Raw genomic sequence first — 72,089 nt, 5'->3', positions numbered from 1 at the left:
ACTAGTGTGATCTGGCCCATTATTTTAAAGTGAAAAATATGGTAACCCCTCAATAATAACTCAAGTGTTACCTTGTCAGTCCGCATGAACTACTAGTGTGATCTGGCCCATTATTTTAAAGTGAAAAACATCTTAACCCCTCACCAACATGTCTATATGCAACGTGATCTCATGATAATTCGTATGTATTTACATAAAATGTGGTTCTCCAAAACATACATTTATTTACGTTTTTCCAGACACTAAAACATACAATACTGACATAACGTTATTTACAGCATCTAAACGTACAAATACTTCGTATTTTTAGCATTTTAAGGTCTACAAAATGTTAAACAAGACTACACTTTAAACCATTAAAATAAATGAAATTTCTGCAATCGTTTAACCATTCATGTAATATTAGCTTCGTTTGCCGTGGTGGGACACAAAAGGCGTTTTCTCTGACATGCTGTGACTAACAATACAACCATAAAATGCACCGAACACGCATCATAATCATAAAATCAAACAATTTTATTTGTACGCTGTAATCCAGATCTTCAGAATTCATACGATTGCGAGGAACAGACCCAAATTCAAGCCTTTATATGACGATCGTTACATCTCCATCCCGAGCAGCAACTCCAGGAGCAACAGCAATAAACCCCCGCGCTGCAGTGCATTTAACAATTCAAATACAAATGCACCAGGAAACTACAGGCTTTACGGCAGGAAAATCGAACGTTCATTGGCTCTTGCCAGCATTCGCTACAGATTACGACATGCCGTGTTTCTGGTGAGATTTGTTTAAACGACGCGCAGGCGCCATCACAGAGAGGATCAGGATAATATTTTCAGCCATCAGCAACCTAAATCCTGCTCTGTACCTCAAAGAAACCTACTGTCTGTATTCCGCCAGAGACGACTGCGGCTGCAAACGCATAGTCATTTGGATTACTTTTTGGTACGGCTGTTGACATTTTTGCACTGAATAAATGATTGCGATTGCACGTTTCCATCTTTCATGTTTTTCTTTATTACTGTACAGAGAGAGTTATGGTTAACGTTAGGTTTAGAGGTAGGAGTGTGATTAGTGACTATAATTTTTTTTTTTTTTATGCTATATTGTTATCAAAATGAGAATTTTCCTGCATATTTTGGTCAGTTAATGTTACGTTTTATATATTACATTTTAAATCACTTATTAATATAATGAAAAAATGCATATTTGCTGTAAAATGGTTTAGGTTTGGGGGTAGGTTAAGGGGGCTATCTAAATCGCTTATTAATGAAATGATAAATTTGCATATTGCTATAAAATTGGTGGGTTTATGTTTGGGGGTATTATGTTTGGGGGACATTTTAAAATTAAAGTAAAATTAAACTCTTAAAATAAATTTGGCACAGTAAATATACCTAGCCACAAGCAAGGTAACACTTGAGTTATTAGTGAAGGGTTAAGATGTTTTCACTTTAAAATAATGGGCCAGATCACACTAGTAGTTCATGGGGACTGACAAGGTAACACTTGAGTTATTATTGAGGGGTTAAGATGGATTTTACAAGTAATTTACAGTAAACTTGCACTGAAGCACTCGTGATTTTCAGACATTGTACTGTGAAAAATGTTTTTGTACTTTACAAAATAAATGCAGTTAATGTCTTCATTACGGAAGTAAAAGAACATAATTATTTACTATCGCACTAAAGAGAAGCCTGCCCCAGAATACTATTAATACTAATACTAAAAAAAAATCATTGAACATTGAACTAAATGCAGCTCATAATAGTGAAATAATCCAATCATGAGCATCAAATCATTGATGGCATTACATCCTAATTAAAGAAATTATATTATATGTTTGTTTGAAATGAACAGAGAACACATCCAGTCATATTTTGGTAAGAGTCACAATTTCAACCAGTGATGGTGGTGGTGTTCATAAATTAGTTTGCACAAATAACCTAATTGTTGATTTTATAAATGTTACTGTTGTGATAGTTAACTACACTGTAAAAAGTTTGCTGTAAATTTTACAGTAACTTACTGGCAGCTGGATGGCAGTAAGTTACTGTAAAAATGTTTACAGTATTATTACTGTAAGTGCATTTACAGTACTAAAAGGTATTTACTGTAATTTCATTTACAGTATTTTTACTGTAATTTCATTTACAGTGTTTTTACTGTATCTTCAATTACAGTATCAGTACTATAGAGTTTATTTTCATTTATTTTAAACATTTTTTACCTGTAAAAACAATCCAATTAACCTACAGCACTGTAATTCAAGATTTTTACCACCCCAACCCCCATAAAAATCACAATAACTCATAAGCATTAGTTCTGATAATATTCTTTTTAATTGTTGAACATTTTCTTTTTAAAAGTACAGAGACTTTGTATCATGGCAAACATACACATACTGAAAAGCAAAAATAAGTAAGTACACTACCAGTCATAAGTTTTTGAACACTAAGATTTTTTGGTAACACTTTACAATAAGGTTCATTAGTTAACATTAGTTAACCACATTAGTTAACATGAACTAATAATGAACTGCACTTATACAGCATTTATTAATCTTTGTTAATGTTAATTTCAACATTTACTAATGCATTATTAAAATTTTGTTAACATTAGTTAATGCAGTGTGAACTAACATGAACAAACAATGAACAACTGTATTTCTGTTAACTAATGTTAATAAAGATTAGTAAATACAGTAACAAATGTATTGCTCATGGTTAGTTCATGTTAGTTAATACATTAACGAATGCTTAACTAATGAACCTTATTGTAAAGTGTTACCGATTTTTTTAAAGAATTCTCTTCTGCTTACCAAGCCTGCATTAATTTGATCCAAATTTAATTTATTCCTTTGATCAAAGCTGAATTTTCAGCATCATTACTCGTCTTCAGTATCACATGATCCTTCAGAAATCATTCTAGTATGCTGATAAACATTTTATTTAATTTTTAGATTTTTCAGGATTCTTTGATGAATAGAAAGATATTATTTAGCAAGGATGATTTAAATTGATCAAAAGTGATAATAAAGACATTCATAATGTTACAAACTATGCTGTTTATCTGAACCTTCTATTCATCAAAGAAACCTGAAAAAAAAATGTACTCCACTGTTTTTAGCATTATAATAATTTCAGCAACATCATAATAATAGTTTTTGAGCAGAAAATCAAATTATTAGAATGATTTCTGAAGGATCATGTGACTGCAGTAATGATGCTAAAAATTAAGCTTTGATCACAGCAATAAATTACATTTTAAAATATATTCAAAAAGAAAACAGTTATTTTAAATAATAAAAATGGTTCAAAAGTGTATTGTTTTTGCTGTACTTTGGATCAAATGAATGCAGGCTTAGTGAGCAGAAGAGACCTACTTTAAAAACATTTAAAATCTTACCGTTCAAAAGTTTTGTCTGGTAGTGTAAATAAAATAAAATCATACAGTAAAAATGTGTTTGTGTTGTGTTAAATTTTAGTAGTTTTGAGTCAAAGTTGACAAGCTCTCTGATGAGAAACAGCAGAATGGGATTCAGGCTGATGCTTGCTGTTTGCACCCTCTTTCCAGAAGTCCATCTGATCTGTGACTGTCAATGCATTTGCTGCCACAAAGGTTGACTGTCTGAACGAACCTGCAAGCACAAGAAAAACAGTGTTTAAAGAATTTGCCTCAACTGTCAAACTTGGTGCTGTATGCATTTTAAAAAAAATTATATACTACATACGAACGTAGTAGTAAGAAAAAAAACTGAAGAAACTTTTTCTTGAAATTTTTTATAAAGAATTTTATGAATGGGTCAGTAAGTCACTGATTCTAGGTGTTTAAAAAAGGTAAATTCATTCAGTAATGAAACACTGCTGTGTGCAGAGATGCACAACATGGCTTTGTTAAGAACCGTTTTTACTAAATGGAGCAAAAAGACAATATTTTCTTCTTAATTTAAATCACTTAATATTACATTCTTGTTTATTGAATTTTGTTGCCCTGACACTTAGTAAAGTCTGCCACAGATCATGCTAAATGCTAACCAATCTGTTCATATAAACATTCTAAACAGGTGTGTGTTTCCTAGAAAGTCTGTGCATATAATAGGCCTACTATGATTAAAAATCTATATTTGTTGCTTTACAGTAACAATAATCTAAATTGACAGACAGTAAGATTGCTATTATGAATTTAAAGGTTACAGTAAGTTAAAGATACCTGAAGCAGCTGCATTTTGCTGTTTAAATGCTGGTTTAATAGAAATAATTTTAATGCGCATGCAAACTCAATCTTGATGGTAATAAAAAACATTCCCAGGAAATAAATACCTTACAAATGTGTACTTTAAATACAATATAACTTGCTTAGGATAAAAGCATCTGAAAAATGCATGAATGTAAATGCAATGTAAAACAAAATATGTTTTAGGTTACCTTATTCTGCATGTCTGTAAAATGGACAGCTGGCTGTATGATGATTCTGCATCTGATGGTCAGCATCCAGTTTGTGCTTAGAGAAATCTCCTGTAACAGACAGTGTCACAACACCCTTTTAGTGTTACTATAGTTTATGATCAGAAAAGACAACTACTGTACAGTAATAAAATTTACATTTTTAATAAAATAAGCATTTATCATATTTATTAGCAAAACTTGCTATATTAATATATTGCTTGCTCGTTACTCTCTTTAAAAAGTTAACCTGTTCTGCAAGTCAGTGGAGAACAGCAGCCTGTGGCTAATTTGGCTAATTTAGTAACGTTAACATTAACTTAGTTAAATTGATGAAAGGGGAAGCTCACCTGTTGTTTGCACCGCGACGACGGCAATCACCAGAAAAGACTCTAATACACCTCTGATGCAGACGACATGACCACGAGACCACAAACTTGAAAATAAAACACAAAAGATGCAGTTAACCGCGGTGTTCAGTTTTACCTCAGTGTTTCATGTTAGCGCGCTGTTTATGTCACGTCTGTCACTGAAGGGACCGTCTATAAAGTTACATACGACATTCATACACACATTTCTTACTTAAACATCATTTGAAGAGAATTACCTTGCTAGCTATAAAGAGGCAGCGTTTAAAAGATATTATGCTGCTCTGTGACTAACGTTAAGTTTGTCAACTTCGGCTTACTGACATTATTAGCTTACCAGTTCATGTTATCGTCGATACTATGGCAGTCATTCACAGAAGAAGATCCAAAATACACCTCCGCGCTCCGACGTTACAGACGACATCCAGACCAGAAACTTGAAAATAACAAACAAAAGAAGGGCTTGAAAATACAGTTTAAAATCTCCACAGAAACAGTGGTGTTGCTTAACGCACTTTACCTCAGTATTTCACCTCAGTTTGCTGTTAAGCTTGAGTAAGGGCTCGTCAGACGAACTAACTTGCATTAAAGGGCAGCCGAATATACAAACGTGTTTCTCAGTTTAAATAAAGTTTATTTCGACTAATATAGGTCACCTTAATTTACTCACCAGTCCATGTTTTCACCGTTATGGCGGCGCCCCGGCCGTCAGTCAGAAAAAAAAGGCTACCGACATGAAAAACACGATGAATATTGTTAGTTTGCTGTTAACAAGTGAAAACAAATTAAAATTGTTCAGTTTTTCATAAAACAGAAATAATATACTAACCTTTTTGTCGAGTTATTGATGCAACATTTCTCTTTTGTCCTTTTTACCGCCACTTCCTCTCAACAGGAGAAAAAAAAAACTCCCTTGCCATTGGTCAGTTTTTCGCGGGCAAGTTCACTACTGTAAACGGATTTACAGTAGTGGAGAATTACAGTAGTGATCATATATTTTCCCATAATCCTTTGCAGTTTACAGTAAAATACTGTATATACATTTTACAGTATCTTACTGTAGATATTACAGTAAAATACTGTTCAAATTACAAAAATCGGTTACAGTGTAGTTATTCTTTATGAATTGGTCACAGTTCACAAGTAGTTCTCAATGACAATTTTTCTTTAGTAATTATCAAATACCTAATAAGGGACTACCTTTGTCCAAAATTATCACTTACCTACTGCTTAGTTAATCTTGCTTTTCTATTAGTTAATAGTATTAAATTAAGTGTTAATGTAGAACTACCTATTACTTCCTGCATAGTTACTTGTTAACAACGGCCCATTATTCTAAAGTGTTACCCATGTTTTATACCAAAATGAGTCTATAAACATTTGAAATCTAAGTTTATCTGTATTTTTCTACCTCAGCAATGGACCAAACTCTCTTTTTCATTCTTCTTCTCATCGGTGAGTGTGTTTGTGGTTTTATTTATGGTTTCTAGTTTCTAGGTTTGATCCTGTTATGAAAATCATTAAAGCAAAGCCTCTCTTTCACAGCTCTGTGCTCCGTATCTGAATGTGTTCAGCGTCAGTATCACTTTATAAATGAGAGGAAGACCTGGACTGAAGCTCAGAGATACTGCAGAGAGAAATACTCAGATCTGGCCACCATTGACAACATGAACGAGCTGAACAAGAGTGTGAATGATAGAAGTGTTCGGTTTGTCTGGATTGGGCTGCAGAAGATGGGTCGTTATAAATGGCAGTGGTCTTCAGGTGAACCTGCGCTCTATCTGAACTGGGCTACTGGACAACCAGAAGTCGGAGAAGATTGTGGTGTGATGTTAAATGGACAATGGCATGATTATCCATGTACTGATAACAAACACTTCATCTGCAACAACAGTGAGTTCAATCATAGATGCACCATATACTAAATTTTAATGGAATACTAAACAGTATAAATATTTAATTTGATTGTGAATATTTGTTTTGAGACATTGTGAATATTCAATATATCACCAGCTGTAGAAGCTGCTCATGTCACGGTCTGGCTCCGCAGAACACTAGAAAAAGACCCAAATGCAGAATGAGCGGAAATTGAACATTTATTGAGTGAACGGGAGTGCAAACAGGGAGGTGATGATCGTGGAAGTTCTTGACTGTGAGGCAGGACAGATGACAGGGGAGACAGGAGACAGCAGAGATGGACCCAGGCAAGGCAGGGCAGCAGGGTCAGGGAGATGGAGCATTAACGATAGGGCCTGGTCCAGAGCTACAACCACCAGTCCAGTAAGCCAGGTCCAGAGAGCAGCCGCCAGGGGGGACAGACAAGACACTGAACAGGACAAACACAAAGATACAGAACAAGACAACAAGAACACACAGGGAAAAAAAAATAAACTAGACTGGAAAAAGTAAAAAAACTAAAAAACAAAGTACTAAACTAAAAGCTAGAATAAGCTAGAACAAAATAAAGGCGGTCACAAGACAGGGTCAAAAAAATAACAAACAAAAGAAAAATCCAAAATGCTACAAAAGAACTAAATGAGAAACTAGACTGACAAGGAGTAAAGAGATGATACTATTAATACAACTAGGTGAAGACTTATAAAGATGCTAGAACACGGAAAGCAAACGCAACGAACCAGCAGTGAGAACAGAGAAGACAGCACAATATAAAGGAACAGGACACATGAGGATCAGGTGCAGACAATCAAGACTAATGAGGACCAGACAAGAAAAACAGGTGAAGATACTCAGGTAATGAGGGCTAAACAAGGGGGCGTGGTGACAGAAAACGAGGAGGCAGGACAAGGGGAGCACATGGCCAACATAAACAAAGACACAGCCATGTGCTCAGGCACAAGACAAACATAGAGACATTAAACAATGACAACACAGACAGGGCTGTCAGGGCAGAACCCTGACAGCTCAAGTCTATGGATGATGTGTTTCTGATGTTTCCACTGTTGCTCCTGTTCACATCCAAACCATAAAGCAGCGTAAGAATAATGAACAAACTGATTCATGAATCTTTTTCTCATTTGTTTTTCTTAAAGCGAACACAGGACTCGTCTTTGTCAATCAGATGATGAATTGGAGAGATGCTCAGAGTTACTGCAGACAGAATCACATTGATCTGGTCAGTGTGAGAAACCAGAATGAGAATCAACAGGTTCAGCAGTTCATTAGTGATATAGGGTTATCTGGATCTGGTGTCTGGATCGGTCTGTTCAGAGACTCATGGCAGTGGTCAGATCAGAGTGACTCCTCATTCAGATACTGGAAATCTCTTCAACCTGATAATTATGGATATGGTGAAAACTGCACAAGTGCTGAACTGAATGCTCAAGGACAATGGCATGACTACTCTTGCAATGACCAGTTTCCTTTTGTGTGTCATGAAGGTGAGTAGATCCTCACAAAACACACAAAATCCATCATCACCTCCAGATCTCTTAAAGTTGACGCTACATGTCTGACACGACAAATTCCTCCACAGTGTTTGTTCTGCATGTTGTTGTTGATCAGTCTCTCTCTAGTTTCTGCTTGTGGTTTGTTTTGTGTCCAGATAAACTGATTGTGGTCAAAGAGAATCTGACGTGGTCTGAAGCTCTGAGATACTGCAGACAGAATCATGTGGATCTGGTGTCGGTTCATTCAGAAGAGATTCAGCGGCGTGTGATGAACGTGGTTAAACGGGCGTCTACTGCGGCGGTGTGGTTGGGTTTACACAACTACTGCATCATGAACATGTGGCTCTGGGTGAGTGGAGAGATAGTGTGCTATCACAACTGGGCTCCAGGGAACGGAAACAAACCAGAAAACTGCAAACTCGAGAACAGAAAAGGAGCAGTTCAGTCTGGAGGAGATCAGCGCTGGATCAGCCTTCCTGAATCTCACAAACTCAACTTCATCTGCAGCAGATATTAAGAGTGAGGAACACGCTCATGTGTTTACTTACATTAATGGTTTTCACAGGCTACTTCTATTTTTCTGATTTACTTTAATGTATGACTTGTTCTTTAGTAAGTTCTGGGTAAATCTGTTTATTGGGTTTTAACCGTGGTGTTTTAAAAGTAAGTTTTATCGCTGTGATATGAAATATGCACCTTTTAAGAAACTCTTTGTAAATCTGGTGTGGTTATGACTCTGTGTTTGAAAGATATGATTAGTGAAAAACATACAAACACATGATAACAGAACATCAGCTCAAATAAACTCATCTACAGCGAGTATTTTCTTATATACAGGCATGTGAATATTGCAATATATACTTATTTAAATGACTGCATTTTCCCAAAGGGAAGCACTGCCACACATAGAGTGTAGATCTGTTGGAAACACTCATATATATTGTTACATATAAGTTAATACATTAAGGAAATATCTATAACATGTAACAGGGATCCCATTTTAAAATATCGGTAACACTTTCTATGAAGCCCGTATTTATAATACATTATAAGGGTATTTCTAAGGCATTATAATGAATGCATAATGCATTATAAAAAAACGTATAATATGTTATACCATCTCATGAATAATCGTAACAACAATTATAATACATTATAATACTTGAGTATTTGAGGTTATAACTTTTAAGATTATGATTATTAATAACACTCAATGGACACCATATTAAATCTACTTAATTTATAATGGACTATATCATGTTACATTTATTTTTTACATTATATTACATTTTATTTTGATGGTCCACTTATTCTATTTACTATAAGCTTAAACTTTCCAACTACATTTCACTCTTTAGAGTATTAGTAGACTTAGGTTAAGGTTAGGCTAGGTAGAAGGTTCATGTACTTGCAAAGTTACATATAATATAATATAATAGTTTATCTTTTGGGGAAACATCTAAATTTAGTGTTAGCATATATTTTGCATACTACTAATGATAATTACTGCTAGCTGACATGGAGTTGCAGAGTTACTTATCAAAAGCTGTCTAAAGGGTATCATCAAAATAATCAAACTGATAAAACAAATGTGTCATTACACATTCATCTGATCTGATGCCTGATCTTAGGGGTTCTATGGGAAATATTATTATAATTACTTATAAGTGGTCTTTGTATGCTTTAAGTAAAGTGACATGAGTAAAATGGCAAGATATGAGACTTATAATGCGTTATAACTATGAGGAGGTAATCATACTCTTAAAAGCTATAACCACAAATAAGTAAAAATTATAATACATTAAAACTGTTTTTATGAATACTCATGAGATGATATAACATATTATAAGGTTTTTTATAATGCATTATGCATTCATTATAATGCCTTAAGAATACCCTTATAATGTATTATAAATACGGGCTTCATAGAAAGTGTTACCAAAATATCTCTAGAGTCGCTGCTCTCACTCTCAAGTAAACAAAAAGGTACCCACCTCCATACCATGATCCAGTTCAACAATGGTCAGGAAGACAGACATTTAACAGATTTGAGGATAGTTCACTTAGTTTAATGAAGGATCTAGATATTCTTAGATGATAACTATGTCTGTTTTGCTTCAAAAGAGCAAACATACATTTGTGTTGCGTTTTGCTTAATTTCTTTTATTCTTCATTTATAATAATTTATCATTTAATCATTTTATTATTCCATTTAATCACATAATCATTTTAACCATTTATGTACTCATTTCATTGACTGGTGTATAGATTAGTAATTTGTATTACTGTTTTCTATTGTTTTATGAGTGAATGTTAATGGAAATTGAAGGTTTATGGGATGATGTTGTGAATCAGAATAGCTGCACAGTCCTTAATTTACTTTGCAGGCAGAAAAGAAAAAGATCGGTTCTCACACATCAGCTTTATTCATTGTAGCAACAAAACGACAAGACGGTAAGAAAAACTGTATCTCCCCTGCTTCTTGCCCGCACCACCTAAATCTTGCATAACAAGTACATAACAGTTAAAGAAACAGAACAGAAAAATATACTGGAAGTTATTACATAAAATCAACACCCAGAAACAGTTATAATACAAATTATTGACATCAAATTGGCTCATACATACCAGCCCCTAATTGTCTTTGTGTTCAACAAACAATTACCAACTTATACCAAAGAGCCAAACAAATCTCTTAAAGATAACACGCAGCCTTGATGAATCTCACAACAACAAAACATTTAAGGTGATGTTGACCTGCAATAAACTTAAAATGGATCCTTCAATTGGTATTTTGTGCAAGAGACTATAAGTCTGCCTCCAAATGCAGACAAAGTTTAGTAACAGGCTGTAAAAGAGTGTTCATGTTGGTTTTCACTTGGGCTTGCTGCACAAGACCCTTGTTGTCTATGAATGTTTCTAGCACACGTCCCATTACCCAACAGTTTCGTGGAGCGGAATCATCAGCAACCAATACAATGTCCCCAGATTTTTCATTAGGCTTTGCAATTTTTGTCTTTCTTGTACATCCGTAGAAGAATCAACTAAAATAATTTCCAAGAGTACTCCAAATCTTTCTGGCGCCTCCATTAAGTGTGAACTTTCGAGTCTGATTGACACAGAGATTAATGAAATGAGACAAAAGTGTCATTAATTTCAACAGGATCTGTCATGATTTCCCCTTTTATCATTCCTAATTTAATTAATGGATTTTTCTGATATTCATTTCTTAAGCTGCCAGGCTTATAACTTGGTGGGCTTTTCACCCTGATCATAGTAAGTTTGCTTTAAACTTAATGTGGAAAGTTCCTTATACTCCACTTTTAGGGCTAGAACAGGAGTGTCCTTTCTCTCTCATCTACTGAAGATCTAGACAGACTGGAACAAAGATGAGGATTCATTCACTGTAACTGTCAAACCTACAGCTACCAAAGAAAGGGAAACATAAATATGTGTGTCTAAAAAAAAGTGTCAGAAAGATAACAGCATCATAGTTTTATTTTAACTAATAGAATGGTAAATTACTGCCCCAACATCGTGCACATGCTGGACTGGTTGGAAGATGAAGATCGCTTCATCCTCGTGCTTGAGTATTAGCGGCCCTCCGAAGACATGTTTAGTATCGCATCGGATAAAATTCAGTCAATAATCAAGAAAAGTGCTATGGTACATAGTAAAATAGGATTCTGGGGGTAATGTGCTTTATAAAACCTGCTTTTGCAAAAGAAAAACACAAGGACACTTTTAGGGGTCAAAAGAGGGGGAAAAGGGGGCAACATGACTCCCTTCCGTTATAATTCAATAACTTCTAGTTAGAAACTATTATATGAAAAATTATTTTTTTCTGGTATATTCTGAGACCTAGTGGAATCAAACAAAACAAGTTGCAAAAAGCTGGGACGCACAGAACCTGAAGATTTTATTGTAATATTTGAAACCTATATAATATTATAGCTTTCACTGTTATGCTGATGACACTTAGCTCTATTTTTCGCGGCCAGGCAAAACATACAAATTTGGAGAAAAAAAAAAAAAAAAAAAAAAAAAAGGATGACAAGTAATTTCTTACTGCTAAATTCAGAAAAAAACTATTGGACCTAAAACCTTGATATGTAACAACCTAAAACACTAGTACTTGATGGCTGCTCTGCCCATTTTTCACCATCAGTTAGGAACCTAGGTGTGCTATTTGATAGCAATCTTTTCCTTCGAAAGCCACATTTCTAGCATTGGAAAAAACGTCTCTAGGTTACGTATGTAACCCTAGTTCCCTGAGAAGGGAACGAGACACCGCGTCCCCTAGGGGGTCGCTATTGGGGAACGCTGCAGCGTGACTCGTGTCTGAAGAATGCATAGAAAAACTCCATGAAATGGCCGGCGACAGCGTATGACGTCACTGCGGCGCGCACGTCGCTGCTGGTACGTCACTACCGGGCGACACAGTATAAAGAGTCGCCGAAGTAAACATACAGCCGCTTCACTGTCTGAAGCTTCTCGTCCGAAGCATGGGAAGAAGCCTAGGGGACGCGGTGTCTCGTTCCCTTCTCAGGGAACTAGGGTTACATACGTAACCTAGAGACGTTCCCTTCCGAGGGAACTCTCACCGCGTCCCCTAGGGGTCGCTATTGGGGAACGGTATACCAACGTCTCCATGCTGAGGGGAGTGCATAGTAGCGAGCACTAAGTGTAAATTCTGTGAAGAATTATCCCTATAGGACGAGGTGACAGCTGTCAGAACGTAACCTCCCCGGCCAAAGCCTGAACTGTTACTCACTTACCTGAATGGGTCAAAGGACCCAGAGCACAGCTCAGGTTGGAATCGGAGATTCCTTCGGAGGAACGGCTAAGTTAATACTTAGACTTAACTAGAACAGGAACTGCCAGTGCTACTGAGTCTAGTTCCCTCGGTGAACTGACTCAGAAATATCGACTAAAAGGCCTGTCCCAAGACAGAGACCGTTCTAGCAGGGGTTATCCTCAGATAACGCACCCTGGATAACAGATGGTCAGGAGATATCTGAGGTGATATTGAGTGAAGTTGGGCCCAGGGAGACCGGGGTTTTAAACCAACTCAAAAAATGGGAACGAGTACCGCGTAACCCATACCGTATAGGATTTTAGAAAGAACCCAAAAACTTGGTGGGAACTTACCACTTATGTGGATTTTAGGAAGTGCACAAAGATCCCGTGCGCACTTACCACTATTGTGGACTTCAGAAAGTGCCCAGGGTTTAGCGTGGGACACTTATTGTCACGTTACTGCCAAGGAGGTCTGGGTCCAGATGCAGGTAAGTATTTTATTAACAGAAAATAAACAAAACAAAAGGCCAACACGGCACAAACGTAACAAACTGAAACACTAAATAAACTAAACAGGGAACATGATCTTGAGCCAGGAATTCAGGAACGCAGAGTGAACAGACAAAACAGGAGACATAAGACAATGCAGACCTGAAAACGGAATGAAGTGTGAGTGTTCTTATACAGAGTCCAGATTGTGAACAGCTGTGTGTGAATCAGTGGTAATGACAAAACAGACGTGATGAATCAGAGTGCAGTGCAAACAGCGACCTCAGGTGGCTGAGGGAAAACCCACAGCCCCGATCATGACAGTACCCCCTCTCTAGGGAACGGCTACCAGACGTTCCCAAAACAAAATTTCTGGAGGGAGGAGGAACGGTGGAAGGTGCATAAGGGGGAGGGATGGCGGGCCAGGCCCGTGCAGCGGAGGGACGTGAGCGGACACCGCCGCCAGAGGAACGTGAGCTGGCCTCGCCGCCAGTGGAACGTGAGCTGGCCTCGCCGCCAGAGGAACTTCAGCGTCACCGCCGCGTCCGGAGCAGAGAGAGCGGTCACCGCCGCGTCCGGAGCAGAGAGAGCGGTCACCGCCGCGTCCGGAGCAGAGAGAGCGGTCACCGCCGCGTCCGGAGCAGAGAGAGCGGTCACCGCCGCGTCCGGAACAGAGAGAGCGGTCACCGCCGCGTCCGGAGCAGAGAGAGCGGTCAACGCCGCGTCCGGAGCAGAGAGAGCGGTCACCGGCCGCGTCCGGAGCAGAGAGAGCGGTCACCGCCGCGTCCGGAGCAGAGAGAGCGGTCACCGCCGCGTCCGGAGCAGAGAGAGCGGTCACCGCCGCGTCCGGAGCAGAGAGAGCGGTCACCGCCGCGTCCGGAACAGAGAGAGCGGTCACCGCCGCGTCCGGAGCAGAGAGAGCGGTCAACGCCGCGTCCGGAGCAGAGAGAGCGGTCACCGCCGCGTCCGGAGCAGAGAGAGCGGTCACCGCCGCGTCCGGAGCAGAGAGAGCGGTCACCGCCGCGTCCGGAGCAGAGAGAGCGGTCACCGGCGCGTCCGTAGCAGAGAGCGCGGTCACCGCCGCGTCCGGAACAGATAGCGCGGTCACCGCCGCGTCCGGAACAGATAGCGCGGTCACCGCCGCGTCCGGCACAGAGAGAGCGGTCGACGCCGCGTCCGGCGCAGAGAGAGCGGTCACCGCCGCGTCCGGCGCAGAGAGAGCGGTCACCGCCGCATCCGGAGCAGAGAGAGCGGTCACCGCCGCGTCCGGCACAGAGAGAGCGGTCACCGCCGCGTCCGGCACAGAGAGAGCGGTCGCCCTCTCCCGAAAAAACGCCTCCGCCCTGGCCCTATAGTAGGGGCGCTTCCGCTCCGCCTCAGCGTTAATGGCCTCCATCGCCGCCAAACAGGCGTAGATGGTCTCAAAGCGGGTGGCCGACGCTGCCTCCGCCTCCTCAGAAAAAAAAAAATTACTCCCCGCTGGACCCATCAGTGAGGTCTGCATTCTGTCACGTTACTGCCAAGGAGGTCTGGGTCCAGATGCAGGTAAGTATTTTATTAACAGAAAATAAACAAAACAAAAGGCCAACACGGCACAAACGTAACAAACTGAAACACTAAATAAACTAAACAGGGAACATGATCTTGAGCCAGGAATTCAGGAACGCAGAGTGAACAGACAAAACAGGAGACATAAGACAATGCAGACCTGAAAACGGAATGAAGTGTGAGTGTTCTTATACAGAGTCCAGATTGTGAACAGCTGTGTGTGAATCAGTGGTAATGACAAAACAGACGTGATGAATCAGAGTGCAGTGCAAACAGCGACCTCAGGTGGCTGAGGGAAAACCCACAGCCCCGATCATGACACTTATATTAAAGCTCCATATTTGTCATAGGATGACAAGAATTAAAATAGGGGAGGAACCCTCCCTGTTTAGAGAGGGGAGCAATGCTACACCCCAATCAGGACAGACAGTCCGCAAACTGTTAGTCGACTGATGAAATCATGGAGCTACTGACCATCATGATAGTGGACGCAGACAGCGGACAGACCCCTAACCCCGACTTGCAGGGAGGAACATCCGTCCTTAAAAAGGGCAAAGCTCTGAAGGGACCCTTTAGTGTAAAGGGGAGCATACTAGACCAAGTCCACATGGATGCCTACTAGGAGAAGGTGGTGCTCAGGAATTACCCTTCCTCGGAAGGGGAGCATACTCATCCCACTAGGAGCCGTGCTCAAATCATAAAGCCTGAAGGGGAGGTGACACTCGACCCGGAAGTCAGGCGCAGACAGGCTCCTAACCCTGATTAACAGAGAGGAAAACCCGCCTGCCAGGAGGCAGCGCTCGGATTTTACCCTTCCTCAGAAGGGGAGCTTACTCCTCCTGCCAGGAGCAGCGCTCGAGAGGAACCCTTTCTCAAAAGGGGAGCAATCATAACTGACTCAGGAAGCCTGATGACAGATTCTACCCAAACAGAGGGGAATTTGTCCACACGACAGTGGTGCTACTGACGAACCTTGAATTAAGGTGAGCTGCTGTCGTTGAAGAGTTCTGAGAGGACCCTTTCCGCGGAAAGGGGAGCTACTAAAGTTACTTAAAGTTCCTGAGAAGGGAGCTCCTGGATAGTCATGGTGACAGACTCCTAACCCTGAAGGCCAGGGAGGAACGCCCGTCCTGACGAGGGGCGCTCATAGGGGACCCTTTCCTCGGAAAGGGGAGAGCCCAGCTCGTGCGTGAGGCCTGAAGACTGAGAATCAGCCTGGACAAGAAGGACAGGCCCCTAACCCAGATGAACCGGGAGGAGAACCTGGCTCTGTCAGCGAGAAACAGTACTCTAAATAAACCCCTTCCGCAGAAAGGGGAGTACTACCTCAGAGAGTCGACCCTGCCCTCGGGCTAACAGGGGGATCGACAGACCCCAGTCTAGGTGGACTTATGTTCCTGTCTCAACGGGACATAAATCCCCCGGAGCAGGAACTTATGAGGATAGACTCCTAACCCTGAAGGCCAGGGAGGAACGCCCATCCCGCCGAGGGGGCGCTCGTTAGGGACCCTTCCCTTGGGAAGGGGAGAGCCCAGCTCGAGTGTGAGCCTGAAGAGTGAGAATCAGCCTGGACAAGAGGGACAGGCTCCTAACCCAGATGAACCGGGGAGAAAACCTGGCTTGTCAGTGAGAAGCGGTACTCTGAATAAACCCTTTCCGCGGAAAGGGGAGTACTACTTTAGTTACTGGAGAACTGAGAAATTGCTCCTCGGAGACAAAACTCAGGAGGTGCTGGAAAGAACCTTCGGCTGATAAGATCACTTCACAGGATCTAAAGTCCACAGAGAGAGTCTGGAAGAGGGATTCTCAGAAAAAAGGCCTGCAAAGGACAAATGTTAAACATGCCAAGGGCAATCCTAAGAAGGAAACTTAGGGAGCTTACCTTGAAGAGGACCTAAGTCCTATGTCTAACATATGCTGAGAGGGTGGTTTACCGCACGACCTGTGGCGTGGATAGGACGAACACTGCCATAACCATAACCCGTAGGATCAGAGGGGGAGCATCCGCCGTGAACTCATGTTTTTCTCTGAAAAGCAAAAACACAACACACAGGCCTGAGACAATATTACGTTCCTTTTCTTTATTAAAAGAAAAATATGGATCGTACTCACCCATGAGTGACCTGCATTTAACTCCAACTTAAACAAAACCTGTTTAAGGAGTTAAAATCCAGACCACTGGTTAATGGAGGTTCTTATGGGACATAAGAACCGCTGCGTGCAGGGAGCTCATGTTGTAGGGCTCGGACCTGGGCCTTCATGGAGTGAAGGACTCGAAGGCAGTGATCTACCTAGCCCAAATCACGTAAATCCAGAAAAGCCAATAAGCCTGGAAAAAAACTAACAGATCAGTGAAAGACCTCCGGTTAGTCCTCCTGAAAACAGCCCAAACCAGCAGAGTGGGCTGTCTATTTAAACCCTAGCAGGGGAGACATCACCATCTAGGCAAGAGCTTAAAAGAACTACTTTTATGTTTCCAAACAAAAAGTAATCAGTAAGCCCACACACAGATATCCGCAGATATCTGTATGTGTAGGAAGGACTACCAGAGGTAAAAACTGACTGAAAGCCTCCAGCCCTAAAGTAGGAAGAGTTAACATACAGCTAGCCTCAGACAGCTGTAGTTAATAAGACTGTTCCGCCATGATCTGCATAATATCATGGTCGAACTAGTCTAGGAAAATCTCTCCCCTTTATATGCACACATATACGCATATATAACATGCATATGTATATACATATACATGCACATACATATTTTATGGCAGTAAATTAACTCCACAATCGCGACGCGCAGCACATATTCGGCTCCCGCGGGAGCTAAACAAACTCCGCCCAGACGCCAAATTCCCTCGGGAATAAAACGAGCAAGGAGCCGCTGGCGACGCCGCGAATGCGTCTGTTAATGCCGCGAGAGGCAAACACTCATGCAAAATGAGGAACAGAGAAACTCACCTCCCTCCTTTGCGTACTGCATTTTCGCAATAAGCCCATTAGTCCCTCGGGAGCTGAACGAGCTGTAATTTACCACACCCACGTAGCAGAGAGTCGTAGCAAGTGGGTATGAGAGCGTGCCTCTCGTTACAAACAAGCAATGAATGCACCGATCGCATTCTACTCTCTCAAGAGGTAATCTTGCTTGCGTTCTCCCCTCACAGCTCGGGCGGTGTGAAAGTGCGGGTATCAGATTACCACACACGTCACAAGCAGGCCTCCGGTGAGAGAATATGCACTCCTAGACAAAGAGAATGCTGAAGACAGCGAAGAGGCTGTATGTTTACTTCGGCGACTCTTTATACTGTGTCGCCCGGTAGTGACGTACCAGCAGCGACGTGCGCGCCGCAGTGACGTCATACGCTGTCGCCGGCCATTTCATGGAGTTTTTCTATGCATTCTTCAGACACGAGTCACGCTGCAGCGTTCCCCAATAGCGACCCCTAGGGGACGCGGTGAGAGTTCCCTCGGAAGGGAACTAATTTTTCTATCTCAAAAACATTTTAACATTACAACCTATGCTCTCAATGTCAAATGCAGAAACATTAATTCATGCGTTCATGACCTCAAGGATAGATTAATGTAATGCTTTATTGGGTGGTTGTTCTGCTCACTTATATAAACAGACTCCAGCTAGTCCAAAATGCAGCAGCTAGAGTTCTTACTAGAACCAGAAAGTATGACCATATTAGCCCGGTTCTGTCAACACTGCACTGCACTGCTAATTACTTATAAAGCCCTCAATGGTTCAGCTCCTCAGTACTTGACATGCAAAATGTCCAGGGGGTGGATAGTTGGAATGCTAAGAGGATATACAGTTATCTGCTTGCAACGTGTCACTCACGCTCGTACGGTTCGCAGCTACGTACCTGAGAACAGAAGACAACATTCTCATCATCTAAAACGAACCGAACTGTGACGTCAGTTGAAATTGCACCAAAAGTGCTAGTGTGAAAGGACCCCGAGTTTGCATGGGACTAGGGGACTAGGTGATTGACAGCAGGGTTCACCTATCAGTGAGTAGTATGTTTGATCTGATGAGTAGTGAGAAGATGTATTATTGCCTGTTGCCCAGATGCAAAATACTGTCTTTTTCACAAACTTTCAGCAATTTTCTGAGTGAAAGTGTTTAATAAGTACTACTACCTTTTACCTTACTTGTAGCTGTAAATTAAGGTAGTATTTAGATATTTAGGTCTACAAATTACACACCATGTAGCACCATTACATAATGGGTGTCTGCTCATGTTTGATAATAAAAAAAAAAAAAAAATTGTATGAGAATTTCGCCTTTTCTGTTCTAGCAAAACAGTTTGGAGTGGACAGAAAAGTGAGTGAAAGCCAAGATCAGAGTTGATGCTCATCAGGGACAGGAGTCCTTCCCCGGTTCAAGATTTAAGAGTGCATTTAGGTAGACTGTAAACAAGAAGCTAGATTGTTATATTGGCTGAGTGTAAAATAAAAGTAAGAAAACTGAGGTGAGGTGATCCAAATATGATATATATATATACTGTGAATGAATCATGATGTGGGCTTGATGTGGGAACATATGCAGGCTTAAACTGGTCCCAGAGTACCAATTAAGCCCATGTCGGACTTCTGACTTTGGTCATAAAGTATCTTTCATATTATTATATTCTAAAGTGTACATCAACTACTTAATACTAGCATTTTAACAATTGATTTTTCTTATACAAATCAATTTATAAGATATAACAATATATGTTAATATCTATGAAAAACAGGCAGGAAAAACTTGTGTCTGTGATTCACTGAGCATCTCCCTAAGACAAATACATATTTAGAGGGCTGTGAATAGTCCAGGATGAGAATTAGGGCCGCAGCCCTGCAGAGTTTTCAGGCCAATGAAGATGAAGGCAGAAGAAGACTATTTAAGTAAACTCATTTATTAAACAAAAGTAAACTCAGGAAATGCAATAGAAAAAAGCATCAACATGTAGTACACCACAATAGCTCTTAACAGAAACAATACCTGACCCTGGACTTAAAATACACTAGTCTAGAAACTCAAAGATGACTAGTTGTTAGGAGTAACTGATGTGTAGCCATAGTGATTAATGCCTGGCAGGAAAAATATAAGAAATGAAAACATAAGCAAACACAGTCCGAATGTCACAATCACATTTTTAATAATAACTCTTAATCAGCACAGAAGTGAATTACCCTGATAGCACACAAACATCTCGGAGATGTCTATTTGATGTTTGCATTTACATCTGCAAGACGTAATATTTACGTAGTTTGCTCATCTGCAATACATCTATTGAACGTTTCCTATCAGATGACAAATAGACGTATATAAGATGTTACAATGTATGTAAAACTGACATCTTACAGATGCTTTCCAGATCAAGAGGTCTTTGACAGACATCTTGGAGACGGACATGTGGTGCTATGTGGGTAAACCACTGCTCTTCACGTTCTGCTTGACTTCAGGTGCCTGTACTCCAGAGTTAATCACACAGTCAGGATCAACACTGAAATGACTGAACATTTATAGGCTTATTGACTGTTTTGAGCCTTCTGAATCTGATCAAAACCAAGATGGATTTGCTTGCTTTTGTCAACTCTAAAACTACTCTGAATTTGTTCACCTACACTCTTAAAAATAAAGGTCCTTTACGATTCCACGGAAGAACCTTTTTTTGTCTAGATGGTTCCTTAAAGAAAATGTCTGGAGGTATGCATGCTCTAGATTAAGTCATTTGAAGAACCTTTTTGAGTCACAAAAGGTTCTTTGTGGCGAAAGAAGGTTCTTCAGATTCTAAAAAATGTAAGAAAGAGGCAGTTCTTTAAAGAACCTTTTGACTGAATGGTTCTTTCTGGAACCAAAAATGGTTAATCTATGGGATCGCTGTGAAGGACTTTTTTATAGCACCTTTATTTTTAAGAGTGTACCTTCATGAAACAGGCAGACAAAGCAGGGTTTAAGATGCTCTATGCTTCACGGCACAGAGTGAAAAAAACAAACATCATAGTCATTTTTTTCTCTGTCCTGGAGAACCCCGTCCACTGCACATTTTGTTTGTCTCCCTTATCCTTATGACACACTCAGTTCAGGTTTGGCTAATTTGGTCATTTAAAACCCCTTCCACACAAATAGGGTCTCACAAGCACATGTCTTTGCAGATGCATCTTTAATGGCGGAATACATTTTACACATGAAGCTTCACATGATTGTTAAAGTTCCCTTGATGTCTGAAACTTTTTCCACAATGATGGCAGGTGAACGGCTTCTCTCCAGAGTGAACTCTCATGTGAGTCTGAAGGTTTGCTTTAACGGTGAAACTCTTCTCACACTGAGAGCAGGCGAAAGGCTTCTCTCCGGTGTGTATTCGGATGTGATTCTTAAGGTGCGACTGCTTTGTGAAAGTCTTTCCGCAGTGATGGCACATGTTAGGCTTCTCTCCAACGTGAGTCGTTATGTGAATCTTCAGATGATCGCCGTCTATAAAACTCCTTCCACACTGATGACATTTAAAACAGTCTTCCCTTGAGTGAATTTTCATGTGGTTACTAAGAGTTGCTTTGCACCTGAAACAATTCCCACACTGGTCGCATATAAAGGGCTTCTCTCCGGTGTGAATTCTCATGTGAGTGTTAAGATTTCCTTTGCACGAGAAACTCTTCGCACACAGTGTGCAGTTATAAAGTCTCACTCCGGTGTGAAGACTCATGTGGTTATTAAGGTCTCCTTTACGTATGAAACGCTTCCCACACTGATCACACGTGAACGACTTCTCTCCAGTGTGAACTTTCAGGTGAGTGTTCAGATTGACTTCTTGTGAGAAGCTCTTTCCACACTGTTTGCAGGTGAACAGCCTCTCTTCACTGTGAACTCTCATGTGATTCGTAAGGTACTTATTTGTTTGGAAACTCTTTCCACATTGATCACATACAAATATTTTCTCTCTAGTGTGAACTCTCTTTTTGTTTTGTTCTTGTGTTTGATTAGAACTGTTAGGTTTGGTCTTCTGAGCTCTTTTTCGTGAGGAAATCTTTTTAGTCTGTCTGGGTTTTTCACCAGTCGTGAAATCATGGTGGATCTCACCCTGATTTTTCTCTTCCACTTCACTGAGTTCTTGACTTTCCTTTTTCAGTTCCACTGGGTCTAAGGTGGAAAAAGAGACAAATGCAAATTAACCAATTATGGGGCCAAGCACAAAGAAGAGATATGTCAGGCAGCATCAGACCAGCTGCATCAATGTGCAATTAAAGACATAGTTAAGATTCCAAGCAAAAAGGCTGAAAAACCAAATACAGTCACATAAAGATGATTGAAAGATTCATCACTGTCCAACACCAGGTGTTACTGTTATGAGATTGATGTGGTGTGTTTAGTGTGAGGTGACAAAGGCACACTCAAAGTTTGGTGTCATTATGTCAAAGCTTTGCAAAGACAAAGCGTCAGAGTCATTTTATCATCAAGTCTAAAATTTGTAGCGGTGCTGTACGAAAACGGTTTCATCAATCAACATGAAATCTATAACTTTTTGTCAGCACTGTCTGAAGATGATCTGACTCGATTTTGGTGAAAATCGGACAAATGGTCTGGGAAGAGTTCAAAAAAGTTTCAAGGTTTTCAACAATCAATATGGCGGACAGTAAGTTTGGCCAACAATGGCATAAATGGTATCTATGTTTTCGGATATTTTGAGACCACTTCATAACAATAGGCTAGTGCAATCTACAGTTATTAGCATTTTCGGAAATGTATTAATTAATAGTTAATGAATGGTTTATTACTCTTGACCAATAGGTGGGGCTGTTATCAAATTGATGTGGTGTGATCAGTGTGAGGTGTCAATGCCACATACAAAATTTGCAAATATCTCAAAGATTTGCAGAGATACAGCCTCAGATGCACTTTGGCATTTTTCTGGCAAATTTGTAGATGCATTAAACGAAAACCGTTTCATATTTTGACACAAAATCCATAACTTTTTGTCAGCATGGTCCGAAGATGATCCGATCGGGTGAAAATCTGACCAACGATCTAGGAGGAGTTCGAAAAAGTAGGTTTTGAACAATAGCAGACAGGAAGTTTAGCCAATTTTGGCCAAATCAATATCAATGTTTTCGGCATGACCCAAAGAATATCTTGAGATCACTTTCTTTACAATAAGCCATTTTGATCAGAAGTTATTAGCATTTTTACAAAGTTTATTATAACCCCCAAACTTTTTGAGTGTTGTCAGGGCATACTGAGTTTTGTAATGTCAATGAGTTTATAAAATATAGCATTTTTTAAACTGTGGCCCTTTCATTTTATAAATTATTTTATTTTTTTATTAATTTATTTGTTTACATGCCTGCCGGGTATTTTAAGTTGAGGTGCTATTCGTTTTTATATTAGACTTTTTTATAGATATATTTACTGTTGCACTAATGTCCAGAAGTGAAGAGTTTATGTAATTTATCACTTGATTGTTCAAGCTACCTCACAGAAGTGCTCTGTTAGTTAACGGAGTTGTTAAATGTTAAAATAAGGGGAATTAAATAAAAAATAAGGAACATCCTGGATCTGTTTCTTTGCTCTTCTTTATTCTTTTTTTTATGTATTATAGAGGTATCGGATCGGGACTCGAAATCAAATGACTCGGACTCTAGGGCAAAAAAAGCTGATTGGGACAACCCTAATTCTAAATTATTTACAGGGAGCTCTTGATCGCATTATGTCTATATCACTTCACCAAATGTTTTCAGTTATTTAAAAAAATCTTTACAGCCTAAAACACCAAAATTACCAAACCCCAGGGCAGCACTGGTAAATAAATATGGTAAACAATAGGATAAAATTGGCCGATTGTTTCCATGTTTTGGCACGAATTACCTTATATTAAAGGTTGTATCAGCGATTTCTAGCCTAAAACATAAAGTGTCAATCTCAGCTGACCTTTCTTCACGATCCGCTCGCTGCCTGCCCCATAAATTGTCTGTGAAAAAACCGCGTCTCTCTGGTCAGCCTAGGGTCCGAGATATGCCAAAAAAACAATCGGCACTACCAACCTTTCCACACATAAACAAACAGTGTTCCAACCAATCAGCATCAGGGGTTTGGTGTTGTGGACTTTCCTACTGGTGCTGGGATGTGAGGGAGGCGGAGCGAAAGTCCACAACACCAAACCCCTGACGCTGATTGGTTGGAACACTGTTTGTTATTGTGTGGAAAGGTTGGTAGTGCCGATTGTTTTTTTTGGCATATCTCGGACCCTAGGCTGACCAGAGAGACACGGTTTTTTCACAGACAATTTATGGGGCAGGCAGCGAGCGGATCGTGAAGAAAGGTTAGCTGAATTTGACACTTTATGTTTCAGGCTAGAAATCGCTGATACAACCTTTAAGTACGGCAAGCACATACTCTATACTCTAAAGAAACACAGTGAACACTAACATCACTTCACAACATGGCACTGTATCTATATATCATTTATTCATCATTATAATTTACGTTATATTAAGCACGATATTGGGAAAATATGTGATATTGGTGTTGAATATTGCAATAATGATATTTCTTGTGATATTACATTTCCCTAGAGAAATGCTTTAAGTAAGGGATAATGTACAGGCAGCCGGTAGTTATCGCAGTAATAAGCCCCGACAGTGTGATCAGGATTGTATCACACTGAAGGGGCTTATTTCGCGATAACTACAGGCTGCCTGTACATTATCCCGCTTATTACACGGCTGCTTGCCACATAAGGAAAAAACTGGACATGAATATGAATTTGAAATCTTTTATTGGCATATTTGTTTTAAATTAACATTTTTATCCTTCCGCGAAACGATATAGTACCACGTGACTAACATTCAAACTATGTACGTTAGTAAGACAATTTAAATAGATTAATGTCGAAATTTTCCATTGTTAATTGTGGTTGTCCAGTGTTTGTCACAAGATGGCGCCAAACGGTAATCTTTGTTGGCACGGAGGGATTTTAAACATACAAGTAGTACCGGCTATGCGTTATTACTTTGGAGCGGTGATTATTTGAAAAGAACAAACCTGCAAATGTCTCAACTGACCAATCAGAATCAAGCATTCCAAAGAGCCGTGTAATAATAATTATTATTGTTATTATTATTATTATCTATTTTTTTAAATCATTTATATATGTAATGATCATGCTAAAATAAACAGGTAATAGATATTCTTCTGTCATCCAAATTAAATCTAATTCAGGCTAAAAAAAGGAAGTGGTCAAAGAAGTTGCAAAAATTTTGAATGACTTAAAACCTCGACTTATATTCTGATTTCTGGTTTGCTGTTACCATAGACCTGCAAACACAAAATAAATTGCTTTCAAACATTACATTTTATTAACCATACACTCAAGAGCATCTTTCAAACTAAATATTTCCTTGCCTTGCCTGTTTTTTTTGTAAATAAAACAAATATTATGAAACAAAAATGTAATAAAAAAATAAAAAAATTTACTATTAAAACTATTAAAGTAAGGAGCTTCAAAAAAAAAAAAAAAAAATTATTTTTAATGCACCGATCTTGATTCCTCATGGCCGATTCCAATTGCCAGGCAAATCAAATGGGCTGTTTCTGAAAGCCTCAGAATTATTTTATTTTTTTTAATTACAGTATAAATAACAAAAAAAAAAATAGACAATAAATGCAGCCATATTCAAAGTAGACTAATCTTTCAATATTCAAAGTGCAAATAGAGACTGAATTTACTTATTATAGCCCACTGTTCTAATAACAGCCTAGATATTTGATCTAGCATAATTTGTGCTCTCTAAGCGTGGGGTATGAAAATTGCTTTTGAATGCACATGCGCGTTTTACTTTTGGTTTCGTTTTAAGGATCGCGCGAAACTCTCGGCAGTGCAGAGAATGCATTCTGCAATACAAGAGGTTACTTTAACCCCTTCAGCTCTGCTGCATATTTTGGATTTTTTTACTGATTTTGGCATACCTGAATTTAAAATAGTGCCCTGCTCACATACATTGGAGTAAATTGTTAAAAATTATCTCATTTTACAGAAAAAAATTAATTTTTACACATGGGTGGAATGATTAAAATGTTTTTATTGTATTTTTTCATATTTGAATGCTAAACACACACACAAAAAAATCTAATTTAGCTTTTTTTATTATGTTTTTATTTGAGCTTGTTATTTGAAATCTGTTTGGTCTATGATGCTGCAGAAAGTTTCTTTTGATTCCACTATGTGCCAGTAAAACGGGAAAAAAGAATTTAAGCTGTGCCATTTAAAAAAAAAAGTTAGAGAGATATAATTGAAGGGAGGCAAAATGTCCTCTAGGGGTCTCTATTCTGCAAGACAAGGCATACCTGAATTGAAAAGTATCCCATTTCCACATTCATAGGGCTAAATGGATGAAAATGGTCTCATTTAACACAAAACACCTTACATTTTAACACATGGGTGGAATAATTCATAATTCCCTGATAGCACACTTACATCTCGGAGATGTCTATTTGACGTCTGCATTTACATCTGCAAGATATCTGAAAGACGTAGTTTGCTCATCTGCAATACATCTATTAGATGTTTCCCATCAGATGTCTATTAGATGTCTTTAAGATGCTGAATCAGAATGTAGGTAAAACTGACATCTTACAGACAAAAGACAGATGCTTTCCAGATCAAGAGACCTTTAACAGACGTCTTGCAGATGTACGTGTGCTATCTAGGTTATTATTGCTTTTGTTCATAATTCATAGCTTTCTAACTCTTATTGAGCGAGATACAGTTGTAAGGTTAGCAAAAGCTTTGTAAAGAAATGAAACTAGGTCGCGCCACAACAATTTCTCGCACTTGCAACAAATGCTCCCAAATATAATTTGAGGTTGTGCAGATTAAATTTTGGGAGCATAAACGGTCGCAATTTTGATCCCTGTATATTTCAGACGTACAGTTCTTTTTAGGCACAAGTTCAGCGCTGTTGTCATTTTCTCCCTTCATACTCCTGCCGTATTTATTTTTCTAAAACGGTTAGTTCCATTCCTCAATTCTGATTGGTCAGCAGCTGTGTCGTAGTCATGATACGGCACTGCTCTGACCGCTTCACTCAAAGGTTTTGTGTATCATTGAACCTTTTTAGCAACCACCCTTAGCAACGTAAACACAGCTGCAGCAGTTAGGGACTACTTTTTACAGCGGAAGGCAGTTAATGATTTTACCTTATGAAAACGTACAACCTAATATATATAAATTAATATATATTTTGGATTTTAATGTTTTTATTGTGTGGTAACCGTTTTATAAAAGCAATAAGGTACTTGAGGCCTCTCGTACCTTATTGCTTAATTCATTCTCTGCTCTGAGGCACCAGGTTCACCTTTTGGCCCGTTCTAGCCAATAACATTATAGAACCTACTTGGGAGGCGGGTTGAAAGAGAGTAAGCCCCCATCTGTTCGGTCAAATCAGGACAATTTATGCATGCAACGCACAAATGTTTGGCACATAAATTAAATGTCAGTTATCGCAACTTTCTGCGATACTGATATCGCGTATACTAATAGCGCGATAACGATAATTTTTGATATATTGTGCAGCCCTAATATTAAAGGTGCAGTGTGTAGATTTTTGCGGCATCTAGCGGTTAAGTTTTGAATTGCAACCTGATTGCAACCAACGGCTCCGTCCACCGCTCACCCCTCCCTTTACAGAAACTACGGCAACCGACAGGCGATTAAGATGTCGTCGTTTCAGACAGCAAAGAATAATCAAGTTTCTTTTAAAACGTAAATAAGAGAATTATATTTACTTGATAATTCAATAAAACGATGTTATTGTGAATATTGCAGTTACTTGTTCATCATTGTGTCAGTGTTTTTTCCCAAGAACAGCAGTGATGAAACGCGATCTGTAGAGCAGTTTGTCCGTTCAGGGCTACAGTAGAAACATAACGGCGGCTTCCATGTGGGGGGACCCGCGGTCTATGTAGATATAAACTGGTAATTGTAAGGTAATAAAAACATAATGATTAATTAAGTAAGGTCTTTATTCACCCCTGAAAACATAGTTATGTATATGATATTGCATTTCTGTCTAGAGATAATCTTAAATATTACACACTGCACCTTTAAGCCACACAAGTCTTAACACCCTTGAAATCCAAAAGCTTAGATTTTTGAAAAACACTTACATTGCATGTTTACGTCTCATTTCTTTAGAAATAATGAGCATTTCTTTAACAGCAACAAAAATACGGCAGTCCAAGTAGTCTTTAGCATTGCATTGCATTTTTTTTCCCCTCAGAATCCTCATCAGATCATAACTGGAAGTTACTATAGACAATCGCCGCTGTCTGAAAGCGAACTTTGAGGTAAAAATAGTTTAAAATATCTTTTATTGGAGAACATGGGAAATGAGCAGTAGTTTTGAAATTATTCAGGTATGTTAAAGTGTAATATGATAACATGTTTTGCTCTCATATGACTTTCCTCAAATATATCATTGATTTCTGTGGAACTGCATATTTGAACAAGAATCAAATGAGTGAGTCCAGCCTTGAGAATTAAAAAAACAACCTGTTTGTGCCTCAGTATCTTCATGTTTGACTCTGATTGTTTCTTCAATCCACACGTCTTCACTCTCCTCTTTAATACACGACATCTTTATTATAGTCAGTCACCTGGATCCTGGAGTTGCTTCAGCCAGTATTTTTCTGTGTTGATCCTGTTTAAAATGAGAATGATTAACAGAAAGAAAAATAAATCTAAACTAAATTTCTGGGTACGTGTCTCAATCAGCTCCCTAATTCAGTAGTCAGCACACTGAGGTAGCGTCAGAGGTAGTTAATGCCCTTAAATGACCTGACAAGACAAAAACAACAAAAAAAATAGCACTTACAACGGAAATTATACACAAGTTTAATGTTTGCATTAAGATTTAAATTTGGTATGTGGAAATAATATTTAATAAGAGTTCTGCAACGTTATCATTACACATATTTGTCTTTGTTGCTCTCTTTTTATTTACGCTGTTTTTTTTATGAGAAGCAGCTCGGTTTCTCTCAACACTACTTTCCAGAGGCTGAATTCGTCTTTATGATAAACATATTCATGAAATTGGGAGCCAAAGCAGACGCAGCTTCTCTGTTCCTCATCTGGAGTGTTTGACTTATCTAGCGACATTAATAAAGGATCGCATTAAAATCTTACATTCAAAAATACGTTTTATATACATTCCTCTAAACGAGCTGTATTTATTTACAGACGAAATGATTAAAAGCACTCACCTCTCTTCTTCAGCCAAAGCGCATACGCGAGAGCGGGCGGGCGCGCGCGTATGACGTCACACCGCCAGACCAAAACAAAAGTCTTTTTGGCTAACATTATTATATATATATATATTACTGACAATATATATAATCCATCACAGAATTTCTCATGGTTTACTGGCTCTTATGGGAATTGTATTTTAATTGTTCTGTACTGGTAATTTGGTGGCTTGTTAAAAACCTAATTAAATATGTCCCAAAAACAAAATACATGAAACAATTTGGTTAAATGTTGAATAGTTGAATCACCCTGAGAACATAAAGGAAATAAATATATGCTTTATGTGTGGGATTAAACCTGGGTTTAACACAGTTTTAATGGTGTGAATAGAAATTTTTCATTAAAAATTAAAAATGTGTTATTTCTAAATGCTAATGAATGTGGTTTGCATTTTCTCATGTTATCTTTATTAAAATTGTCAGGAGGTATTAGTCCGTGCTGAAATGTGTTTATAATTTTAACTAGTTACATATTAACCCTGCAAAAAAAAAATGAATGCCTTTTTTACTAGTGGGGTGAGCAAAAAAAAAAAAAAACTAATTTCTAATTTTTCTTACCCACAGATTTTTAGCTTAGAATTTTTAGATATTTTTTGGCTGGAAACAAGACAAAAAATTGAAGTAATATTTTTTTTTTTTTTGGCAGTGATACTCTTAGATTTTAATTATTAGTAATTGATTAACAAACATAATTTCCTCCCCAAATCAGCCCTCTATAATAGATGCACACTGAAAATGAACATAACTGTTTAGATCACAATGATAAAATGTTTTTTTAAACTGATTTTAGTGATGTAAAATGGTGTTCTTTCACATGTGCAATTGTGTACACAAAAATAAAGTTACAGTTTTTGCCGAATAAAGCAATATGTAATATTATTTAATATTAATAAGAGAAATATGACAATAGGTTGATTTGTGACTCATCATCTTCTCTTTTTAAGAGTGAAAAGTTCTGTTAATAAAAAAAAAATGCAGTAACCAGTATATGAGAAACTCCAGAGGTACATCCATCAGAAGAAAATACCCTGATAGCACACGCACATCTCAGAGATGTCTATTTGACGTCTGCATTTACATCTGCAAGACGTTGTTTGCTCATCTGCAATACATCTATTGGACGTTTCCTATCAGATGTCAAATAGACGTCTATTAGATGTCTTTAAGATGTTTATGAATTAGAATGATGTATGATCACAAACATCTTAAAGACATCTAATAGACATTTATTTGACATCTGATAGGAAATGTCCAATAGATGTATTGCAGATGAGCAAACATTAAAAGATGTATCGCAGATGTAAATGCAGACATTAAATAGACGTCTTCAAGATGTACGTGTGCTATCAAATGTGAACCAAACTGTGTAATATAAGGTGCAAAACTAGTATACATTTTAATTTAATTCATATGATTAAACAATTAAATTATACTGTAATGTAGAGTATAAGCATTCAATTATTTTTAACATTGTCCCTAATAGCACACGTACATCTTGGAGACGTTGGCATTTACATCTGCAAGACGTAGTTTGCTCATCTGCAATACATCTATTGGACGTTTCCTATCAGATGTCAAATAGACGTCTATTAGATGTCTTTAAGATGTTTATGAATTAGAATGATGTATGATCACAAACATCTTAAAGACATCTAATAGACATTTATTTGACATCTGATAGGAAATGTCCAATAGATGTATTGCAGATGAGCAAACATTAAAAGATGTATCGCAGATGTAAATGCAGACATTAAATAGACGTCTTCAAGATGTACGTGTGCTATCAAATGTGAACCAAACTGTGTAATATAAGGTGCAAAACTAGTATACATTTTAATTTAATTCATATGATTAAACAATTAAATTATACTGTAATGTAGAGTATAAGCATTCAATTATTTTTAACATTGTCCCTAATAGCACACGTACATCTTGGAGACGTTGGCATTTACATCTGCAAGACGTAGTTTGCTCATCTGCAATACATCTATTGGACGTTTCCTATCAGATTTCAAATAGACCTCTATTAGATGTCTTTAAGATGTTTATGAATTAAAATGTATGTAAAACTGACATCTTACAGACGTCTGCCAGGCGTTTGCACACAGCAGATGCTTTCCAGATCAAGAGATCTTTAAAAATACATCTTGCAGACGTGCATGTGCTATCTTGGGTGTTACTACTTGGACTCAAGACTTCTTACCACTACACTAATAGTTTTATAATCAGTTTATGAAAAGGCTACTTAATATACTTTAAATCACTATTCAAAATATATTTAAAGATCAGTTTTACAAAGTAATAAACTCTATTCTTATCTATTGTCATATTTATATTATTTGTGTGTAATTGTCTCAGCACGTTTGTGATTTTAGAGAGTGGCTTGTAAACAGGACTTTTGTTTTGGTTTGGTTTGGCGATGTGATGTCATAGGGCTGCGCTCCTGCATCTGTTGTGATTCGGATGAAGAAAGGTTTGCCAACAAATTAACAGAAGAAGAAGAAGAAGAAGAAGAAAGGTTTGTGCTTTTAATCATTTAAAGGGTTTAATAGATATTAACTATTTCGTCTTTTTTTGTAGTTTTTACAGTAACTGTTAAATTAATTAAACGTTATTTATTGTAGCATCATCTAGCATTAATAAGCAATATTTTGTGCTTGTAAAGCACACCTACTTATGAGGAGCAAAAAAGGTGCGTGTCATTTCTCTCCATATATCGTGCATCAGTTACTCAAAAACACGAATACAGTCACTGGCAGGAGAAACGGAGCTTTTTGAAACTACGAGTCAAATGAATCAAATGCCTCCAAAATGATTCAATGATTCGAATCGCTGCTTAAAACAGTGTAAATGCAACGAGAACAAACACAAACGAGTTTAATGTCAACTTTTACAAAACAACAGCAAATGTTTTCATTAAAGAGTAATTGTGAAGTCTACAAATCAATACTCAATGTGAATTATAAATGCCTAAAAGTGGAGGCACATTTATAATTTCTTTTAAACATTTACTACTTTCTCTGTTGTAGATCTTTTCACCAACATCAGTCACAACTACCAAAGATTCATTCATTTTCATTCAAATTAATTAGTTTTAACCCTTTAAATTCTACCCAGATAGCACACATACATCTTAGAGATGTTTATTTGACATCTGCATTTACATCTGCAAGACATCTGAAAGACGTAGTTTGCTCATCTGCAATAGGTCTATTTGACGTTTCCAAATAGATGTCAAATAGACGTCTATTAGATGTCTTTAAGATGTTTATGAATCAGAATATATGTAAAATTGACATCTTACAGACGTCTGCCAGACATCTTGCAGATGTACATGTGCTATCTGGGTAGTTTGTTTGTTTCTTTTTTATTAAAAATAAACATAAAAATAAATTATTTTCTATATACTGCTAAATTAGTTTAGTCTTTTTTACTTTCTCTGTTGTAGATCTTTTTACCAACATCAGTCCTGGTAATAATTACCAAATTTCGTTCAAATCCTTCAGTTTTAACCCTTTAAACCCTGCTTTCTGTTAATTATTCTCATCTTGAACACAGGAAAAACTCCTTTTGATGCAGCTGGGATCCACGTGGCACACCATAAAGATGGCATTTATTAAAGAGGAGAGTGAAGACCTGAAGATTGAAGAAGCTTTCAGAGTCAAACATGAAGATACTGAGGAACAAACAAAGACGGTATTTATTAAAAAGGAAAGTGAAGACATGAAGACTGAAGAAACATTCAGAGTCAAACATGAGGATACTGAGGAACAAACAGGTTGGTTTTCATTTCCAAAGCTGAACTCACTCTGATTCTTATTAAAATGTCCAGCTCTACAAAAATTGATTATTTTTATGAAGAATGACATATGAGTGTCATAATTAAAGTTGTTTTATTTGACGTGGGTCGAGATCACATGGTCAGACTAATACTAATGCTGTCTTCAGCTGAGAAAATCTTACTCACAAGTTGTTATTTGACATGAGACATTACATTATGAAAAATAATACACAGTTAATTTGTGTAATGTTAAACCCAATATCTATAGGGTACATTTGGACCATGTGACTACATAGCCACAGTCGGAGCTGAGACAATGTCTAATTGATCTTTAGATACTAGATAGTCAAGATTATTTATACAGCTATTCTTACAATACAAGTTGTGTCAACGCAACCTTACAGTATTAAAATAAGACAAAGTGTCAATAATAATGCAAAATACATCTAGATACTTTGGATATTAACCCTTGTGTGAGCCTATGGACATTTTTGTCCATTTCAGTTTTGTGAGTCTGTGTTAATGCCAACTGCGTAAAATTTTGGCCCAGGTGTTTATTTTTATTGAAATTTTAATATTTCACCCTCATTTTCTTAAAAAAAAAAATCAGTTTTACCCTCCATACAAAAGTACTCACACTCAGGACCTTAAGGACAAAAATGTCCCACTTGAACCTATTAAATCTCCAGTCTATTTTAACCCAGGGCCATTTGACTATAAAATGATTCAATATTTGCCAATAGGCAATCATTCTATCGGCAAGGCTTCAAATTTGCCATTTTGTTTACCATTTTTTACTAGATTGTGCAATTTTTTTTTTCAAATTTGGCATATACAGTATGTACGGAAAGTATTCAGACCACCTTAAATGTTTCACTCTTTGTTATATTGCAGCCATTTGCTGAAATCATTTAAGTTCATTTTTTTCCCTCATTAATGTACACACAGGCATGAGTCTTTTTTGGGAAAGATGCAACAAGTTTTTCACACCTGGATTTGGGGATCCTCTACCATTCCTCCTTGCAGATCCTCTCCAGTTCTCTCAGGTTGGATGGTAAACGTTGGTGGACAGCCATTTTTAGGTCTCTCCAGGGATGCTCAATTGGGTTTAAGTCAGGGCTCTGGCTGGTGGGCCATTCAAGAACAGTCACAGAGTTGTTGTGAAGCCACTCCTTTGTTCTTTTAGCTGTGTGCTTACTAGTGTTGGGTTCGAGTCCACATAAGCCGAGTCCAAGTCAAGTCCGAGTCTTTAACCATTCGATTCCGAGTCGAGTCCGAGTCCAACTAAACACTACTGTTTGTCAGTATCTTAACCTTGTTTTAACCTTTACAACTAGAATAAGGCAATGACAATATAAATGTAACAAAAGATAACCTCTATTGCATATTGCCATTTTGATTTTTTTGTTTTTACACCATCTCATAATTACTGCTGAAAAAAATACAGCATATGCTGGTTAGGTATGTTTTGGTGCAAAAGGACCAGCATAAACCAGCAAGTGACTAGCATAAACCAGCTAAAACCAGCATCTCAGCACCAAAACATACATATGCTGTTTTTTTCAGCAGAGGTCCTTCTCAACAAACTTAAAGTAATGTAACAGAAGTTATAGCTTACGTATTATGACATATTTCAGAGTGAAATAGCTTTTAGAATGTGAAAAATTATAGGACAGGACTTGACTTTATTTGATGTTATATAGTAAATGTATAAATTCAACGGGGTGGGTAGGAAGATTAGTGAATGAGACCTGAGGAGCAGAGAAAGCACCTCTTATCTCTGATTGTGGCTGTGTTTTGGGTTTATATAATGAATGGTAAGACCTTAGACAGGGTAGATGGCATTTAAATTTTTTTCTTGGATGAAAATGAGGCTGTAAGGGTTAATGACAGTTTTTAAGTAGCAGTCTATGGAAGCCGTGGAATAAAAGAGTAAAAAAAGTACATTTGATTTCATATTTAAAAATTTCACGATTCCGAAATTATATCTCACAATTCTGATAAGAAAGGTCATTATCACTTTTTAGCTCAAAATTAATGAGTTTATATCCCACACTTCTGGCATTTATAAGTTATAAAGTCCAAAATACAACATATAAACGACAAATTAAAAAAAAAAAATTCTGAATTGTGAGATAAAATAGATAAATGTAATATGACGCAGTCTGCTGCAGCAGGTTTACGCTGCTGTCACTTTAAGCCCGGACGCACAGATCATATATTTTGACACATCCGTATTTCTCCCAACTGTTCTAATTAACTCAAGACAAAACTGACTGCATTTGCATGAATAATCTCCAAGATAGTGCATTTTGACATTACCTTTCGTGTAAGCGTGTAGCAATAACATGCAAAAGAGTTCTTAATTGAGCATTCACATGTTGACTGAGAGGTGCTTTCGGTGAGCCCGATTTGGGTGTGTGTATGCAAAGAAACCAGGTAGCTTTCAAGTACTGGCAAGACTTTTAAACATGTGTGAATACTGAATGTCACTTTCATAATAATGCATCTAGTCAGAAAAATTTCCATCATCTGTCCCTGGACTCGGCTGGACTCTGCAATAATTCCCGAGTCCGAAAAGCTCGAGTCCGAGTCAAAATGCATCCGAGTCCGCTAAAAATTGTACTCGAGACCGGACTCGAGTCCGAGTACAAGTCTGAGTACCCCAACTCTAGTGCTTAGGGTCATTGTCTTGTTGGAAGGTAAATCTTCGGCCCAGTCTAAGGTCCTGAGCACTCTGGAGTAGGGATGGGCATTTCTGATCATATTTCATTTCGATTAATCCACAGGTTTGAGAAACGAGTACTCGATTAATCGGGGGTGGAGTTTAAGCAAGGGGCAGGGCGTTTGCGTCACAGTATACAGTAAACATTTAAAAGAAATATCAGCATGAGGTGAAGCTGAAGCACTTTTTCTACATGACACATTGTATATAAAATTAATCACATAATACTAGATACATAAATATGTAAATGTTATATTACAAATTGTATTTATCTACACAAAATGCATGTGAGCTTGAACTACGTGCAATCATAAAGTAGTGGATGCGCTTCTCCCGTTACTTTAAAACAACGGAAACTGAAGCCCCGCAAATTTTTTGAGTCAATCGATCGTCATTTTCATGCTCGATCGTCGCTGATGGATTCGAGTAATCGATTAATCGAGTACTTGTGCACATCCCTACTCTGGAGAAGGTTTTCGTCCAGGAAATCCCTGTACTTGGCCGCATTCATGTTTCCCTCGATTGCAACCAGTCGTCCTGTCCCTGCAGCTGAAGAACACCCCCACAGCAGGATGCTGCCACCACCATGCTTCACTGTTGGGACTGTATTGGACAGGTGAGGAGCAGTGCCTGGTTTTCTCCACACATACCCTTTAGAATTAAGGCCCAAAAGTTCTATCTTGGTCTCATCAGACCAGAGAATCTTATTTCTCACCATCTTGGAGTCTTTCAGGTGTTTATTCATGTGTCTTGCGCTAAGGAGAGGCTTCCGTCGGGCCACTCAGCCATAAAGCCCCGACTGGTGGAGGGCTGCAGTGATGGTTGACCTTCTACAACTTTCTCCCATCTCCCGACTGCATCTCTGGAGCTCAGCCACAGTGATCTTTGGGTTCTTCTTTACCTCTCTCACCAAGGCTCTTCTCCCCCGATAGCTCAGTTTGGCCGGACGGCCAGCTCTAGGAAGGGTTCTGGTCGTCCCAAACGTCTTCCATTTAAGGATTATAGAGGCCAATGTGCTCTTAAGAGCCTTAAGTGCAGTAGAAATTTTTTGTAACCTTGGCCAGATCTGTGCCACAATTCTGTCTCTGAGCTCTTCAGGCAGTTCCTTTGACCTCATGATTCTCATTTGCTATGACATGCACTGTGAGCCGTAAGGTCTTATATAGACAGGTGTGTGGCTATCCTAATCAATTCCAATCAGTATAATCAAACACAGCTGGACTCAAATGAAGGCGTAGAACCATCCCAAGGATGATCAGAAGAAATGGACAGCACCTGAGTTAAATATATGAATGTCACAGCAAAGGGTCTGAATACTTAGGACCATGTGATATTTCAGTTTTTCTTTTTTAATAAATCTGCAAAAATGTCAACAATTCTGTGTTTTTCTGACAATATGGGGTGCTGTGTGTACATTAATGAGGGAAGAAAATGCACTTAAATGATTTCAGCAAATGGCTGCAATATAACAAAGAGTGAAACATTTAACAGGATCTGAATACTTTACATACCCACTGTATATATATATAATATATATTTTTTTTTATTTAACACTACATAAAAAAATGCTTCAAAAATAATGTTGTTCTACACTGACACACCCAAGAATCTAATAAGCAAAGAAAAAATCTGTTGCATTATGCCAACAAACCAGCATTTAAAGGGCTACAATTCAGAAAATTAAAGAATGTTTGGTGTCTATGGATAGAACAGATGCTGGTTAAAAAAATTGACATCAGTGTAAGTGGAAAAAATATAAATAAATCATGTTTTTGGACATAGATATTTTTGTCCATTTTGCACCTATGGCTTAATATCCTTCGTATGGCCATTCAGTTGGCCTCTGGTCAGCTTTAAAACATTGTTTCTGTCAAAATTTACTGTAAATATAATAGTCAATTCTCTTTGAGCTAAATTAAGCTGTTTCTCTTACAACCAAGTAAAAATCAGTACATGGAAATGGAAAACATTTCCCAGAATGCATTGTTTTTCAAAGTATAGTACCATTTTAATTTAATGTCAGTCTTTACAATGTGAGGTTAATGTGTGTTTTTCTTATTTCCCATTGTAGACCTGATGCCACTGAAAGTGGAGAGACCAGAACTGATAAAAGTAGGAGAGAAGGATCAGTGTGAGGAACTTCATAAAAAATCCATAAAGACTAAGCAGACCTCTTCACGAAAAAGAGCCCAGAAAACCAAATCTAACACCTGCCATCAATGTGGAAAGTGTTTTAGTAGGAAAAATATTCTTGAAGATCACATGAGAGTTCACACTGGAGAAAAGCCTTTCACCTGCCATCAATGTGGAAAGAGTTTCAGTCAAAAAGGGAACCTTATAATCCACATGAGAATCCACACCGGAGAGAAGCCTTTCACCTGCCCACAGTGTGGAAAATGTTTCTCTATAAAGCGGAACATTGTAACACACATCAGAATTCACACTGGAGAAAAGCCATTCACATGTGATCAGTGTGGACAGAGCTTCGCGCTAAAAGAAACCCTAAATATTCACATGAGAAATCACTCGGGAGAGAAAGGCTACATTTGCCAACAGTGTGGAAAAAGTTACATCTATAAAAAAAGCTTTGAGACTCACATGAGAGTTCACACTGGAGAGAAACTGTACACATGCTCTCAGTGTGGAAAGAGTTTCAGACACAGATCATCCCTTGCTTACCACATAAAAGCTCACACCGGAGAGAAACCTTACACCTGCAAACTGTGTGAGAAGAGCTTTACATGGAAAGGATATCTGAAGACTCACATGGCCATTCACACCGGAGAGAAGCCGTTCACATGTGATCATTGTGGAAAGAGTTTCGGACGTAAAGCAACCCTGAAGAAACATGTGAAGATTCACTTTAAGTGAGAACGGTTTTACATGTTGTCAGTATGGAATGAGTTTCACAGACACCTTAAGAATCATGCAGTAACTGGAGACAAATGTGCCATCACTCCAAATGAAATTTCTATTGGATTGAAGAGTCGGTGTAAACCTGAAAAAAAATTTATCAGCACACAGCAACATCATTAATGTTATATTTCCAAAGGCAGTGTAAAATACAGAGTCTTGGTGTTATTTTAACATCAGAAGTTAATGAAATAGCACTGCTTTTCATATTGACCTGCTTCATGAAAACTGGAAGAGAATGTAGAGTTGAATTTATTTTTATTTTTTTTATCATGTTGGAAAGTACTTGAGTGGCAGTCTGGACATTTTCCATTGGTTTATAACCCACCATTAAACAAAATATATATTAGATTAGATTAAGATTATTTATATAGTGCTTTTAACAATACAAATTGTGTCAAAGCAACTTTACAGTATTAAAATAGGACAATAGTGTTAAAAAAGCAAAAGTTCCATCTCAGAATAGTTTTAGCACGTTACTGAATGTTATACTGCAATATTTATGATTTACTTTTGTTGGTAATGTTTTTACAGAGCAAACGTACATTAAGTGGGGGGCCACAGGCAAAATTTAACATACTGCGAAAAAAATGCAGGAGTCTTCATATACCTGTTTGTCATTGCCAACCCCAGCCTGTGTATGATCACGACTCTGTTGTTAAATAAAAGCTTTGCATATGGATCCACCAGATTCACACCTCCGTCACTCTGTTACAGTATGACCTGGGTTGTGTTTCATTTGGTTATTTTGTTTATTAGCCATTTCCATGTGTCCATGCTGTACATCCCTGCTGAAAAACAAACAGCTAAAACCAGCCTAGGCTGGTTGGCTGGTCGAAGCTGGTTTAAGCTGGAAGTAGCTGGTTTTAGCTGGTCTCTCAGGCTGGTGGTTTCCTAACCTGACTAGCCCGCAAAAGTGGCTACTACACACTTGCCTAAAAAATTCTACTTTGTCTGAAGAATCTAAATAGCTGGTTTTGGTGTTTAATTAGGGTTGGAGCTAAACACTGCAGGGCTGCATTCCCCAAAAGCATCGTAAGCCTAAGTTGAATGGGGCTATGATCAATTTAGGCTTACGATTCTTTTGGGAATCGCAGACTTGGACAGTGGCCCTCTAGGAACAAGTATGGACAACCATGGTTTAGGACAACTACTTCCTGAGGCCGCTGAACCTCAGGTACAGGATTCAGTAGCCACTCCTGGTGGTGATCTGTCTGGTTCATAATAGAATAAAAGTCATGGATACCTGCTAAACCTCAACATTGCATTGCTAGAGATACTCGAAAAAAATTTAGTAGGGTGACATGAATCTGGCAGTCCTTAATTGGTGGTTAATTCCACAGATTGACACAAATGTTTAAATAAAGCAGAGCCCACATGTGTTTATCAATTTGTAGGATCAGTCAGGCCATCTTGTTCTAGAATTGTGAAGTGGAGTGGTAGACATTTACAGTACCTCTCTAAACGTCTCCCCATAGCCTTTTTATTCTCTGGTTATGAGTGCTGCTGCCTCTCATGCCACTAGGCTTAGACTACCTCAAGCAATGGAGAGATCTCGCCAATTAAAGAAAGGAATGTCGAATTTTTTGGTTGTCAGAACGTTAAGAGATCGGAGTGAGACAAATATTACAGAAAAAGGGGATCTGTTGATGGCCTTGCAAGACTGTGTGATGCATTAAAATGTGTCTTGTAGGCCTATTTTATTTGATGTCCTTTTTGTTATATTTATTCAGGATAAACTTCTTTCGAATGCTGTCTACATTGCGGCATTCGCGTAGACAGCATCACCTAATGTTAATGTAATCGTTTAATATTGTATTAATTTCTATAATACTTAATATAATAATTTTGTAAATTAAAATAAAATATTAATAAGTCCATCTCTGAAAATCCCCAGTTACTATGTCACGCAGGTTTATTTACACATTAAACATGACATAAGGATGTTGTTCCCTCGACAATTCTGCCTTGACGTTCATAATATGACGTTCCCACAAGTTAAAATGTCATGGCCCCGACAAACTTGTGAACCGATCAGGGCCCCTCGCAGTAGGGGTGGGCGATATAACCAAAATCTTCTATCATGGTAGACGCAATTTTCTACCTCGATAACGATATCTATCACAATATAGCAATTTGTATCTAAAAATGTATAAATAAAAATTCAAGCACAAAGAAACTGTTTTATATAATGTAATTTTATTTAAACTGTGCAGCATTACTTTAAATTAAAAAAACAACCATACTGTTTACCGCAAAATAATTGCATTGCATTTGCGAAAGACGCCATTAAGGAAGTTTGTATGGGATTTTTGGGCTTGCAAGCGCTCTGTGATGTGTAGACGAGTGGGCCGAGGTTTGCCGCTTTTTTTGACTTTGGCCACATTCGTTTGGATGCTTGGAGCTGAGATGATAGAAAAGGTTTGACGTGTTTCCACCACTTGCTAAAACAGTGCTCTTAAAATTAAGTGCATTTTTGCTTGAAACAATGATTTTATGATTTTATGATTTGATTCTTACCACATTGGCAGATTATTTTGCTTGCAAGCTAAAATGCACTTAATTTTTTACTTGTCTAGAAAATAATTCTTGATTTAAGAATTTTTTGATATTTTGGCTGGAAACAAGACAAAAAAATCTAAGCTCGAAAAGCATTTTTGCAGTGTATTGGTAAATTGGTGTCTTGTTAAAACCACTAAATCCTAAAGGAATATGTCCCAAAAAAAACACACTACGGGAAACCATTCTTTATGCTTAAAATTTGATGGTTTGATCATCTTATTCCATCAGTTTCTCCTGAGAATATAAAGGCGATAAATATATGTTTGGTTGAAGTTTTTTTATTAAAAGTCTGTGACTGTAAAGGATTAAATTAAACCTGGGTTTAAAACAGCTAGTTTTAATGGTGAGAATAGAAATCTTAAAATAAAAATTTCAAACGGTTATTTCTAAATGCTAATGAATGTGGTTTACATTTTCTCATGTTAGTTTTATTAAAATTGTCAGGAGGTATAATAGTTTGTGCTAAAATGTGATTATAATTTTAACAAGTTACCTATTAACACAGCAAAAAAAAAAAAAAAAAAAAAAATTCTTCTTTTTTTTACAAGTGGGGTAAGCAAAAAAACTAAAATTCTGATTTCTCATTTTTCTCACCCGCAAATTTTTTAGCTTGTTTCAAGCAAAAACGCACTTAATTTTGACTGAGAATTTTTTGATATTTTGGCTGGAAACAAGACAAAACAAATGTAAGTAAGAAAAACATTTTTTGCAGTGATACTCTTAGAATTAGAAATTGATTTACAAACATAATTTTCTGCCCAAATCAGCCCTCTATAATAGATGCACACTGAAAATGAACATAACTGTTTAGATCACAATTAAGGATACATTTTTTTTAATTGGTTTTTAGTGATGATGTTCTTTCACATGTGCAATTTTTTATGAATACAGTTTTTGCAGTATAAAGTAATATGTAATATTATTTATTATTGTGGCCGGGCGGAGAACAGCAACAACAAAACAAGAGTTGAGTGAGCCCCGGAGGGTGCGTTTATTGACAGAAGTGCAGGTAAAATGAACAATACGGTGAGTGAAGTGGTGAGGACGTCTTCCTTGAGGTGCAGGGTGGCTTTTTCTGAGTGCTGGTGTCTCCTGGTGACGGTGGCCGGTGCAGGGGGTTGGTGCAAGGACGTGCTTTAACCCCAAACGTGCAACCCGGAAGTGGGGGACCAAGCGGTCACGGCGACTCTGCAGGAGAAAGGATACAGCGGTCAGGTAAGTCTCACAATGCATGTGGAGATGTATCTCACTCTCTGGTTGTGGCAGACTGCTTATAAAGCTGGCTGAGCCGTGACCGATTGGTCCGTGGTGAGTGGATCCAGCTGGTCCTCGTGTGTTGCCAGGGCGACGCTGATTGCTCCTCGGGACGCCCGTCACACTCCCCCCCCCAAGCGACGTCCTGGTCCTGGAGGTAAAAAGATAGAGGGGAGACAGGGGGTGGGTGGGGAGTGACCCCTGACAGACCTGTGTATGCTGCCCAGGACCGAGAGAGCCCGTCGGCGTTGTTGTTGCTGGAACCGGCCCGGTGGCGCACATCGAAGTGGAAGTCCTGGAGCGACAGGAACCACCTTGTGACCCGGGCGTTTGTATCCTTGGCCCGGGCCATCCACTGCAGCGGGGCATGGTCTGTGAAAAGAGTAAATTTGCGGCCTAGCAGATAATACCTGAGCTCCAGGACCGCCCACTTGATGGCGAGCGCTTCTTTCTCCACGGCAGCGTAGTTTCTCTCGGCCCGGGTCAGCTTCCGGCTGATATAGACTATCGGATGCTCCTCTCCCTCCTGGACTTGGGAGAGCACGGCCCCCAATCCCGTGTCCGAAGCATCCGTTTGGAGCAGGAAGGGGCAGTTGAAGTCCGGAGCGCGCAGGACTGGCTCCGTAGTTAAGGCCTGTTTGATCCGTTGGAAGGCGCGCTCCGCTTCCGGGGTCCATCGCACCAGCTCAGGCTGCCCCTTCCTGGTCAGGTCTGTCAGAGGGGCGGCTATAGAGGAGAAGCTGGGGATGAAGCAACGGTAGTAGCCAGCCAACCCCAGGAAGGCCCGTACCTGGGTTTTGTTGCGTGGCGTCGGTGCCTCCAGGATCGCCTTTACCTTGTCCTCTTGGGGCTTCACAAGGCCTCTCCCGACTCTGTAACCCAGGTACCTGGCTTCTTCTAAGGCAAGGTGGCATTTGCGGGGGTTGGCTGTTAGTCCAGCCCGACGGAGCTCGGACAGCACCCTCCGGAGTCGATCCAGGTGGTCTTCCCACGCCTCCGAGTGGATGACCACGTCGTCCAGGTAGGCCGCAGCGTAGCTCTGGTGGGGCCGGAGGATCACATCCATAAGGCGCTGAAACGTCGCTGGAGCGCCATGTAGACCGAAGGGAAGGGTCCGGTACTGCCAGTGCCCCGACGGAGTGGAGAAGGCGGTTTTGGGCCTGGCATCCGCGGAGAGGGGGACCTGCCAATATCCCTTGGTCAGGTCCAGGGTGGTGATGTACCGGGCCCTTCCCAGGCGCTCCAGGAGCTCATCCACCCGGGGCATGGGGTAACTGTCGAACTCCGAGACTTCGTTGAGGCGTCGATAGTCGTTGCAGAACCTGAGGGTGCCGTCCGGCTTCGGGACCAGGACTATCGGGCTGGACCAGGGGCTCCGAGAGGGCTCAATGATCCCCAGCTTGAGCATCTTCTGGACTTCCTCCTCTATAGCCTGCCGGCGGGCCTCGGGGACTCGATAGGGCCGCTGCCGGACGATGACGCCAGGAGGAGTGCGGATGTCGTGGGAGAGGACGTTAGTCTGGCCGGGGCTGTCGGAGAATACGTCCAGGAACTTACCGACCAGGTGCCGCAGCTCCGTCTTTTGGGTGGCCGACAGATGGGGGTTGATGTCTACAACCGCGGGTTCTGTGACGGCAAGGGCGACGGCTTGGTCCCTATCTCCAATCCACTTCTTAAGTAAGTTGATGTGATACAGTTGCAGGGGTCGTCTTCGGCCGGGCTGTCTCACCCGATAGTTAACAGGGCCTACCCTCTCTTCCACGGTGAACGGCCCCTGCCACTGGGCGAGGAATTTGCAGGCGGCGTTCGGGACCAAGACCATCACCCTGTCTCCAGGCTGGAACTCCCGCGGTTGGGCCGGCCGATTATAATGGCGTTGCTGGGCTTGTTGGGACTTCACCAGGTGCTCCCGGACTAATGGCATGACTCTGTCGATCTTGCTCCTCATGTCCTGCACGTGCTCCACCACAGTGCGGTAGACGGCCGGCTGCTGCTCCCAGGCTTCTCGGGCTACGTCGAGGAGACCACGAGGCTGGCGGCCGAACAGGAGTTCAAAGGGCGTGAAGCCGGTGGAGGCTTGGGGTACCTCTCGAATGCCGAAGAGAACGTATGGTAGGAGCAGATCCCAGTCCTTCTTGTCTTCGGCCGCCACTTTCCGGAGCATCTGTTTGAGGGTCTGATTGAATCTCTCGACGAGCCCGTCGGTCTGAGGGTGGTAGACAGATGTTTTAATTTGCTTTACCTTCAGCAGCCGGCACAGGTCAGCCATTAGCCGGGACATAAACGGGGTTCCCTGGTCGGTCAGAATCTCCGACGGAATACCCACCCGGCTGGAGAGCAGGAACAGCTCACGGGCAATGGCTTTGGCGGTGGCTTGGCGAAGGGGGACTGCCTCTGGATACCGGGTGGCGTAGTCAACGATGACAAGAATGTGTTCGTGTCCCCGGCCAGACCTCGGCAACGGCCCTACGATGTCCATCCCGATCCGCTCGAAAGGCACCCCGATGATGGGTAGAGGGATCAGAGGACTGGGGGGAGGCTTCCGAGGAGACGTGCGTTGGCATTCAGGGCAGGCTTGGCAAAAGCTCTTTACTTGAGCTTCCAGCCCTGGCCAGTGGAATCTGTCCCGGATTCGTTGGGTAGTGTTCTGGGCCCCCAGGTGGCCGGCCATAGGGTGAGCGTGGGCGAGCTCCAGGACCATCTCCGTTTTTTGCTTCGGCACTACCAAGAGTCGTTTCACCTCCCCCCGTCGCTCCGCGACGCAGTACAACAGGCCATTCCGAACGATGAAATGTGGGAGGGGGTGAGGGGCCGGCAGAATTTCTTGATCCTCGAGCACCCGGACTTGCCGCCAGCAGTGCTTGAGCCTGTCGTCCTCTTTTTGGGCTTTCCCAAAGTCTCCTCCTCCAGTAACCTGTTGAAACACATCGTGAAATAGATTAGCGTGTTGGCCGGCAGACTCACCCTCTCTCCCACTGTCCGTCGTGAGTAGGCTGGAGCGACATCCGGACCCCCGCGACGGCGGTGGCCGCGGTTTGCGGCGGCAGCGGGCAGGCTGTGTGGTGGAGGCCAAGGCGGCGTCAAGCCCCGGCCAGTCTCTGCCCAGTAGTAAGGGGACAGGTAGGTCCTTCAGTACTCCAACTTCCAAGGTCCAGGCTTGACCATCCTTGTGAAAGGTAAGAAGGTTAGTTTGTACCTGACGCGTGTCTCCGTGGACGCAGGTGATGGGCATCAGCGCCTTGGAGGCTGGCCGGGGCCCAAGGGTGGTGGGCCGCACCAGGGAAACTGCGCTGCCGGAGTCCAACAGGGCGCGGAAGTGACGTCCTCGGATCCTGACAGTGGCCGTAGGCGCTTCAGGGGGTGTTTTCTGGTGAACCACACAGCCTGCCATCCAAGCCTTGGTGGGGGTCGACGGCTCTGTGGGCATGGGCTCGTCGCGGGGGCTGGTCGGCCTGTGTACTGGTCGTGGGGTGCCTTCCGGCGGGCGTCGCTCCTGGGGCACCCTCCGGGGGAATGGCTGCGCTCGCTCCCCGACGTCCCGGTGGTAGGTTGCGTCCGCCAGCTCCACGGCGTCGATCACTTCGGCGATGGTCTTCGGCCCCCGCATACCCGCGGCCTGCCTCATCGAGCGGGGTAAAGCTCTCAGCAGCCTGTCTACCACTACCCGTTCGGTCACTTGAGCTGGGGAGGGTGAATCTTCCAGTAGCCAATGCTCAGCTAACCGCATCAGATCGGCGGCCTGGGCGCGGACTGGCAACCGTGTTTTAAACTCCCATTCATGGAAGCGCTGGGCGGCAACGGTTGCAGAAAGGCCGAGACGGCCTAATATTTCTTTTTTTAACTCATTATAATTATTTTGGGAAGACGCTGGTAAGGAAAAATATGCTCGTTGCGCCTCACCGGAAAGCAGCGGTGCCAGTGTCGCAGCCCACGTACCTCTCGCCCACCCTTCGGTGCGAGCGAGTGATTCGAACATCTTAAGGTAGGCCTCAATATCATCATTTGCGGTCAGCTTGGGTAGCAAACGGGCAGCGGTGACTCGAGGGTCCGGTAGAGGGATGTTCTGGGCGGCCGGTAAGCGAAGTTCGGCCAAATACCCTTGAATGTGGCTGTGTTGCTCGGTAAGCAGCTCGAAGCACTGCTGCTGGCGGACGCTAACCTCCGTAAGCTGTTTTACAAGTTCCTCCATCGTTGCGGGGAGGAGCGAGCCTAAAAAGAAAGAAAAAAGACAGCCGGAGGTGAGAGGGGCAACAAAATGGCGGTGTAAACAACGTCTTGTTTGTTGGTGTTCTCAGCCGGCGCTAGGAACGTTCATGCCCGCATTCTCCACCACCTTGTGGCCGGGCGGAGAACAGCAACAACAAAACAAGAGTTGAGTGAGCCCCGGAGGGTGCGTTTATTGACAGAAGTGCAGGTAAAATGAACAATACGGTGAGTGAAGTGGTGAGGACGTCTTCCTTGAGGTGCAGGGTGGCTTTTTCTGAGTGCTGGTGTCTCCTGGTGACGGTGGCCGGTGCAGGGGGTTGGTGCAAGGACGTGCTTTAACCCCAAACGTGCAACCCGGAAGTGGGGGACCAAGCGGTCACGGCGACTCTGCAGGAGAAAGGATACAGCGGTCAGGTAAGTCTCACAATGCATGTGGAGATGTATCTCACTCTCTGGTTGTGGCAGACTGCTTATAAAGCTGGCTGAGCCGTGACCGATTGGTCCGTGGTGAGTGGATCCAGCTGGTCCTCGTGTGTTGCCAGGGCGACGCTGATTGCTCCTCGGGACGCCCGTCACAATTATTAAGAAGTGAAATATGACAATAGATTGATTTGTGACTCCTCATCTTCCCTTTTTAAGGAGTGAACAGTTCAGTTAATAAATACAAAATGCAGTAACCAGTATATGAGAAACTCCAGAGGTACATCCATCAGAAGAAAATACCCTGATAGCATACATACATCTTAGAGGCGTCTATTTGATGTCTACATTTACATCTGCAAGACGTAGTTTGCTCATCTGCAATACATCTATTGGACATTTCCTATCATATACCAAATAGACGTCTATTAGATGTCTTTAAGATGTTTATGACTAAGAATGAATGTAAAACTGACATCTTACACAGACGTCTGCCAGATGCTTGTACACAGCAGATGCTTTCCAGATCAAGAGATCTTTAACAGACACCTAGCAGACGTACGAGTCCCAGATAGTACATATACATCTGCAAGATGTCTGTTAAAAATATCTTGATCTGGAAAGCATCTGCTGTGTATAAACATCTGACAGACGTTTGATCATAAACATCCTAAATACATCTAATAGGAAATGTCCAATAGATGTATTGCAGATGAGCAAAACATTAAAAAATGTATCCCAGATGCAAATGCAGACGTCAAATAGATGTCTATGATGTATGTGTGCTATCAGATGTGAACCAAAATGTGAAAAAAAGGGTGCAAAACTAGTATAATTTTGCCTATTAAAACAATTCAAATGCACAGTAATTCAGTTATTTTTAACATTCTGTTACTACTTGGACTCAAGACTTCTTACTACTTCACTAATAGTACTGTAAACAGTTTATGAAAAGGGCTATTTTAAAACACTTTTAACACTCACATGACTGCAAAATATATTCAAAGATCAGTTTTACAAAGTAATAAACTCTATTCTTATCTATTGTCATATTTATATTATTTGTGTGTAATTGTCTCAGCACGTTTGTGATTTTAGAGAGTGGCTTGTAAACAGGACTTTTGTTTTGGTTTGGCGATGTGATGTCATACGGCTGCGCGCCTGCATCTGTTGTGATTCGGATGAAGAAAGGTTTGTGCTTTTAAGCATTTAAAATAATAGATATTAACAATTCCGTCTATTTTGTTGTTTTTACAGTAACTGTTATACGAATTAATTGTTATTTAATACAGCATTATTGCTTTATCTAACATTAATAAGCAATATTTGTGCTTGTAAAGCACACCTACTTATGAGGAGCTGAAAAGGTGCGTGTCATTTCTCTCCATATATCGTGCATCAGTTACTCAAAAACACGAATACAGTCACTGGCAGGAGAAACGGAGCTTTTTGAAACTACGAGTCAAATGAATCAAATGCGTCGCAAAATGATTCAATGATTCAAATCGCTGCTCAAAACAGTGCAAATGCAACGAGAACAAACACAAACGAGTGTAATGTCAACTTTTACAAAAGAACAGCAAATGTTTTCATTAAAGAGTAATTGTGAAGTCTACAAATCAATACTCAATGTGAATTAAAAGCGAAGGCACATTTTTTATTTCTTTTAAACATTTACTACTTTCTCTGTTTTAGATCTTTTCACCAACATCAGTCCTGGTCACAACTACCAAAGATTCATTCATTTTCATTCAAATTAATTAGTTTTAACCCTTTAAATGCCAGTTTGTTTGTTTTTTTTTTCATTAAAAATAAGCATAAAAATTAAATTATTTTTCTATATACTAAATGCTAAACTTGCTTTTTTTCTTTCTGTGTTGTAGATCTTTTTACCAACATCAGTCCTGGTCATAGCCTAACTACCAAAATGCAATTCAATTTCATTCAAATCCTTCACCCTTTTAACCCTGCTTTCTGTTAATTATTCTCATCTTGAACACAGGAAAAACTCCTTTTGATGCAACTGAGATCCATGTGACACCATAAAGATGGCATTTATTAAAGAGGAGAGTGAAGACCTGAAGATTGAAGAAGCTTTCAGAGTCAAACATGAAGATACTGAGGAACAAACAAAGACGGTATTTATTAAAAAGGAGAGTGAAGACATGAAGACTGAAGAAACATTCAGAGTCAAACATGAGGATACTGAGGAACAAACAGGTTGGTTTTCATTCTCAAAGCTGAACTCACTCTGATTCTTATTAAAATGTCCAGCTCTACAGAAATGAATGATGTTTTATGAAGAATGACGTATGAGTGTCATAATTAAAGTTGTTTTATTTGACGTGGGTCGAGATCACATGGTCAGACTAATACTAATGCTGTCTTCAGCTGAGAAAATCTTACAAGTTGGGCATTTGTTATTTGACATGAGACATTACATTATGAAAAATAATACACAATTAGCTTGTGCAATGTTAAACCCAATATCTATAGGGTAAATTTGGACCATGAGACTAATAAAATAAAATGTTGATTTATATGTGGAAGGAAGAAACATAGCCACAGTCGGAGCTGAGACAATGTCTAATTGGTCTTTAGATACTAGATAGTCAAGATTATTTATACAGCTATTCTTACAATACAAGTTGTGTCAACGCAACCTTACAGTATTAAAATAAGACAAAGTGTCAATAATAATGCAAAATACATCTAGATACTTTGTATATTAACCCTTGTGCGAGCTTATGGACATTTTTGTCCATTTCAGTTTTGTTTTTTTATTAAGTGTGTCTGTGTGCCAACTGGGTAAATTTTGGCCCAGGTGTTTATTTTAATATCTCACCCTCATTTTCTTAAAAAAAAAAAAAAAAAACAATTTTACCCTCTGTACAAAAGTACTCACACTCAGGACCTTATGGACAAAAATGTCCACATTGAAACCCAATTTTTTAACCCAGTCAATTTTTTGACTATAAAATTATGCAATATTTGCTAATAGGCATTCATTGTATCGGCAAGGCTTCAGATTTACATTTTTTACCATTTTTTACCAGATTGTGCCATTTTTTTTTTTTTCAAATCTGGCATATACATTTACAAACAAACAAAAAAATCTAACACTACATAAAAATACTTCAAAATTAATGTTGTTCTTCACTGACACCCCCAAGAATCTAATAAGCAAAGAAAAAAAAATCTGCTTAGCATTTAGTGTATGGAAATTACTACTATTTTTCAGTTTTTCATAGAACACACCTGTGGCAACAAACCAGCATTTAAAGGGTTACAATTCTGAAAATGAATGAGTGTTTGGTATCTATGGATAGAAGATGCTGGTTAAAAAATTGACATCAGTGATGAAAATGTGTGATATATTTTTGTCCATTTTGCACCTATGTGTAACTTTTTTTTTTTTTTGACGCACAAGGGTTAATACCCCTTTGTAGAGATGATGGTTACGGCCATTCAGTTGACCGCTGGTCAGCCGTAAAACATTGTTTCTGTCAAAATTCACTGTAAATAAAATAGCCAATTCTCTTTGAGCTAAATGGAGCTGTTTCTCTTACAACCAAGTAAAACGCAGTACATGGAAATGGCAAACATTTCCCAGAATGCATTGTTTTTAAAGTATAGTACCATTTTAATTTGATGTCAGTCTTTACAATGTGAGGTTAATGTGTGTTTCCTTTTTTCCCATTGTCAACAGACCTGATGCCACTGAAAGAGGAGAGACCAGAACTGATAAAAATAGGAGAGAAGGATCAGTGTGAGGAACTTCATGAAAAATCCATAAAGACTAAGCAGACCTCTTCACGAAAAAGAGCCCAGAAGACCAAATCTAACACCTGCCATCAATGTGGAAAGTGTTTTAGTAGGAAGCATATCCTTGAAGATCACATGAGAGTTCACACTGGAGAAAAGCCTTTCACCTGCCATCAATGTGGAAAGAGTTTTAGTAGGAAACATATCCTTATAGTCCACATGAGAATCCACACCGGAGAGAAGCCTTTCACCTGCCCACAGTGTGGGAAATGTTTCTCTATGAAGGGGAACATCGTAACACACATCAGAATCCACACTGGAGAAAAGCCATTCACATGTGATCAATGTGGACAGAGCTTCGCGCTAAAAGAAACCCTAAATATTCACATGAGAAATCACTCAGGAGAGAAAGGCTATATTTGCCATCAGTGTGGGAAAAGTTACATCCATAAAATAAGCTTTGAGACTCACATGAGAGTTCACACTGGAGAGAAGCCTTACTCATGCTCTCAGTGTGGAAAGAGTTTCAGACACAGATCATCCCTTGTTTACCACATAAGAGCTCACACCGGAGAGAAACCTTACACCTGCAAACTGTGTGAGAAGAGCTTTGCACGAAAAGCATATCTGAGGACTCACATGGCCATTCACACTGGAGAGAAGCCGTTCACGTGTGATCATTGTGGAAAGAGTTTCGGACGTAAAGCAACCCTGAAGAAACATGTGAAGACTCACTTTAAGAGCGAACGGTTTTAGATGTTGTCAGTATATAATGAGTTTCACAGACACCTTAAAGGAGTAGTTCACTTTCATAACAAAAATGTACAGATAATGGACTCACCCCCTGGTCATCCAAGATGTTCATGTCTTTCTTTCCTCAGTCTTAAAGAAGTTATGTTTTTTTGAGGAAAACATTTCAGGATTTCTCTACATATAATGGATATGCATGGCACCCCCAAGTTTAAACTTTCAAAATGCAGTTTAAATGCAGCTTCAAAAGGCTCTAATCGATCCCAGCCGAGAAAGAAGTGTCTTATCTGGTTAAAATAAATGGACAATTTATATACTTTTTAACCTCAAATGCTTGTCGCTCATCAAATGCATGCAAACTCTGTGATCCGGGTCAATACAGTTAGGGTATGTCCAAAAACTCCCATCTCGTTTTCTTCCCCAACTTCCAAATCACCCTACATCGCTGCTAAAATACCGACCCAATGTTTACAAAGTGAACATGCAAAGAGGCTCAGACGCCCTTTGCAAAAAAGGTAAAACAGCTTTGTAGGACAATTTTGACGTTGAAGACAAAAACGGCATGGGAGTTTTTGGACATACCACAAAATGCATTGACCTAGATCACATAGACTGCGAATGTGAATCGCAGAGATGCGACAAGACGAGCATTTGAGGTAAAAATTATATAAACTGAAAATTTGCTTAGAAAATAACCAATCGTTTTGCCAGATAAGACCCTTCTTCCTCAGCTGGGATCATTTAGAGCTCTTTAGAAGTCCACTATATGGAGAGAAATCCTGAAATATTTTTTCCTCAAAAAACATAATTTCTTTACAACTGAAGAAAGAAAGACATGAACATCTTGGATGACAAGAGTGTGAGTACATTATATTTTTGTTATGAAAGTGAACTAATCCTTTAAGAATCATGCAGTAACTGGAGAGAAATGTGCCATCACTCCAAATGAAATTTCTAATGGATTGAAGAGTTGGTGTAAACCTGAAAAAAAAAATGTATTAGCACACAGCAAAATCGTTAATGTTATATTTACAAAGGCAGAAATGGCACTGCTGGTGCTGCTGCGTTGCACCTGTGTTAAACAGAACCAAAAGTTACTCTTAAAAGATGACAATGAAAGATCCAGTTAAATTATTTGCATATCGACCTGCTTCATGAAAACTGGAAAGAGAATGTAAAGTGGAACTTTTTAAAAAATAAAGTCATGCTGGAAAGTTCTTGAGTGGCAGTCTACACATTTTACGTTGGTTTATAACCCACCATTGAACAAAAGATATATTTTAGATTAGATTACGATTATTTAGCGCTTTTAACAATAAAAACTGTGTCAAAGCAACTTTGCAGTATTAAAATAGGACAATAGTGTGTCAAAATGCAAATGTTCCATGTTGCAGCAGCCATAAGTCATATTTCAATCTCAGAATAGTTTTAGCACGTTACTGAATGTTATACTGCAATGTTTATTATTTACTGTGCGCTTAATGTTTTTAGAGAGGAAACTTAAGTTAAATGGAGATCCCATGCAAAATTAATCATGTTTTTGTCGAAATATCTTTGTTACCTAGAGATGTCAAAATCAGTATGGCAGTTGAATATAATATGAAAATGTTTTTTGTAATAAGTCATTGTAATAAATGCAAAAGCACAATAAATTACCTCTAACAAAACAATAATGCATATATTTAACTACACATTGTTGCTCTAAACAAATAGTCAATAACTACACTGATTCACATCTCAAGTATAATACTCTTTCAGTTCATAAAGTCACAAATGACAAAGTTATATAGTCTTATTTCCCAAACCAAACGTTTGTGTTTGCATTGCATTAACCCTGTTTTGAGCAGCAGGTGTCAGCGTACAGTGATTTAAGCAATTTAAGTGAGTCATTTGGCAAAATATTGATTCAGAGTTTTAAAAAGCTCACTACTTGCCACTGAATAAATTCATGTTTTAGATAAACTGATTCTCGATACAGGGAGTGAAATAAGATGCAACTTCTCTGTAACTTATGTGTAGATATGCTTTACTCATAAAAATAATGATAATTAATGTTGCATAAAACATTATAATATTACCTTCCAGATAATATTACCATAATAATACAAATGTCTAAACGGACGACATAAAACATAAACCTGTTGTTCTCCTGTGTTCTACTCTCTTTGTTAATTTCAGGTTTTTGTTATAAGCCAAAATAATAAACAAACAAAAAACACAAACTTTAAACGTACTTGGCAGAGTGCTTGAGACAGAAGTGTACTTTACAAGGAGACGAGGCATCTTTCTTATTTTTATTTGTGTGTGGTTATGTATACTCTCTCTATATATACCCTATGTTTTTGAGTTTTTGGTCAGGCTAAAGCAATTCCAGGTAACACTATCTTGTAATCATGTACTATGCAAATGCTGAACACAGCAGACGACTACAGCCTAAAAATACACCAACAAACAGCTCTGACCTTCTCTTTCTTGCTGGAGTAAAATTAGTGATCCTAGGCTGCTGCTAATCATGAAAAAAAAAGGAGAAAGCTCTGGTGAATTAACTCAGTTTGAAGCATTTTTGTTCACTTCACAAGTATCCCAATCTATGTGCCACAAATCCTGTCTATGGTCTTCTGTCTACTAGCCACCAGAGGTCACCCGCTTATTACGTTGACTCTCACACTAAACAGACTGTTACGAGTCACTCTGGACTACACTTCCCACACTCCTTTGCAAAGATTGCACTTTCATCTGTATCCAATCAGACTCGCTATAAAAACAAGGCCCTTCCCTTTATTCAGGGCCGAGTATTGTTGAGCGATTAACTCTTTCCCAGTGAAAGCCACATTTATGAAGCCCTATCGAGTAATTCCTAGTTTCCTGAGACGAGTTAAATCTTGTTTCTAGTCTGGTTATCTGAGTCTTAATTCCTTGCCTGGTTTTCTTGTCTTGTCTGTTTACTGCCTGCCCTGATTTATTGCCTCCCTGGTGAAAAAAAAAAAAAAAAAACTGCTAAAACCAGCCTAGGCTGGTTGGCTGGTTTTAGCTGGTCAAGCTGCCTGGTTTTAGATGGGTTTTGGCCCCCAGCTAAAACCAGCCTGGCCAAGCTGGAAGACCAGCTAAAACCAGCTACTTCCAGCTTAAAGACTTCCACACTATTCGTCCCTCATTTAAACAGTTTTGGCCGTCTGTTTAGATTACTCGTCTGTCTTGCCCCTTGGATTACGTTTGTTGTCGATCAACCCTCTCCTGTTTAACCGATTGCTCTGGTTTTGTCTTCATATACCTGTTTACCATTGTTGACCCTAGCCTGTGCATTATCACGTCTCTGTTGTTAAATAAGAGCTTTGCATATGGATCCGCTGATATAACTGCTGTTTAAAAGCTTTTTTATTAAAATAATCTAGACTGCTGGTTCAATTTATACACTATATACCTGTAAACTCAGTAATTGAATACAGAGATAATTCTTCAATCAAGAGAGGCAATTATGTGGATCTGGGAACCATATTACCTCCATGAATGAGAGGGACGGAATTGTAACCTGCTCCAACAGTGTGTAGAAAGACGTGTGAAGATTGAATTTTAAGAGAAAACTGGCTTGTGTTTCTTCTCATTTGTAGGTCACATTGGATAGATGCATATGGTGAATAAATGTTTTTTACCTATGGGTGCAATGTGAAGAGCTTCATCTTGAGGACGTTCTGATTTTTTGCATGCAAACTTTCCAGGATTCCTCCACTTGGATTTCCAGTCCAGCCAAAATTTTTGCATCCAATGAACAACACAACCAAGCCTCTTCCAGTGTCAAGTACATGCAGTGTAATCCTTTGACTACCACCGCACAAGACTTCCATTGAATTTGATTCCTGGATGGAGTCTGTGATTCTTCAGTCCCCAACCTTTGGAGTAGCCTAAATTGTCTGCTGCTGTTTTTAGCAAATTTTTGTTCTTTGACGTTCACAAAATGTTTGGGCATTTTAGTGTAATTGAAAAAATGTTATTCACTTTTCGAAAGGAATTTTATCTACTTGTGGCAGAGCACTAAAGAATAAAAGATTTAATCTGACTACGCCACCCTGGATCTCGCCAGGGACCCATGATTCAAATCTCTTTTAGTCAATACAGGTAAGCTCACAATAAAGTTGGAAGGAGACATAGATATACACAAAATAAAGTTTATTACAATAAAAAAGATATTATAATAAAAAGAGGGAGGGAAGCAAATCACTGTGCTTCACAGTAACATATAACACATTCTATTGCACAAAGACACAACAATGGGCGACCTGAATAGTTTAGAAGGTCCAAGGAATCCGCTACAGGAACCGAGGCTTGAAAGCAGGGCTTAAGGGCACAATAGGCCTCCACAGCAAAACACCCCTCACCTGCCGGTGACACATGTGCACACACACTTACACAATCACTCCAACCAACACTTGTGAGAGAAACACCAACACCAGGTATCCGCCACGGCCTTAGGCACTCAGCTCCTGTAACCAACAAACATCGGATTACACACACACTTGGAAAGACAGTCACTCTATAATGGGGAGTTCCAATAAAGAGCAAGTTACTTCACCCATACAATTAACCAACAAAAGAATAACTAACAGATACTTGAATTCACCTAAACAAATACAAAACAAAAACAATAAGTTAGTGACATAATGGAAACAAGGAAACATAATGAACTTATGAAGCAAATTAGATGAAGCAAAGCAACAGCACGTCATTCCCAGGTAGACAAGAGATAGGGAACTAATAACGAGTACTGACACCACTGATGAAACTTTAGACAAAAGGCACCTAATAAAAATCTGAATATCCTCACAATAGGTTTAAAAAATCACCTACCCTTCAATCTGCCTGGGAAGCAGTAGGTTCCACGGAGGGACAAAACGCGTTTGCAGCGTCATGTGCTGGTCGTGCCTGTCGGCCCACATCAGCCTTGCTCCAACCTCTAACCAAAGCACAAAAAAAAATACAGCTACAACACAAGCAAATAGATAAATAAAAACACAATGCGACTGACTCCCTTACCTGTAGAGGGGCAACCTCCACCAAATGAAGCCACGGGTTTCCTTCACAGTGCCTTTCTAAAAGAATACGCTAGCATAAGCATTGAAGTGCTACAAACAACTCATCCGAAATCATCCAACATACCTGAATGGCAAGTGAATGTGACGCAGGGAGTAAAGGGGTGGGATTTGTGACGCCAAACTACCTTGCGCACGACTTTATATATTCAATGATTTATCCGCTGATCAACACAAAACCAACCAATGATACACAGGGGGAACCACCCTGCCACTTACTCTCAGAATAGATTAAAAACAATAAAACCGTGCATTATTTCAAACCCAACTTTCAGAGGAGCATACATTTTCTATACTCTGGCAGTATGTTTAGTCATATGTTCATGTTTGACATTAACAAAGTTTTAAGTACCTTGTATCTTATTTATTAGATGTTCATCAAAAATAATAAAATAAAATAAACTAAACTATGAGATGTATTTCGCAGCGTAAACATGTTCTAAGAGATAACAAGTATGGACAACCATGGTTTAGGACAAATACTTCCCAAGGCCACTGAACCTCAGGTACAGGATTCAGCAGCCACTCCTGGTGGTGATCTGTCTGGTTCATAATAGAATAAAAGTCATGGATACAGAACCCTCGTGTGTTTATCAATTTGTAGGATCAGTCAGGCCATCTTGTTCTAGAATTGTGAAGTGGAGTGGTAGACATTTACAGTACCTCTCTAAACGTCTCCCCATAGCCTTTTTATTCTCTGGTTATAAGTGCTGCTGCCTCTCATGGCACTAGGCTTAGACTACCTCAAGCAATGGAGAGATATCGCCAATTAACTTTAAAGAAGATTAATGTAGAATTTTGGGGTTGTTTTTATCAATCTGTGGTGCACAGCATTTGCAAATAATAACTTGCTCTGCAAACAAAGATACTGTAAAATAAAGGTAAATTCTGATATCGACATGTGTAGATTGGTCTTCAAGAATGGCAACCATGACTGATTCCCAACCAAATGACATCTACAGTCTCAGAAAAAGACATTGATTCCACCATTAAAAGATGGCTTTACCTGGCCCTGGATAGGGCCATTGATCAAATGCATACGCATTTGTATTGTTACACGCAGCAGATACACACACACACACATACACATACAGTTTATATTTATACATTTGTTTTGATATGCAGTCTGGCCTCCAGTGATGAAGAATGGCAGCTAGCAAGTCAGCCAAGCACCAGCAAACAGGTTGTTTGCCAAGCCCCCAACAGCAGCGCACCTTGCACTTCCATGACCCCCACAGCTTCTTCAGAACATTCTGTGAGGCCACAAACTTGCACAGGCAATCCGGAGGTCTCACGTAAAGGGAACAAAAAGGTCTGCATGATGTCAGTGGATGGTGACACACAAAGGTGGAATGACTGCAGTGTGGAGGATGAGGTTCCTGTCTTACTAATTCTCCTGCTTAAACGAATCCCAGGAGCTCAGTTTGTAATGGACAGGATCTACTCCTTCTTGCAGCTCTTTTTTCAGCGGCTCTGTGGTGGACACAGTTGTAAAGAATACAAACACCTTTGCAAGAAGTAAATCAAAGGCTGGAAAACGTTTCCTGTGGTTGCCTTTGAAAGCACAAGAACTCTATTTGTACATTGCACTTGTGGGCTCCTTGGTGCCAAAAATATTACGTTGATTACATTGAGTACTGGTCAGGAAAAGAAATCTACTGCTTACCCTTCCCAAGATCAGTTATGTCCGAGTCCAGATTTCAGGCCATTTTCTGGAACCTGCATCTTTGTGATCCTGAGGGTGATCGAGAGAACACGCGAAAAGGGGACTCAAGCCTTTGACAGAATTTTTAAAATCAAGCCCCTGTACAACAGCATCATCACAGCATGCAAAACTTACTTCCATCCAGACAGACAGCTGGCAGTGGACAAGATGATGGTGGCTTCAAAGGCACGAATCGGCATCAAGCAGTACATCAAAGACAACATAACCAAGTGGGGCTACAAACTCTACATGCTTGCAGATTCTGTGTGTGGTTACACGTGGAACTTCTTTGTCTATGAAGACAAACCTGTGTAGCCAGTGAAAAAGGGCTTGGTTAGGATTCAGTTATGGATTTCGCTCTTCTCTGCACTGGATACCAGGTCTCTCTGGATAATTTCTACACAAACTCTTGCCTTTTTATGGACTTGATGGCTAAGAAGTCTCTGGAGTGTGGCACAACACAAACCAACTGGTAAGGCATCCCCAGAACAAAAGCAAATGACCTTAGTCGCAGAGATCCAAGAGGAACCATACGATGGATACGAGATGGGAAGCTTCTTTTTCTCAAGTGGATGGACACACGAGAGGTCACAATGTGCTCCACAATGCACAGAGCATATGAAAGTGATACAGTCCTGAGGCATGTCAAGAATCCAGAGGGTGTATTGGAAAGGTGTCCAATCCTGGTCCCAGCAGCAGTAAAGGATTACAACAAATACATGGGAGGTGTGGATCTTTCGGATGCCCTAATCAGCTACTATAATGTCCTACACAAGACCACCAAATGGTACAAGACCTTTTTTTTCATTTGATTGACATTGCAGTGGTGAACAGTTTCATTCTGCACCAGCATCTCTCAAGAGCTCAGAACCGAAGACCTCTTTCCCAGAAGGAATTTAGAGAGACACTTCTAGTCACACAGTCCAGCACTTCAGTTGCCCTAGAGCCGTCCCCATCCACATTGCATGTGGAGGAAATAGGGGTTTTCAGCAAGCCCAGCAGCCAGCATTTTGAGGAGGAATGCACTGATAGAACAGGACAGATTGCACAAGATAGATAGGGAGTTGTTCCATCTATTTTTGAATTTCCAGCACACTAAATGTATGTTTACAGAGAAATGTGACTCAGGTTATAGTATACTTTACAGATAGCATTTTTATTGCAGATGTATGTTGTAGATGTATGTATTGTACTTTTTAGCTGCAGTTTGCATATTACTATATATTTGTATTTTAGCCCAGTGTGCCACCAACACCAGTGAGAGCTGCTGATGGTGAAATCACAGCAGTAGAGAACAGTACACCAGAGCCCTTGATTTTTACGGTATGTATTTTTCGGTAGCACTTTATTTTACAGTTTGTGTACTTCACTAGTACATACATGGTAAATATCTTGTACCAACAGGCAAATGCATAGTAACACAAGATACTTACCTGAAGTGTATGTACATGGTAACAAATAAAATACAGTCTGTACTTACAGTACATGCATGGTAATTACAGACAAGTGTGAGTAATAACGGTCACTTACAGGTAGTGCCCATCAGGCCCGGCTCCACGGGGGGGCCAGGGTGGGCCAGGCCCACCCAATCAGAAGCCTGGCCCACCCGAGCCCCACACTACAGCCAATCACAAAATTGGTACGATATTCAGTTAAGCTCCATATTTTTTTCTTACCGCCCGCACCCAAATAATGTATATAATTTTCGCACTTTCAATGCAGGGTATTGAAATCGCTTTTAAATGAGCGCTCGCTTTGTTTACTTTTACTTTCGATTTAGTGATAACGCGCACTCTGTGTAAAGGGAGCAGCGCATCTTAGATATTTGTCAGTGAACACAAGATTGAGCAGAAAATCCCCTAGAATGGTCTTTTTTTAGTCATCTCTCCTTACTTTCGACCTGTGATCAGTCCAATCTAAAGGTCATTGTACACTGAGTCCGATTTTTATATGCGTTTTTTTTTCAGTTTTCTCATATTCGCCCTTTGCTTATTATTATGGATGCAAAATGCAGAAAAAAAATTTTTTTATGACGGACGAACGTTTCAGAGGCAGTGTGTAAACTCGATTAACATAACCTGAGGTCATTTTTATTTTTTAACGTGCGAAAATTTCATACTCATGTGTGCAAAGACATTAACTCCAGCAGCTCGTGTTGGATGCAGGGTTGCCAAGTCCGCGTTTTTTCCCCACGGAATTGGTCTACTTTTAAACTGTTGCCTTGGGTTCATTTTCCCCAGTGGTTTAAAGGTTTGAAATATTGCAGAAATTAAATTTCAATAAAATGCCCGTATTTAAAAATGTTGCATTATGATAAAACGTGCTGGATGCTAGGTTTTGTGAAGGCTACGGGTAGGAAGCCTTTGAGCTGTGCATATGATCAATGTGCACAACTGTAAAATGTGTATTTTATATATCGAAATTACATATATAAGTTTTGATATTTGGGATATGGTCAGTACACTATTTTGGGTTGTTCTTAGCTGGCCATTGGGCTAGTTATGTCATAGACTTGGTAACTCTTTCAGTTTAGAATTGTAGCTCACATTTTCCAACTGAAGTAAAAAAAAAATATTTCTATAAAAATGCAAAATGACAGTGAAGGTGCTGCAGCGGTGCTCAAGTAATGTAATCAGCATAGAACCAAACACAGTGTAACCAACTACGCCAAATGGGGAAAAAATGTGCACTTCTATAATGCACTTAAATAATACTCCGTTTTCACACACTTATTTTATATTCAATAAACTAAAAATGATTTAGTACTTCTTAAGATAATTTTAGGAACATCCATAGTGTACAAAATTTTGCTATTTTGAGACACTAATGTGCTTTTTGAACTAAAATGTGCTTTTATCTCTCTATTAAAATAATGTATGTAGTTATGTATTACCAATTGTAGTACACCCCCCCCCCCCCAATCATAACCCCGGCAGCTAATATCTGGAGCCGGGCCTGGTGCCCATACATGGTAACTAATTAGATAGTTTATTATATCTACTAATGTACAGTAACTCATAAAAGTGAGTACACCCCTCTCATTTTAGCAACCATTTTAGTATATTTTCTCATGGAACAAAACTATATAAATGAAACTTGGATATATTTTAATGTAGTCAATGTCCAGCTTGTATAGCAGTATAGATTTACTGTGCTCTGAAAATACACCATCCAAGACTAAACAAAGTGCTAACTCCGGCAAATTGAATGCTTTATTATCAACACTGTCCTCATAATGTGTTTTTAGTCAAAATACATTGCTGTTAAAAAATCTGAATTCACTTACATGTGCATCCCGTTCTTCATTGGCCATGCTGAATTGATTACATAAATTAATTTAATTTAATCAAGTCAGATTGCGCAAAAGATGTGCAAAGTTGATCTCCTTGAGTCCATGAGGGTTTTGATTGGTTGAATGGTGTGCTCGCATCTGATTGGCTAAAGAGTACATTTACAGTCTCGATAAACTCGTGAATTTTAAAGATTCAAAACGTTTTGTGCACAGTTGTTAATTTGTGAATTGTGTTTTGCATTTTTCACACAGTTTATGAATATGTGTTTTTATTTTGTGCTTGTGAATTAGGTTAGGCATGTGTGCATTGTATATTTTGCGTGAATTATTAATGAGTGTCTGTCAAGTATAAAATACTGTCAAGTTATAGATCATTATCATAAATATTAAATTAAATATTGAGCCTTTTTTTACATTTTATGCCATATTCACTAATCTTTTTTGTGTAGTGTGCAGGTTTTATAATTCAAATAGCTATTGAAATGCACATGTAATTATTATACAGGCCTACTTGGATGTTCCTGGAATGTTGTGTTAATAAAAATGTTGAAAGAGAAAGAATGTTTCAACACTATGATAATTTTAAATTACATTTTATTAAACTAACCTTTGTAATGTTCCAAATAAACATTCTTTGAATGTTGTATTTTAATAAAATGTAGGTGGAAAGAACATTGCAAGAACATTATGCTAACTGTAAAATAAAAAATAAAAACTCCAACAATTTCACGTTTTTTTCCACAACCAAAACAGAACATTTGGGGGAGAGAGATTTTTCTCAAAACATACATTTGTTAGCTGGGTACTGTGCTAACAGTGATATGTTATGTTTTGAAGTGTACAAATGTGACAAAATATGTTAATATTTAGCAAAAATATTGTTTAGTTTGAGTTGCAAATGTTATAAAATATTATAATGACAAACTCCCACAATGAAACTTGGAGATGACTCATTGTCTCCCCCTAGTGCACTAATCAATCACCAACTTACCTTAAAGAGGAGCCCAATGATGTTTCGTGCATGTTAAGTTATTTTTTCTGTTTAAAGAGTTGGATTCTCATGCTAAACATGTTTTTAAAAAAAAACAATTTGGACAGAGAATTTATGCGCCAAATACACACTCCTGGGTTTCTTACAAGTTTCAGAACGTTTTTTGTTTTTTTTCTCGATCAGGATGGAACTCCTTGTATGGGCATATCTACCCAGAAGAATGTGTCCGTGCACACATTGACCTGAGCAAGAGCAAGAGCTTGCCCATCAACATGTTTCAGTTGGCTGCACTGCTGCACGGGACTCACTTGGGAAGAAAGTCTCTAAAGAAGTGTGGTCTTGGTTGTTAGGCAAAGATAATCTTGCTCAGCTTCCCCAAGAACGTTATGTGAACAGTGGAAGCAGTTTGTTATTCTGGGGCAGAAACAAAATTTTGCAAGACAAACTTTTATAAACAAGGCCCAGTTCAACGCTGAATTTGCACAACGTTTGATACTAAAAGATGGAGTGGTCCCAGCTAGAAAAGATCCCAGTAATGATTCAGAACTTCAGATGGTATAAGTGAAACTTCATCAATGTCTGTGTTTTGTTGGCGATTGGCACGTGAGTGCTTGTCAGGAGCTTGGCTGTTTTCGGAGAGAATTGTAAAGCTGTATCTTTCTTTTGTAAATATAAAAACACTGGTAACAAGTAAACGTAAACTGGTAAAATCCATGGAATAAGAGAAAAACATATTTTTGTGCCTTTTGATGTCAAAATCGGAATGCAAATAATTTTTATAGAATACTGTCATCAATGATGCTATTTGAAACTAAACACAGACGTTTAAACGGGCATACTATGGATGAAAACTGCTGTGATTACACTATATTTAAAGCATACAATATGAAACAATATGTCTACATATTCACATGCTGTTCATAGGGGACATATTAGCCCTACAGTTACAGCATGAAATATTATTTAAACCTTTTACTATTAACATTTTTACATACCATATGTTTATTTTATCTCACAATTCAAGACTTTTTTTCTGGCAAATGCCAAGAAAAGTTTGTATCTCCATATTTAGACTTTATAACTCGATTTAACTCAAAAATAGTGAGTTTGTGTAACAGGACTTAACATGAAAGTGTGGACAGATCCAAATGCAAGCTTTTATTGGACAGATCGTGGTCAAGACAGGCAGGGTCAAACACCAGCAAACAGTAACACCGAAGGACAAGACAAAAGCATACTCCAAAACACAGGTGAGGGTCTAGGCAAACGCTTGGTAGAGGCCGCAACATCAAACCAATACTTCACCAAGGCCTGTTTGGAATGGCAATCCTTATATGGCTGCCAAACAACCAAACAGGAAGTAGCCATAGAGGAAGCAGAGGGTGCTGTAACAGTCAGTACTGGCCAAGGGCTCCCTCTGCTGGCATGGTGTTACAGAATTCCCCCCTCTAGGAGCGACTCCTGGCGCTCAAGAAACAGCAGTCCAGGAGGGTGGGGAACAAAGGTAAAACCGGAGGTGAGGTGGAGGGCCATGTCCGTGCAGAAGAAATGGACCTGGGCCATGGATCAGTGGCAGACAGTGAACAGAGGTCCGCCATGTCAGATCCTGAGGAGCATAGAGCCATGGCAGAGCAGGCAGCCAGGGTGGAGCAATAGACCAGCACAGCAGAGCAGAGCAGGAATATTGACAGACCACTTAACGTCACCCCCTTTTGAGGTTCAGCAGCGGGAGCTGCCACATCAGGGAGTTCTGCAGCAGATGCCGCCTCCACGAGAGGTACTGGCAAAAGTTCATGGACCGGAGCAGACTCGTGGACAGACAAGGCCTCTGGAGCAGACCCACTCCCGTCATGTCTGCTGTTCCATGGCCGGCGCACGTCAAGCCTGCTGTTCCAGGGCCTGCTCACGTCAAGTCTGCTGTTCCAGGGCCTGTTCACTTCATGTCTGCTGCTCCAGGACCTGCTCACATCAAGCCTGCTGTTCCAGGGCCTGTTCACTTCATCTCTGCTGTTCCAGGGCCTGCTCACATCAAGCCTGCTGCTCCAGGGCCTGCTCACGTCAAGTCTGCTGTTCCAGGGCCTGTTCACTTCATGTCTGCTGCTCCAGGACCTGCTCACGTCAAGCCTGCTCTTCCTGGGCCTGTTCACTTCATGTCTGCTGCTCCAGGACCTGCTCACATCAAGCCTGCTGTTCCAGGGCCTGTTCACTTCAAGTCTGCTGTTCCAGGGCCTGTTCACTTCATGTCTGCTGCTCCAGGACCTGCTCACATCAAGCCTGCTGTTCCAGGGCCTGTTCACTTCATGTCTGCTGCTCCAGGACCTGCTCACGTCAAGCCTGCTCTTCCTGGGCCTGTTCACTTCATGTCTGCTGCTCCAGGACCTGCTCACATCAAGCCTGCTGTTCCAGGGCCTGTTCACTTCATCTCTGCTGTTCCAGGGCCTGCTCACATCAAGCCTGCTGCTCCAGGGCCTGCTCACGTCAAGTCTGCTGTTCCAGGGCCTGTTCACTTCATGTCTGCTGCTCCAGGACCTGCTCACATCAAGCCTGCTGTTCCAGGGCCTGTTCACTTCATGTCTGCTGCTCCAGGACCTGCTCACGTCAAGCCTGCTGTTCCTGAGCCTGTTCACTTCATGTCTGCTGCTCCAGGACCTGCTCACGTCAAGCCTGCTTTTCCAGGGCCTGCTCACGTCAAGCCTGCTGTTCCTGAGCCTGTTCACTTCATGTCTGCTGTTCCAGGGCCTGCTCACATCAAGCCTGCTGTTCCAGGGCCTGTTCACTTCATCTCTGCTGTTCCAGGGCCTGCTCACATCAAGCCTGCTGCTCCAGGGCCTGCTCACGTCAAAGTCTGCTGTTCCAGGGCCTGTTCACTTCATGTCTGCTGTTCCAGGGCCTGCTCACATCAAGCCTGCTGCTCCAGGGCCTGCTCACGTCAAGTCTGCTGTTCCAGGGCCTGTTCACTTCATCTCTGCTGTTCCAGGGCCTGCTCACATCAAGCCTGCTGCTCCAGGACCTGCTCACGTCAAGCCTGCTTTTCCAGGGCCTGTTCACTTCATGTCTGCTGTTCCAGGGCCTGTTCACTTCATGTCTGCTGTTCCAGGGCCTGTTCACTTCATGTCTGCTGTTCCAGGGCCTGTTCACTTCATGTCTGCTGTTCCAGGGCCTCTTCACTTCATGTCTGCTGCTCCAGGGCCTATTCACTTCATGTCTGCTGTTCCAGGGCCTGTTCACGTCAAGCCTGCCATGCCAGTGCCTGCTAATGTCACACCTGCTAAGCTAGGGCATGATAGCGCCTCACCAGAGCCCCCGGGCAAGATGGCCGCCAAGATGGCCGCCACACCAGAGCCTGTGTAATTCTCTAGCCATAAAGACTATCTCTCCCAGGTTTTCTGCAACCATGATGCGCACACATCCTGAACGTTTACAAACCTATGATTGGTCACAGGTTTACAAGACACCATAGAAATGCACTTTCCATTTACATTATTTGAACAAACACTTTTTAGCTTTTTAAACCATTTTTTGAACTCTTTACTCATATTCCTTCTTGTATTTTATTGTGACAGTTCTTAATCATCATTTTAATCTATTACATGGAAACATGCTGTTGGTCACTGACTGTATCGAAGGTGCAAGAACATGGAAAACAAACAAAAAGATAAGAAAATGGAAATGTTGTGGTGGTTTTTTACAGAGAAACTATGGAAATGCAATACTTACTTAGGAAACATGCAGACTCTCAGTCTCTACCACATTCAAATTAACAAACTTCCAGAGAATTACAGAAACGACAAACAGAAAATAACGCATAATATCAGAAAATCACTGGAAAAAAAATAAAAAGGGCTTTTGTTTGGAGTAATAAACAAATGATTTGACGATGAATGACGGATGAGAGCAGATTCACATTACAGCTGCAGACAGAAACATCAGACTCAGGACAGAGACACACAACATCTAAAGTAAGAACAACTCACATCTTCGTTCTTTAACTAGAATTAGACTTCTGACATGTTAATATTGTCTTAATCATTGTGTACAATGCATTTATATTCCTGTTAAGATGGATGTTTATTTATTACTGAAATTGTGTTTTACACCAAAATTCTGAATATATGAAATCTGAGAGAAATCTGTATTTTTTTTTTCCTCAGGAATGGACCAAACTCTGTTTTTCATTCTTCTCCTCAGTGGTGAGTGTGTTTGTGGTTTTATTTATGGTTTCTAGTTTCTAGGTTTAATCCTGATGTGAAAAGCATTAAAGCAAAGCCTCTCTTTTACAGCTCTCTGCTCCGTATCTGAATGTGTTCAGCGTCAGTATCACTTTATATATGAGCTGAAGACCTGGACTGAAGCTCAGCGATACTGCAGAGAGAAATACTCAGATCTGGCCACCGTTGACAACATGAACGACATGATCGAGCTGAAGAAGAGTGTGAATGTTGGAAGTGTTGAGTTTGTCTGGATTGGGCTGCAGAAGACGGGTCTTGATAAATGGAAGTGGTCTTCAGGTGAACCTGCGCTCTATCTGAACTGGGCTACTGGACAACCAGAAAACACAGATTGTGGTATGATAGCAAATGGACAATGGCATGATTTGACATGTAGTGATAACCGACATTTCATCTGCAACGACAGTGAGTTTATTCTTAGTTGCACCATATACTAGATTGTAATAGAACACTAAACAGTATGACTATTTAATTTTATTGTGAATTCAGAAGAAAAGTGTCAGTGTTGAGACCATTTCTGTAACAACACAATATTTGCAAGAAGAAAAGACTTCATTCACTGTACACACTTTGATATTTTGTTTCCCCTCTATACAATAATTTGTTACAATGCAAACTTGCAACTAAAGAGCCTAGAAATTAGAGATTTAAACTGATCTTAAATAAACATACAGCAGCCAGTGACTAGAAGTGATTCAGCTTGATATTTTCATCTTTCAGTATCTCAGCACAGACCTGTAAGAGCTTTGTTTTTAATATGTAGATTAACCTGATAGTCCAGTACAACATAAACCCTCATTGCTGAGAAATGTAATGTAGCGATTCGATAGTGAAGTCAATTCATAATACGATGCAGACTCTGTGCTTCTAAGGCGCACTCTCACAGACAGGGATCAAGCTAAACCAGGGTAAGGTCATAGTTCAATTAGAACATTTGAATATGTAAATAAAAAAAGGACTAAATGTAAATAATTTTATAAACGTACCTTAGGACAAAAAACATTACTGGTGTGCATCTTAAGACAAAACAAAGGCACTGATATATGTTAAGTTGAGTCTTTTAGTTAAAGCAGCTCAAACTTACTTTTTAGTCTAGGACTAAGCTTAAGCCTGGTCTGTGAAACAGGGGGTAAATGTTTCTCTGTGTGCTAATGACTGTCTGTCTGTGTGTGTGTGTGTGTGTGTGTGTGTGTGTGTGTGTGTGTGTGTGTGTGTGTGTGTGTGTGTTTTTAATTTAATGGTTTGAATGCACATGATTCAGCCAATCATAATCAAGTTTTTAGACAGATCATGGTATATTTTAAAGCATCTCGAACATTGTGAATATTCAATATATCAGCAGCTGTAGAAGCAGCTCAAGTCTGTGAATGATGTGTTTCTGATGTTTCCACTGCTCCTGTTCGCATCCATAAAGCAGCGTAAGAATAACAAACTGTTTCATGAATCTTTTTCTCATTTGTTTTTCTTAAAGCGAACACTGGACTCGTCTTTGTCAATCAGACGATGAATTGGAGAGACGCTCAGAGTTACTGCAGACAGAATCACATTGATCTGGTCAGTGTGAGAAACCAGAATGAGAATCAACAGGTTCAGCAGTTCATTAGTGATAGAGGGTTATCTGGATCATGGATCTGGATCGGTCTGTTCAGAGACTCATGGCAGTGGTCAGACCAGAGTGACTCCTCATTCAGATACTGGAAATCTGGTGAACCTAATAATCATGGAGGTGTTGAAAACTGTACAAGTGTTGACCTGAACACTCAGGGACAATGGCTTGACTTCTCTTGCAGCAATCAATATCCTTTTGTGTGTCATGAAGGTGAGTAAATCTTCACAAAACACACTCAATCCATCATCACTTCCAGATCTCTTAAAGTTGACGCTACATGTCTGACACGACAAATTCATCCAGTGTTTGTTCTGCATGTTGTTGTTGATCAGTCTCTCTCTAGTTTCTGCTTGTGGTTTGTTTTGTGTCCAGATGAACTGATTGTGGTCAAAGAGAATCTGACGTGGTCTGAAGCTCTGAGATACTGCAGACAGAATCATGTGGATCTGGTGTCGGTTCATTCAGAAGAGATTCAGCGGCGTGTGATAAACGTGGTTAAACGGGCGTCTACTGCGGCGGTGTGGTTGGGTTTACACAACTACTGCATCATGAACATGTGGCTCTGGGTGAGTGGAGAGATGGTGTGCTATCACAACTGGGCTCCAGGGAACGGAACCACACCAGAAAACTGCAGCCTCGAGAACAGAAAAGGAGCAGTTCAGTCTGGAGGAGATCAGCGCTGGATCAGCCTTCCTGAATCTCACAAACTCAACTTCATCTGCAGCAGATATTAAGAGTGAGGAACACAGTCATGTGTTTACTTACATTAATGGTCTTTATAGGCCATTCGTTTTCTGATGTACTTTTATGTTTGATTTGTTCTTTAGTAAGTTCTTAGTAAATCTACGTAATGGGTTTGAAACATGGTCAAAAGTTTATTTTATTTCTGTATTATGAAAATCTGTATATCTGGGCCCGTATTCACAAAACATTTTATCTTAGCACTAAGAGTTCTCCTAAACAGCAGTAGAAGTTTTTAGCTAAAAGTTTTCTCTTAAATCCCATTCCCAATAGCCTGGAAAAATCCAGACCCTAATCTATTAAGATAATGGGTCTGGCCTCAAGCAATGAAAAGGACCTAACTCGAGGGGCGGCACCAAGCATGCATTTGAAATTCTCACTGCATGCAATTGGATAACTCCAGACCAATCACAACAATACATGGTGTGACGTATCCAGAGCGACGGTGAACATACAAGAGTGGATTTCAATGTTATAACATAAACAATGTGACAAGATTAATAACTATTAATTACGACAGCCGAATCAATCTCGTTAATTAATTAGGTCCGATCAAACTATTCATTAACTATCAACTAATATGTGGATAGACGCTAGCATTTCATTCAGCAGCGAGACATATTGTCCTGTTCAAGTTAGGCTACTGTATTACTATTGAATAGTTCCGTTTTTCCTTACAGTAAGTTTACCAAGTGACTCTTACCATTTGTAAATGAGATGGACCTCATCCACCACAATCCCGATCAGGTTGTCCCGGTAGACCTTGTTCGACAACATTTATCGCCACTTCTTTAACAGCCAGGACTCGAGACTGCTGAATGCTATCTGGCATTGCCTGCTTCCGATCTGTTCCTCTTCGTGAATAACTACCAGCAGAGCTAACTGATAGATTGAACTCTTGGCGTATCCAGTCGCAAAACAGCAAAAACGTCCTTCTTGCAAAGGAACAATTCGAGCGCGGCTTTCTGTTCCTCTTTTGTAGCGGCCAAAGCCGTTTCAAACAACTGATTTTCATCTGTAGAATAGATCTCTTTCAATGTTTACTAAATGATTCCGTACCTCGCAGCGCTGTCGTAATCAGCTTAGCTCGCCTCTGGCCCGGCTTCATCAGATACACCGATTTGATTGGTTCCCAGAATTGCTTACGTATTGCAGTAACATGCATCATTGCTCGAGGCCAGAGTGTCTTGCAGAGACAATTCAAATTGTGCTCTCGCGAGATCTCTGGATTTCCAGGGTACATTCCCAAAGCTGCTGAGACAAACTTTTACTAAGGAATAGAGAGAAGTCTTAAGCTAAGAGTAAGGGGCGGGGTTGACCTCTTTTCCACGGATGATGTCAGCATGTTTACTAATTATGCACACAATGGTTGGCTGATAGGAGAAGGGTCTCTGTCAGAGATTTCTTCATAGAAATATTGCAGAGCATGATATTAAGTTGCCATATTTAAATAAAGTTTTTAAAAAAATGTTACCATCAAGATTTTAAAATGCAGGCTAAGTGTCACAAATTAAACAAGTATATGTTCAGCTCATTATCAGCCTATTACTTGTGTGCTTCTCATAAACAGTTATTTGATATTCACATAAACAGCCTTTTTTATTAACTGAATAGAATAATCATGGCTGGTAAGATATGCAAACATAAAAGAAAACCAAACTTGACGAAATAACAGCTGTTATTTTTTGCCCAACTTGTTACAGGGGCTATGTGTAACTTTCTGAAATTTAAACTCGTGACTGACACCTGTGCCCAAAAAACAGAACTGCTCTACCTTTCTGCTCGCTCTCGCAACGCGTGCTCGTACGTACACACTTCACAAGTCATCCGCTGCAAAGAAGTCAACATTATGTTTACAGAGGTAAGAACAGTAAAATACATATACCATTTGAGAAACTAAGGCTAATTGCTGACTAGCGGTGGTGGCAGAGTGATCTGAAACGATTAACATGAACGTGCTTGACGTCACATCCGCAGACAGCGCGCGAAAAATCCGACCCGACAGAAAATAGGAAAAATAGGATACAGGCTTATAGGTGCACCAAGGTGTCAGTATGCTCATCAGGAGATGTTTGAGTCAAAAATGGTCAAATAAAAAGGCTATTGTTACGTTTATTTGGGGTAAAAAGTTGCATATAGCCCCTTTAATGAAAACAAGGATATAATCAAAGGGAAATTTGGAGTTTGAACAACCTCCAAAACCAAAACCTCCAAAAATATGCATGGGGAAAAAACATGTGTGTGCAAATAAATACAGAGTGTTTCTAAAAAAAAGTTTAAGTTCTGAGGCAGATTGCCAGCAACAGCCATTTTAGGATAGTTGAGATTTTGTCTTATAGTGACTTAGAGCTAGCTTTAGTGCTAAAACGCTTTGAGAAATATTTTCAGAGCCAAAATTTAGTAGTCCTAAATTTAGGACTGACACACCCACTATTTTTAAGATTTTCTCCTAAATCAGCAAGTTATGAGCTACTTTTAGCCTTAAGATGTTTTGTGAATACGGGCCCTGGTGTGGTTATGACTCTGTATGTTTCGCACTAATCGTATCTTTAGAACACTAAACAACTCTTTTTCTCTCTCTATATATATAGTTAAGAATATGTTAATGTTCTAAGAAAATATTAGTAACATGTAAAAGTTATCCCATATTTGTTTTCGGTAACAGTTCATCTAAGAGTAGTAATATCAAGCTTTCTATAAGTATCTCTCTCGTGTGTGTA

The 72,089-nt window shown here is 39.9% G+C and overlaps 4 protein-coding genes across 4 annotated transcripts; 3 read left to right on the top strand and 1 right to left on the bottom strand.

The window, feature by feature from the left end:
* The first annotated feature begins 6,232 nt into the window (after positions 1-6,232).
* LOC141333958 (C-type mannose receptor 2-like) lies at positions 6,233-8,738 on the top strand. The gene is made up of 4 exons (XM_073839111.1): positions 6,233-6,269; positions 6,360-6,707; positions 7,865-8,212; positions 8,377-8,738. The coding sequence occupies exons 1-4, from the start codon at positions 6,233-6,235 to the stop codon at positions 8,736-8,738; spliced, it is 1,095 nt and encodes a 364-aa protein (XP_073695212.1).
* An 11,227-nt stretch (positions 8,739-19,965) lies between these two features.
* On the bottom strand, positions 19,966-28,734 carry LOC141333956 (uncharacterized). Its single transcript, XM_073839109.1, has 2 exons — positions 28,591-28,734; positions 19,966-22,184 (listed from the first exon to the last, which is right to left on the bottom strand). The coding sequence occupies exons 1-2, from the start codon at positions 28,673-28,675 to the stop codon at positions 21,229-21,231; spliced, it is 1,041 nt and encodes a 346-aa protein (XP_073695210.1). The 5' UTR covers positions 28,676-28,734; the 3' UTR covers positions 19,966-21,228.
* Positions 28,735-32,760: 4,026 nt separating this feature from the next.
* Positions 32,761-52,753, top strand: LOC141332904 (uncharacterized). Its single transcript, XM_073837865.1, has 10 exons — positions 32,761-33,120; positions 37,920-38,715; positions 39,833-39,938; positions 43,677-44,254; positions 44,549-44,689; positions 45,570-45,697; positions 45,799-46,210; positions 47,097-47,197; positions 49,232-49,423; positions 50,913-52,753. Exons 1-10 carry the CDS (start codon positions 32,916-32,918, stop codon positions 51,722-51,724), a joined length of 3,471 nt encoding a protein of 1,156 aa, XP_073693966.1. The 5' UTR covers positions 32,761-32,915; the 3' UTR covers positions 51,725-52,753.
* Positions 52,754-66,943: 14,190 nt separating this feature from the next.
* Positions 66,944-69,364, top strand: LOC141333957 (C-type mannose receptor 2-like). Its single transcript, XM_073839110.1, has 4 exons — positions 66,944-66,980; positions 67,071-67,424; positions 68,491-68,838; positions 69,001-69,364. Exons 1-4 carry the CDS (start codon positions 66,944-66,946, stop codon positions 69,360-69,362), a joined length of 1,101 nt encoding a protein of 366 aa, XP_073695211.1. The 3' UTR covers positions 69,363-69,364.
* Positions 69,365-72,089: the final 2,725 nt, after the last annotated feature.

This window comes from Garra rufa, chromosome 4 (assembly GCF_049309525.1).
Source record: "Garra rufa chromosome 4, GarRuf1.0, whole genome shotgun sequence".
NCBI lineage: Eukaryota > Metazoa > Chordata > Actinopteri > Cypriniformes > Cyprinidae > Garra > Garra rufa.
Note: the sequence above shows the minus strand (reverse complement) of the source record. Positions and strands in the feature narration are given on the sequence as shown.

Excerpts from the sequence above, each read along its gene's own strand:
- LOC141332904 (XM_073837865.1), top strand. The coding sequence starts at position 32,916 with ATGCAGCTGGGATCCACGTGGCACACCATAAAGATGGCATTTATTAAA. Across the intron at positions 39,939-43,676 it reads CTGAGGCCGCTGAACCTCAG|ACCGAAGGGAAGGGTCCGGT; the intron begins GTACAGGATTCA and ends AGCGCCATGTAG. Across the intron at positions 47,198-49,231 it reads AGAAAGGATACAGCGGTCAG|ATCCATGTGACACCATAAAG; the intron begins GTAAGTCTCACA and ends GATGCAACTGAG.
- LOC141333957 (XM_073839110.1), top strand. The coding sequence starts at position 66,944 with ATGGACCAAACTCTGTTTTTCATTCTTCTCCTCAGTG. Across the intron at positions 66,981-67,070 it reads TTTCATTCTTCTCCTCAGTG|CTCTCTGCTCCGTATCTGAA; the intron begins GTGAGTGTGTTT and ends TCTCTTTTACAG. Across the intron at positions 67,425-68,490 it reads ACATTTCATCTGCAACGACA|CGAACACTGGACTCGTCTTT; the intron begins GTGAGTTTATTC and ends TTTTTCTTAAAG.
- LOC141333956 (XM_073839109.1), bottom strand. The coding sequence starts at position 28,675 with ATGTCGTGTATTAAAGAGGAGAGTGAAGACGTGTGGATTGAAGAAACA. Across the intron at positions 22,185-28,590 it reads AGATACTGAGGCACAAACAG|ACCCAGTGGAACTGAAAAAG; the intron begins GTTGTTTTTTTA and ends TTTCCACCTTAG.
- LOC141333958 (XM_073839111.1), top strand. The coding sequence starts at position 6,233 with ATGGACCAAACTCTCTTTTTCATTCTTCTTCTCATCG. Across the intron at positions 6,270-6,359 it reads TTTCATTCTTCTTCTCATCG|CTCTGTGCTCCGTATCTGAA; the intron begins GTGAGTGTGTTT and ends TCTCTTTCACAG. Across the intron at positions 6,708-7,864 it reads ACACTTCATCTGCAACAACA|CGAACACAGGACTCGTCTTT; the intron begins GTGAGTTCAATC and ends TTTTTCTTAAAG.